A 67,694-nucleotide genomic window follows, 5' to 3' on the forward strand; every position below is an offset into this window, starting at 1 on the left:
TTACAGTAGATGAAGGATAGTGGCTCACTACTGCAGAGAGCTCCCCTTCCCCTAGAGCTTCACGGCTTGCTTGGGAATTTAGAGGATAGCTTGTAAACTAACAGAAACAATACAAATCAGGGACAAAGGGTCTACTTTGTTTCTCTATTTATAGTCCTCACTATTTTAAATAATGGTTTGCTGAAGACATCAAAACTGTGGCCAATACAGGATAAGAAAGCCTCAACTTGTTTCTTTCACCTTACAAAGACAGTTCAAATCTACTTTTTAATAAGCATTTCTAATCCCCCCCAAACTCCTTCAGCCTAATTCTCCCTGACAACACAGTGGCTAGTCTCCAAGATCATATTTATTCTTTATCTGGTTGAAGAAAAGCTGTTGGAGAACAGCATATCAGACAATCAGGCATCTTCAGTAATACTGTGGCAGAGAAGTTTTAGAAGACCACAAGATACGAAGGTCTAATTCTTCTCTTGTGCTGGGCTCTGTGGACCCAATTTTGGGCTTTCAGTTTCCTCTGCATTGAGAACATCTGGGTGTATGAGAGGGGTGTGGGGGTGGGTGGGATAGGGAGCAAACATGGTGCAGGGAGTATATTTATCTACCTTCTTGTACCAGTTTGGCACTTCTCCACAAGTTGCTGGCTGATAGTCTCCTTCAGAGCAGAAAAGATCCTCTCCTTGCCCCTGCTTACCTCCTTTAGATAAAGGTCCATCCCACAGGATGTGGACGTAATAGCCCAGCCCACAGGACTTGGGAGCAGCTGAAACTGTTGCTGAGGAATTCCCTGTGGGTCTTGGAGTCCTTCCTCCTAAGCTTCAAACTTGGCAGCTACAGTGAGCTCCAGCAGGTTTTATGAGTAAAGGTGGGAAGGAAGATTATCATTTATACTGCCTGGATTAGGCAGTGTGCCTACTCCTTACCACCCTTATTAACTCTTCAGGCTTCAATCTGTACTGCCAAGGACCAAACATTTTCTGCGTGAACATTAAATAAAGGAAAAACACAGTTACAAGTCACTCCAGAATGAATCTTGAAGGGGGAAGCAAGGGTGAACAGTGCTGCTAGTGACTTCCAATTTTTTGTGTTTATTTTTACTTTGCCCCTTTTACTTTTTTTAAAAATATGTAAGACATATTTTAAAATGTGACAGTAATAAAAGAAAAAGCTTCAAACTGATTAGTTTTCTTGTGCTAACAAGCATTTTAATCTAGGTTATTTTTGTCTTAAATCAGAAAAATATTAGCAGTAGCAAAGAAGCATTGTGTTCATATACATAGATATGACTATTAAAGAGTAGACACTTATACTGAATATTTCTTCTTTAGAATATTCTTGCAAATACAGAATCATAGAATAGTCTGGATTGGAAGGACCCTTTAAAAGTTACCTAGTCCACCCTCCCGAAAAGGGCAATGACATCTTCTACTAGATGAGGTTACTCAGAACCCAGTTCAGCCTAGTCTTGAATATTTCCAGGGCTGGAATATCCACCACCTTTCTGGGCAACCTATGCCAGCATTTCACCACCCTTGTAAATAATTTCTTTGTTATATCTAATCTAAACCTACCCAGTTTCAGTTTAAAACCATTCCCCCTTGTTCTATCACTACACACCCTTGCAAAAAGTCCCTCTCCAGTTCTCTTGGAGGACTTCTTCAAGTAGGAGAAGACCACAATGTAGGCTCGCTGGAATCTTCTCTTCTCCAGGCTGAACAAACTCAACCTTCTCAGACCTTAGAAAAGAGGTGCTACAGCCCTGGGATCATTTTGTTGCCCTCCTCTGTCCCCACACCATACCCACAAGTGTGGTGCATTCGCTTACCCTGAGTACCTCTTTGATATTTGAAATAGAGATACTTGGGATAGGAGCAAACCAAATCACTGCAGCTGTGTTCAAGACTAGACATTCAATACAGCCAATGGGAACAGTTGGGAATGGGTTGTATTAAGTAGCAAATTACAGCACCATTTGTTGCTCTCTGCCTTTAAAAAATGAACATTTTGCTACCTTTTCTGGTTATTCCTGGGTTTGTGGAGTTCTTTAGTATTATACAAGCACATGATTCCCTTTATCACAGAAGGATATCGTATATCAGGAAACACAAATTAAGTAAATGCTTTGTTATCTACACTCTTAAGCTACAGAAACCTCTGTAGCATCAGGGGCACCATCAGAGACCCCTACAAGGACAAAGATGCCTGGAAGCTGATTGCTTTCAGATATTTATTCTTGCAGCCCTTATATTGCAATAGCATCTAGAATGGCTCTGCAGGTGGGCACCTCATCAGAGGATAATTAGTCCTCCTTCCTCAACAGCTTTGGGTGAGAGCTCTGGACTTAATTGCAAACTGAAAGGGAAAGCTGCGTGGTACCCACTTAAGCACTGCAGGTCCAGTAAGAAACAGAAAGTCATCAACTATTGATATCCAGCAGCAAGGAGATCTCTGCACTTTCTTCTCTCACTGATGCTCTTGAAATCATCAAATAGGTTCAATCAGAACTAAGCAAAAGCAAAGCAAGTAATTTCTTTCAAATGTGATGCCCCACAACAGAGTCCTCAAAACTTCCCAAAACAGTGATCAACTACGTCATTCTCTCCCCTCCCCCCACCTTTAGACCCCTACTCCATCTCTTTTTTATGGTTTCAAACTACTGATATTCAAAATCCAGCCCACACCTCTGACACCAAACGTATTTGCTGACGATACACACACAGTGTGCAGGTGGGTGACTTAAGAAGGCTCCTAGGTATGAAGTTAGCTTGGGGATATTGCACACCCTGCTGATTACCAGAACAATTTCCAAGGGGGGAGGTGCAGGGGGGAAAAAAAAAGAAAAACCTCTTAAAAGCTGTGTGCCCCTGTGATTCTCAGCTCTTTGAAAAAGTAAGAAAGAACAGAAAAGTACCCCTGGTGTGTGGTTAAGATAACTACAAAGGAACTATTCTTAGCAGGTTCCTTCAGTAAAATGAAGGGTGCTTTGATTGCATTTTTTGGCCTTGCTAATCTGGCAGATATTGATGGATAATTCAGAACAGCCAAAATCTTTGATCTAAAAACATTGACTCATACATGTTACACGCAGATGTTTTATTGGGTTCTTAATAGATATCAAAGTTTCCTTTAAATACCTGGAAGTTGCATTTCAAACATTTAAGAGTGTATGCATGTAGGGGAGAGAAATGATAGAGAGAAGCTCCATTAAGAGCAGCTTAGAAAGGAGTATTTATGCCCCCCAACATGGACACTCTAAATACAACCCCTCCCAGAACTTTGTTTCTGCCTAATCAAGTCTGAAAATTAAGAGAACCAAGATCCTTAATGAGGTATTAGGACCTTGCAGGCTGGTCTCTCCACCACGTACAGGAGCTTGTGTGCAAACACTCCACCAGCCCCTGCCTCACAGACAGGGCAGCAGCAGCAGCAGGAGCCACCACGCCTGCCAGAACCATCCCTGTCACTTCTGAGAGCTGGCCCTTCATCTCGTCCAGAGGTAGAGGGCTCCAGTGTCCCACCTCCACTGGGATTCAAGGAAGAATTCTTTCATCTGAGGCACCCCCACACCACAAGCAGGGCTTTATCTGAATAAATCACAAGCGAAAGCAAGCAAGGCACCCACAGAGACTCTCAGCAGCACTCTTCTCCCTCAGAGTGCCCCAACCACTAAGACCAGAGAGCAGCTGAACAGGCACATGACTCCAAAAATAAAGAGACAATTCCATGTGGGAAATAAAGACATGCACACAAATCAGACACAGAAGAGCAGAGGCCGCAGGTTGCAGCAGGGGTTTGGGAAATGCAATGCTGTGAAACTTGCAGAATTTCTGAGTCATTTGGTGTTGTTGCCCCAGCCTGATTCTCACCAGCTCCTGACAGTTGAAGCTTTTATGTACTGGCTATCCCACCTTGCAGCAGTTTTCTTAAAGAAAAAAAACCTCAGCAAAGAGGGTTTCATCCCTTTATAAGGTAAACAATCAGTAAATACAATATCTCTTTCCAAAACCAAAATTCTTCGAGGTGGTAAGCATTTTAATAGAGAACCTTCCTAGTAGAAAACCACACAAGCAGACAAATGCAATGTAACAAGTATGAAGCATAGAGAGAATTTCTGATCTGTCAGGAGTCAGAGCTGAAGATCTGCTGCCAAAGAGCTCTTTTCCTTTCTCAGCATGTCAATGGAATCAGTCACTGACAGAGGCAGGTATGACATATTGCAACAGAGAAGAGAGTCTCCTGGGCAAATAGGATCAGGTCGCTCCTCTGTGCCTGTTTGCAGTAGTGCAAAGAGCTTGTTAAACGTTAAAGCCAGGACATTTCCCAATCAGTTTTAGACAGTTCACTGGTAAGAAAGCTACCCAGCCAAACTGCTGACTGCTATTCTAGTTTAGACTAGTGTAGTCTGAAAACAAAAAACCGAAGGCATTAGCATCACTAGCTGGGAATGCAAGATCCAGGAGCATTTTCATTAAACATGTGAAGTACAGTACAGGAAGAGAGGTTCCCCATGGCGGCCTCACCAGCTGAGCTAAAATTCTCTGGAGTTGTTCAAAGAAGTTTCAGTCATTCACATAAAGGCAAAGACAAGAGCTGTGCTTTTAAAGATGGATTCTGAAAAAAAAGCAACTACTAGAAAAGTGTACTCTTTAAAAGACCTTTATTTTGGTTGCATGGTTACAATTCATTTATGCTTACAGTTAGATTGTTCCCAAATAATATTTCATAGCTCACCATGTACACAGTGCATTCTCTATCAGTCTGGTGTGGAAGAACTTTATAAAATACAGATTAAGTGACTTTTCCATCTGTAAAATTTTCAGATTAGTTCATCAAGATTAAGTAAAAAGGCAAATAATTAATTGGCAAAAAAGTGTTTTTACATTTTTAATATATTAGTACAAAATGGCACAAAAGGAAAAAAGTTCATTTTAAAGGCTATAAGCATCAAACTTTTTAAACACTTTCAGTCAGTTCGACCGATTTTAACTTAATTTCAAATACCAGTGTTGAACTTGGAATTGAACTTGTAATCTTTTCTTAAGCTGTGTGAAGGACATCACATACAACTTTGGACCTGTTCATGGAAACTCAATCACAACAGTTTCAGAACAGTGACATTCAAGTGCAGCTAGAAGATTGGGAATTTCTGTTCTTCCCAGTAAGTCGAAGAAGTCACAGACTAGAGCATATTTTCATCTAGCCAAACCCACTCATGCGCACTTCAGATGCAAAGATACCAGATGTGTGCAATAAAACACAGTATTTCTTAATGCAAGAACTGGAACAAAAAATCCACATAATTACATCATTCACCCTACATACCTTTGCAGGAGGCTTCCAGACATAACCATACTCGATTGCCAGATACAGAGAAAAATGGAGCATCTAAAAGATTTCAAGCAAACTGAAGGCTTAATTCACAGGCTTCAGGTATAAAAGAGAGATCACACCAACTTCAGCAACCTACATTTTAATTTTGAACCACCCATATCAAATGGGTCGCTGAATGTGACGGAAGGGAAAGAGAGAAGAAATACATTTCTAACTTAAATTCTGAGATGTGAACTTGTTGCCTCAAGCAACAATTCAGGAGTTTGTTTTGGCAGCAACATTTAGCAATATCCCAAAAGATAATTACTCACCCTGTCAACAAAAATTATCATCACTTTGATTAGCCCCCTAAACCTTAAGATGTTTTAAGTTAACAGAACAGTTTATGACCTTGACTGTTTATTTCTGGTAAGACAGCACTCACATTCGAGAGGGCAGGCAGTTATACTGATGGCAGTACTGAGAACATTATTTCTCAGGTTAAAACAAAAAGTCTTATAAAAAAAGTGTGATGAAGTACAGAACCACTATTTTACTCAGCTTCACAATGACCAAACCATGACTAGGAATTTCCTTTCCTAATTTAAATACAAAGTACAAAGCTTTCTCCAGAGACTTATCTTGAAGATAACCATATGATGATTCCAATAAGCAATGCTCCAACAGCAAGTATAATAATGAGTATGCACATCTTCTTTCGGGATTTTTGCTGCCAACAGAGAAAAAAACAAGTTGATCGAAAACTGTGCAACATCAGAACATCAGAAAACTATTCAGATGCTTTTCTGGTCCTACTGCTTGTGCAATCTAACTAAATTGTGTCCTTACATATAAAGATGTTCAAGTCACATAAAGATGTTCAAGGAAAAAAGAAAAGCAAAGTCATCTACATTACTTTATGGCTATATTATTCAACACAATGATTTCAGTGGTATTTTCTGGTACACGTGATAAATTAATGAAAGAAAACACAGTAGTGTAATGAATGGATGTAATTAGAACTCTGGGGGAAGTAACATGAGAGTACAGATGACAACACAGAGAGGAAAATGGACAATCAGTTGCACAACAGAGGAGGTAGAAATGGTCTGCTAGAAAGACTATTAATGTGTATACAGAAGGCAACAATAGATTATAATTTTAGACTGCTGTGTATCCATTCACAGTTATTTTAAAGGTCTTTTTGGCAAGTTTCTTAGGTACAACTTACTCTTAAAGAAAAAGAACCACCACCAACAAAAAAAACCAAACCCAAGAGGCATGACTAGAGACCCACTTATATAGATGTCACTACAATAAAATCCAAATCATGAAATCATGAGCATGTTGAGAGCATTCACATTTCCTATACAGGTCTGTAACTTGAGATACCAAAGCACTCAAGACCAGAGGCAGTCTGTCATCCTTTATCTGAAAGATATGGAATCTGAAGGTTTTCTTCACAGGATGAAAGAAAATTACCAATGGTTTTCTTGGGCTCTTGCTGATAGCCAAGGAATAACAACACTCAGATACTGGGATTCTAGGCCACAGCACCAGAAGTAAAGCCAGGCTGTGCTGTACTTGGCAAAAATTCTTCTGCCTGGGTGGTTTTGATGTTTTGGGCTTTTTTAATTTTCCCCTCTGAAGAGCAGCATCTGTGTCAGCTCTTCTTTGAAGCTGTCAATTCTCTTGACACTCAGACCACCAAATTTCTTAAAAATTCTCTTCTAGTTTTATTGTCTCATTACCACTTCTCCCACCATCAGGCTAAGATTTCTTCATTTCATTGTTTTACTTGCTAGAACTCAATCTGTTTGCTGGAGTATCTTCCTCCTGTGGCCATTCTCTCCTCACACTCACAATCTCTTCCTTCTGCATCCTGCTGCCCCCCTCTTACCAGAAATGCATTGAAGTCAAACATTTTCCCTGTAATACTACTTAAGCAAGGCATGAAAAACTTACTTCCACATACAATTGATCATCATTTCTACAACTGCTGAAGCAGCCTGGCTTTGCTCAAACTGCTCTGCTGTGTGAATGCACTCCACATGGCAGATGAGTGATGCAGAGTTCACCCAACCACAATCAGGAGCTGTGAGGATATCCACAGCCTCATCGCCCCCAGCACACCTTGGCCTCTAACACTTTCTTGAGGGGGTCAGGCCAGATGTAATAGTTTCTGAAATTTTTCAGCACCTTGGAACAAGTATGAGTTTTCAAACAAAAGAGAGTTCAAACCCAAAGCAAACTACACAGTCCTTTCAGCCAAACACAGGGCAACCCTGCAGTGTTTGGTCTCTCCTGCAAGACCCACTGAACAGAAGCTTGTCAAGTCTCCTTAACCTTCCTTTGAGATCAGAAGATCCTTTCCTCAAAATACAACATGAAGTTTTAATTTTAAATTTTAACCAGAAAACTAATACCTTACACTGAAAATTTTGGCTGCTACTATTTTTTTTCCTGAACTTTTAAAGTATCAAAATAGGAGCCATCAACCATACTTAATGCGCCAATTAGTCCCACTGAGAATACAGTTCAAGGATGCACCCTCTCCCACACTTCTGGAATCAGCAGGCAGTCTTTCAGACATTCTGTCACTCATTTACTGTCCTAGCTACTACTAACACACATAAGAGGATTTAAAAAAAAAAGTCTAAGGACTAACTCTAACTCAAAGGGGAAGATTAATTACTAATAAGATTATTTCTAATAAGTTCCAAAAATGTTATAAAGAAGTGGCATTGAAAGGTATTTAAAAGGCTTTTCAAAAAAGTTTGACAGTTTGCAAGATGTTTTCAGCATCACAGTAGCAAATAACAAAAGTGGGATATATACAGCTTTGGGAAGATTTTAGACAGCAAAAATTGGTGCTAACTGGCCACATCTTCAGAAGACTTTCCTGCCTATCTTCCCTACTCCTCCAGTGATCTCCAGAGGCGTGCTCTTCCATACACAGGAACCTTTAACTTCTTGAATTATAAAAGGATGAGTCTGTTTGTGTAAGGTTTTTTTGTTGGTTTGAGGATTTTTGCTCATTTGTTTTTTTTAAGTAAAGCTGTAACTCCAGGTGGTCTCATAGAATCTCAGAAGGCTCTGAAACTGTGTGGCTGGAAACAGCCTCACAGGAAACCCAAAGCTTTAAGAAGTCACTGACTTTTGTTTTATAGTGACCTAGAAATACCACTGTAGTCTAACATAAACCTTGAACTCTTCAAGCCTTGAGGAACTTGCTAGGCAAAATCTGAACTGCAGAAGAAGGTGTAAGTCAGGACTACTGCAGCAGGACAGCTTCACACAGCTGGCATTACCTGGTAGTTCGCTGCTCTTGACAGCTGCTGGTTTGCTTGCTGCACATGTACATCTGCATTTTCCACATTGGCTTCTATGCTGTCTTTGTTTTGAAAGGAAAGATTTCAAATTTTGATTAGTCATAGTCCAGACAAAGGTTTGGGATGCTGAAATATACTTGAGAGCATACATAACAGCTGCCCCCAAATGCTGGTGTCTTCATAAGTATTCATTAATGTACCTTGTATTATGAAAGCTTGGCCCATCCTACACTTATGCCTGAGTTCGTTTCAGAACTGCCCAGGCAATGACTGGCTGAATTCATGTCAGGTTATAGCTGCCCTGTTCTACATGCAGGGCTAAAACTTAGATATCAACCAGGATAAAAATTGTCAGTACTTCTACCTTTTCTTTTTTTTCACCTTTTTAAATTACCTTTTACTTGTCCTCCAACTTGCTACTGACTACTCTCTGCTCAGATTAAAAGAAGTCCTAAGGTTTATGAAACAGAGGCAACAGACCAAACAACACTCTGAGAGGCATGAATCTAGTTTGGTGTTCTACCATATTGACCCGGATTTTATTTTTTTCAGTGGAAAACCTTGACTGATTACAGGCCAAGGTGATAAAAAAAGCCCTGAAAATATATGCTGGACATAGACAACAACATCACTTAGCAGCTGATTCAGAAAACGGATTCTCCAATCACATTTTGTTAAAACAATAAACCTGTTTGCATGAAAGGCAAAATATGTATCTCTGCTGAATCTGCATACTTAGATCCATTAGCAAGTATGGTAAAATGCCCCACATAAACTCCAATTTCATGTACAAATAGTTCAAAAAACTACCTTAAAGACATTTTATACACGTTTTAAACTAGATTTTAAGCACACTTTCTTACTGTATTCCCAGTCATCTCAGCCAGTCTACCCATTATTATTAGGTTGCACCTGATTTGCTTTAGCATTGATAGTGTCATTAGAGGAATTTTTCCAGCAAAAGGAAGTTCTATATTGCAGCTGTCCAGAAAAACTGAATAAAAAAATTTCAGGTAATATTTGAATTGGACTTACCTATCACATCACCTTGTTCATGAATCATCATTCCCAGATCTTTGAAAATTTCGTTGATGTCCATAATATCAGCCTGCAAAAACCCAATCAAATTATTAATGGACATCACACATTTTAGTACCAATGTGCATTTAGATATAAATACTGTTTCTTGTCCTCCAGGGTATGCACCCATGACTCTTTATACTACAGGATAAAAAAAACACCCTTAATGTACTTAATTTGAAGGTTTTTCTGGTACTTTGAGATCAAGTATATCATAAGCAAGCTATCTATCAAACCAAATGATGATCATGTCCAGAGAGTATACTTCAAAACACATCACAAACAGAACCTCTCATTGCAGAGGGCTTGTCTACACACACACTTGTATTATTACTTTAACTGCAGGGAAAAGCCCATGCCAACATTTCTCAAAAGCTAGACATTTAAACAAAATTAATAAAAGCATTTACAGGAAGTATATTGCATTAGTTTTAGTACACCTATTTTAAACACAACAATTTTCCTAAGCACCACAGTTTACAGAAATTACCTCTATAATATGGTCGGGGTTCTGCACCTATATTATCCTACTACCACCTGGTTATGTTGAAGTGATAGATGCCACATTAGCAACTGTGGATATGATCTCTTAACTAATGACTGATACATGCTTACTTCAATTCACTGTAAGAAAGTATGGGTGGCAAGGGAGAGATTTTTGAAAAAAATTATACATAGAATGGATTTTGTCACATGCATCAGGAAGACTTCCCAACAAACCCCAGTTCCAGCAGCTTTCGTATTGGTGGTAGAGATGTGGATTACAGATTGGCTGGAAAAATTAATTTTGTCTTCACAGAAGTCTCTTATGTCAGTACTTCATCACACATGGCAATTTTTCATGTTGCTTATATCTTGTTTTTAAAAGTTTTTAAGAAGCCCTTATTTAGAAAAGTTCCAATGAAACAGAGTATCTCTGCATTTCCAGAAATGTTAAAAAAATTCCACTTAAAAATGAACATGTTGAAGAATATATTGGGAAGACATGTGAGGAGAGGTATAATATTGCTACATTTATACTCACTGTTTAAAATGTTTCTGTAATATGACCATATTGGAAAAAAATCATATGTACTTTTTCTTGCAATCACATGAGCATTCTATTATTCCATAGCTGAAGTTAAAGAAAGTATACCAAAATATGGCTTTCATACAGTAGATTTCAAATGTACATTTCACATCTAAAGACAGTATTTGCAGTTTTGAAGGGAAAAACCACACCCACAGACAAACCCAAACACCTTAAGATTCATGTCTGCAATTAATGCTCATGCTCCTTTAAAATGCTATTTCTTTGGAACATTAAAAGCATATTCTGCTGTAAAACCACTTGTACTTACTTCAAGCTGCCTAATGGAAGATTCCCTCTCCTCAATAAGACGGAGGTCATCTTCTGTAATTTCTTCATCTTGCACTTGTGCTTGCGGTTGACTATCAGACAAAAAAACAAAACCAAAACCAAAACCCATGCAGAATTGAACAAACACAATGAGAAATTATTCAGAAGGATAAAACCACAGTTAAGTACATAGCACATTTTACATTACGAGTTAATAAAATGTGTGTTTTCACCCTTGCCTATCCCTGGCTAACACAGATGGTATAACCATCACAGCTTTCGTGTAGCAGAGCTGCTGAAGCACTGCTGCACAGATCAGGTGGCTGACTGGAAATTCTAAGTACGAATACAAAGTCAAAGTTCCTTCTGAATTATAAACTGCAGAGTTTACATCTATCTGAGTAACAAAAAAGAATCTGAGACTGAGAAACAGTTCTTGGAGAGTATGCAAGCAATGGGAGCTCCCAGTAAACACTGGGATCCCCTCATCATAACAGTTTTACTTCATTCAAGCTGGACTCTTCATCCCTAAGTTTGGGTCTCAGAAAACCCAAATGCAGCTTAGGACAGCTTAAGAAGATGCTTGCAGCTGAAGCATCAGGACAAAAGCAGGGGCATTGTGTGAACTGCTTCTTTTTATTCCCATCTATGCCATCAAAGTATCTTCTCTATGCTAAAAACCAAAAAGTCATGGGCATCTTGCTTCCCTGCAGGCTGTTTATTATTCTGAGCTATGTTAAAGCCTATTAAGTAATTCGACCTACCTGTCCCAAGAGACAAGTGTTCCTTCTTTGTAGTTATCTTCTGGAGCCCCACCCTACATGATCAGTGTTTAAAAAACACAAATTAAACATTATAGCCCTGAAAAGGGCACTGTCAGCATTTCTATAAGGAGTCAATACTAGAAAGTTTATACTAAGTCAAACTGAAACATGATTTAACACATTCTCATCCTGATTTTGCTTTATGCACGCATAAGACTGAAATATAAGCAGAAGCATTCAGCTCAGTAAACTCCCTGCTACAATTTACAAGTACAGCAATGTGTATTTGGCACAGAGTGAAAAGGCAAAATTGATATACTGACAAGGAAAAGCTCAACATCTGAAGCTACTCAGCACTTCTCCACCTTAATACTCCATTGAAAGCTGTCAAGTCATTCTTCCCCATAGGAAAAAACCTATTGATATCAAAAGGTAGAGCATTTCCAAATCTACTAGAAGTTGCTTTTGCAAGATTACAGTATGAACACAGGGGCAGTTCATGACTTTGTGTGACAAAGACAAGGAAAAAGTAACAGTTCTCCAGGGAGGTTATTACAACTTAATGCAGCCTTTACTATAAAATCATATAGCACATGTTCTGCAGCATTTAGAGTCAGCTATAGCACTGTGGAAGCAAATTTGACATTGAACACCACTAACACCAAAGTAAAGAACATATTGGCACGTTTTCTGATACTTACAGACACCCTTGAGCTGGCTCTTACTCTGGCTACAAAGTCTTTTTCCTTCTCAGCAGCTTGCCTTTGGAGTCTTTGGAAATTAGTTAGTGCTGTGGTGAACTCCCCCACAAGACGGTCTTTCTGTATTTTTCTTTGACGCTATAGGAGAAAAAGTTTTACCAAGTCAACTGAGCTCATGCTTTTCAAGGCTTTACTATTTCCAGTCTGCTAAATACCAAGGCATATATATTCTTTCTTCTAAATTGGTGTAAGGGAAGGCTGTCAACAAAACCATTTGCAATTCCATGGACAAACCTTCTTTCCTTCTGGGATCACATAACCACACAAATTACGGCATTTAAAGAGGAAATCAATGTATTTATTTTCATTTAACCGCTGGAAATCAAAAATGAGCAGGGATAAGAAAGATTCTACCCTCCTTATTATCTGCTGATTGTAAAATCTACTGCTTTGGTGTGAAATATTTTGACACTGAATGCTAAAATATGCAGAGGTGACTGAATGGAGAGGAAGGGTGCAGAAAAGAATGAACAGGGCACTTCATATGTATTTTACATAAAATTGAAAATACATCTTGAACTGAATCCAGAAGTGCGTTCACATACCCCTTGAAGTGCTTTAGAACAGGTCCAGAAATACTTGTTCTAACCTTTCAGGTTTTTTTTGTTTTGGTTTGGGTTTTTTTTTTGTTTTGTTTTGGTTTTTTTTTTTTTTTTTAAGATGTAGTAAAGGGAAGAGGAATATTGGGCACTCAGGAGACCCTCTACCATATTTCCATATTTTCTTCAATATATACATACATCAACCCTTACAAATTTCTGAAAGGTTGTGATTTGCCATTCATTAATCTATTATTTATGCATTTTGTTAAGACATACCTTTGATAAAAGGAGTAAAATTAAACAGTAAAACATTTCACTGTGAACTTTTCAGCTGCAAGATAAGCAAACAGAAAAAGACAAAAAACGAAAGATACTTTGGCTGAACTAGAGGTTATATACCAAGAACAAGTTTTAACATCGCTGTTAGAAGTTTACAGCTTGACAAGATGAGCACACATGGATTATGGCCTGCCATTTGAACTCAGCGTTTCAAGACTATTCATTTCCCCAAAGGCTCCTTGGTAACCAGCCACAGACCAGGCAAGTTATTTAAGTGACAATAACCCAAATCCATGTTTTCTAGGATCCTGTTGTTCTTCCCTTATTTAAGTGACAGATTTTGCTAGGATAAGAAACCACAGGAGGGCAGACAGGAGTGTGCTAATCACAACAGCCACTTCACATGTTTCTGCCTGAAAGATTTTACACAGACCTCAGAAAGAAGCAGTTTCAAGACTGCACAGGTTGTTTTAGTAACAGCTCCTGTCTACTCCTCTTCAGAAACGAAAAGCCTGTGGACAAGACATAGCACATATGCTGATGGGAGTGATGCAGAACAGACATACTGTGCATAATCAGATTATTCAGACAGTGAATAAACAGCATTTTGGCACACAATTCCAGAGTCAGACGCAGCATCCCTGCCATGGATTATGAAGTGTCCAGCTACCTAAAGTAGCAGAAAGGCACAGCATACTGCCTTGATTCCCACTACTCCAGTCGCACTACCTCATTCCTGATACATAAAAACAACTTTGGGACAAGTCTGAACAGCAACAAAATATTCTTATGTTTTAAGTATCCCTGCATTGCGCAAATGTGTTGACTAACTAAACAGTGCTTTGAAAACAGGAATAAAGAACTGAAGTGACTCAAATACTTTACATGAGCCAACATGATAGTCAAACAAGCCACGCTCTTTGGTTTTATACCTGTTCACTTGTTGCAGGCAAAGATCCAAACTCTTTAATGTATTTGTCAGTTTCTTTGGCAAGTTGGTTGGTGTATTGCTGCTTCTGTTGCCTAAAATCAAATGCAAATTTTCGTTAGAGACCATTAGGTTACTTTGCTGAATTTCACTGATTCTCAAAAAAACACCAGTACTAAAAGCTTCTCTGAAGCACACAAAGCCATCTTTATTCTGTTCTTTGCTGTAAAGGCATGAAATCATGGATTCCAGGCAGGACAGGTGTGGAAGAAGGTGTGTTCCTCAGCGTGACAGCATCATTAATAATTGCTCACTTTTTTCCCTTAGGTTTCTTCTATTTTACTCATGTGCAGCAATACATTTGTAGTCATTATGAATACATGAATATACTTCTGATATTATCACATAGTCCTTCACCAATATTCACTTTTTTTTTCTGAAGCAACTCAAATTCTTTACCTGCTTTGGCATCCTCCCTGCCCAGTCTATATGAAAAGGTTTTATCTGGAATGCTATTATCAAGCCATCAGCATCAATATTTAAAATAATCATATAACTCTTGGAAAGGCCAAATATTCAGACAAGTGAAAAATAGATAAAACCTCAATCAAGCTTACTATATATAAACAAATTATCCCAATAAAGGGTCTGGAACATGTCCTTCACAACAGTTTCTGTGCTATTTAATTGTGAATTTATGCCTAGATCCTGCTGGGTTATCGCATAACTATGTATGTTGGTCTTCACCCATTTCCAGTGCCCAGCAGAATATCCACTGTGGATTGCACCTGGCTAATGTTATGGGCCCTGAACTCAGGCTATTATGAAGCAATTTGGTTCACACAAAATGAAAATCATGACTTTGGTCAAATACACACCTCCTGCTACTATTAAGTGGCCACAGCACAGCACGAAAGACACTGAAAATGCCAGGGTGAGCTCAACATGTTGCTTACATGCATTTGTGATGCTGAGATCAATGTGGTAAAGGAGTTGAATGAAAAAATCATACCGGTTCATTAGACCATGCAGAGAAGTGGAGAGCAGCTGCTTTCTCTGCTAGAGGCATATTAGTGAAAGTCCACCTTTAGGTGACTGAACTCCAGCAGAGCATCTGCCTTGGAGTCTGATTTCACTTCTGTTATGTTACTATTTTTTGGTACATAGTTATTCTATAATGTCATCCCTTACTATAGCTTTCATCACTAAAAATGACATTCTCCTTCCTCTCCCAGTACCCCACCTCATAAAAAACACACCCCAATATATTCATTGTGAATATATTGTGACACTTACACAGACAGATTGGAAGCATTGACTGGAGTGGAGGCATGTAGGTGTACGTTTTTGAGCAGTGATATTGCTTTCTGGTTGTGCCACTTTGCTGACAAATAGCACAGGTTTTATAGATGTACTGATACTGCAGGCAACGTGCACAGGCAAACCAGTCGATTAGAGTTTACAGACTATCCTACTTTCAGAAAGCACATCTCAACATTTAAGTTTCAAATATTTCTCTATATTCACCTTTCTCAGGAAATCAAGCACTCTGCCTAACAAAAATCCACCTCACCACCTACCAGGAGATTGTTTACAATGCAATGAAACGAAGTGTTTTTATGTGAAGTACTCACAGCTGTTGCCTCAACTCAGGCGTGTCCTGTGGTGTTCCAAGCTGATGTAGTATTCTTTGTATTTCAGCAGCTGTTTGTGAAGAGGAAGAAAAATTTAAATGGGGCATAGAAAATTGCTATTTAGTTTTATGCATTTTTGCTTGGCAATTCCAAAGCCATATAAATAAATAAATTGACAGAAACTGATATGCAGGACTTTTTCAACCTACTACAAAGATTCCATTTAAGTCCCAGAACAACTACTGAATGATTTTTGCCATGTCAGAGGCAAAACCTGAGGTTTCTTATGAAGGATGGGAATGTATTCAAATCTTTAGGTAGAAACAGGCAATTTAAAGATTTAAAGAAGTATATTTGTCCTCCCTGTATTTCTGTGGCTCTGCCCAGGCAGAGTGGTGTACCACAGACAGATATTATGTGGGATCCTCATTTCATTAGCTCACTACCTATTTTTTTTTTCAGTAAACACAGTTAAAAATTCAGTAAGTGACAACTTCACATAATGAATTAAAAAAAAAAAAAAAAAAAAGGATTTTTCCATATACTATAGAAGATATCTGAAAGAGATAGAACTTTGGGTAAAAGAAGAAAATAAGCTATGAGTTACATTAACCATTTAGATAAAACTGGAATTCCTTAAAGCAGTTTTAGCAATAATATTAATTCTGATCTTTGCTTCATAACAAGTCTCCAGTGAATGTTGTACATGATACTGGATTATCCACACTACTTTACAAAACATCCCAGTGCTGACAACTGCTACAGCCAATTCTTTCTGTGCACATCTAGGTAATGAAAACATTAAAATGGGGAAGTTATATTTACATACGTAAAAAATCAAATATTTAAGGCAGGTGTTTTTGAGAGAACTGAACGGCATAAACTACTAACAGAATTTCTGTGGGGAATAGCACTGCAAGATGGGTTTCATTCAGGTCGTATTTTAACTGAGCTGAAAACCAGCAAAACGTAAGTGAAGATTTTTGATTTTTGCCTGCAGTCACCACTGGCCACTGAGGACAGCCCTTCCCTGCCTCCTGCCTGCCGGCCAAGGCAGTGTCTGGCTGCCCGCACTTCTCCTGGGCAGCTGCAGCTGCTCACACGCACTGATTAACAGAAGCTTGCGGTAATTAAGCTTCCTTTTTATGGTCAGAGTAAATGTATTGTTTTAACACAAACAAACAAAAAGATAACTGGCTGGTGTTATCTTCAACAACACAGAGCTTTAGTATCTATAAAACCGAACACTAATTATCCTGTATTTGTTCCAAGGCGCTCTCCCTTCTGATTCCAGAGCCGAGGAGCTCAGTTACTCCGCATGTACTTTTAAAAGGAAAGAAAACCAACCAAAGTACCGGTGTGTCCTACCGCCACCTAGAGGTGCATTATTTAACTGCAAGCACAGAAAATGCAGGTTTGCGTTTTCAATAAAGGCACCCTGAAACAAGGCCTATACTTAAAATATTTCCATTCCAAGTTAATTGCATATTTATCCTACTTCTGAAGCTGAACAAAAGTAGATAATTGAGTGAAAATTAAAAGCCACCGCTGCAAAATTGGGCAGATATACAATTCCAGAGGCAGATTTCATGGCAGTTCAGGTCGTGTGATTCAAAAATTTAGCATAAAATTAAAACACGTTTCACCAAAAAGTCTTTAGGTATGCATCAAAATAGCAAAATTCTAATGGGTTTTCAAATCACAAACAGAAAAAATAAAGTAAAGGAAAAAACCCCAAGGACTGAACTGACACCATTTTTTCTGTGCTTCTTGTAATTTAGTATTTTCCTTAACCTTCCACAATAATGGATATTATTGAAAAAATTCAATTAGTGGTTTATATGAAGTAGACTGCATAGAAAAATGAAACACTGCTTATTCAGGTAAGTAAGCAGAAAAAAAAACAGAGCAGAAAAAGTAAATTTTGGCCAATAGTCTTCAGCACTCCTGAAGATGCTTCATAAAAAAGCCAAAAACAAGTTGGTAGGAGCAGTATAACAAAGGAAGTAGAGAAGCTGACCTTCCTGAAATCTTGATTTACGGTATACACCTGCAGGTTGATGAGTTAAATAAATCCAGTCTTTGCACCCCCTCATATTAATATAAACATACTGAAGTGTATACAGACCAAAAAATACATTCTTTATAGTCTTATAACTCTTCTGGTTTGACTTGTTTTTTTACTGATTTCCCACTGTAGCTACTTCTCATTCAAACATTTGATATAATATTATATTTATAATCACAAAGCCACCTAAACTATAGAACTTCAGTCTATAGTCGTATGTTCATGAACAAAACAAAATTTTTAAACAGGCTTAAAGACATTACCTCCAGGATCACAGAAGGAAAGGGTCTTCTTCCCTCACATGTACTCACAGATCTCACAGAATCTGATTAAAAGCAAGAACTAGCTTTGTAACTTCTTAGATCATAAGACAATATCCCTTCCTTCCTTTCCTCAAAGGAAAAGCAGGGTAGCCTTAGTGTCTCCTCCTAAAGGTTAGACTGCAAAAATACCTCTGCTTGCTCCTTCTACTGCTCCATTTGTGAAACAAGCAGAGAGAAGAACCAAGCAGGCATTGAAGAGCAAAACTGCTGGAAACCTGGGATTACTCTTTGGAAAACCGAAGTCCCTAAATTCCCGGTTTCACTGCTGATGGCTGTATTTATAATGGTACTGTCTCCCTCATTTAACCAGCTTTTCAGCCTGTGTAGGGAGTTCAGGCTGGCAGATCACATCTCTGGCCCTCTCAATCCATCAGTAACACTCAAATGTCCCAGAGACCCAAAGGCTTAGGCCTAGCTCACAAAGCCGTAGCTCTGCACTGCAAACATACTGGTAACAGTCAGGAACCAAAGGTCACAGCACAGTTTTGACAGCTTCCTAGGTTACCTCACTCTTTATGGTTTTCCCCTTCCTCAGTTTCCCAATTCTTCAAACATCCCAAGGAGTTCCAAAAGACAGGAGTAATCTAAGCTCCCTGCTCTCCTGGACATTACCAGTCCTGCAACAGAGACTGACTGCATCTTGTGCATGATTTTAATCCATTTTAATGCAAAGTCAGACACTGGCTCACGTGAGCACTTAGGTTCCTTGGGCATACGTACATGGCTGCTGGACTTTGCTCAGGAGCTGCACAAGGGCGCACACCACGTGTGCATGCAGGCATTCTTCACCAAAGTCACCTGGGTATGGCAACAGCCTGCATCAGAGGCTGCAAACTCCTGCAGCCACTTCACACTGCACAGCAGGGTAGATGGGTGCATAGAATGAAAATCAACAGCTTTGTTAGGGCTCACACTATACCTGCAGGAACAGCACCTTGCCAGCTGTGGGCTGGCAATAAAAGAAAGCAAGTCCACTTTGGAAACTGAGCAGAACAGGAAGCTGGGTACATGACACCATGCAAGCAAAAAGCATTTTTTTCCAAGCAACCGCTGTCTTGCTTGCAAAGGGACCTCATTTTTTTCACCTGAAAATTAGGCTTGTCTTAGAAAGAAGCAATACCAAAACATTGAGAAGACTTTTCATGTCTTTGCAGCATTCCTGATCTAGATCTCACAATACACAACTATTAGCTGATAAAAGCTACTCAGCTACTCTAAGGCTGGTCACATGCTCAGAAACAGGTCAGACATGGTTAATGATAAGCCAGAGAAACAATTAAGACCTAACCTGAATTCCTACAGAGAAAATTATTCAAGAGTCAGCTCATGTTTATTTTCACTAAGCCAAACAGTGGTTCCATTTCTAGTCAGTGGAAGCTCTTCCTCTATTTAAGGAGAAAAAAAAAAAAAAAAACCAAAACAAAAAAACCCCCCAAAAAACAAAAAAGGCACAGAAAAAGGAAAGTAGTAGTCTGATATAAAAGATCTCGTTTTCTCTAGAAGAATTACAGAAGTAGAGATAGTTGCAGTGGAAATATTTACATTTTAACATGTTGCTGACTGAACTGTAATACACACAATTTTTTCATAAATAAAACCATATTTCACATACTGGATTACACAACTACCCTTGCTTTAGAGCTGGCTAGCAAAGAAGAAAGTTTCATCTCCTTGCTCCTCATCTTGTATTGTTTTTCAGCCAGCTTTGCAAAGCTGTTTCACTACTACAAGTAAATCCGTGTTGAAATAATTACTGGTTCTGGTCCTTGAAATCAGAACATTTAAAAGATGGGATAGGAAGTTTTAAACTTAAAGACACAAATAAATGAATACAACAAAGACTAAAATGTAAACAACTTCTTGCCTCTAAGATTGTCGGTGCAAACAATCTTAATCCCAAACTGTGAATTAGTAATCGCTGTACAGGCTGCAATACCACAGCATTGCTGCAGTAGAAAAGGTGAAAAAACCCCACCCAAACCCTTCAGTAAAATCCTAATGTTTGAAAGGCAATGCACCAACTAAGAGAATGGAAATGAAAAACAGACTGCAGGTCACCCACATTCTCTGGCAGGGGTGAGAAGCATCCAAACACTGTTATTGATGTTTATCCACAGCATTAGCCAAAGGAAACTGAGGATGGTTCTACTTTGCAATGCTTACCAGTAACTCCAGCTACAGGAGAGAAACTTTCTCAAGTTAGCCACAATCAGCTGTCTTCCTACCTCAAACTCCATTCTATTTCACATTTGAAAAACCAAACTTGAAAACCTCAAGTGGCGATGACCAAGCTTGTTGCAGCTTTACAGATGGAGAATGACATGTATCAACAACATAGCCCAGAGTGTTCTAAAAAATATACCTCAATATAGAAGCATGAAACTGGGGGCAAATATGTTTAGTGAGTGTTGCTTAGTACCCCATTGCAGTAACCTCACTTCTTATTTGGATCACACGAGATTGCTTTATAGACATCCAGCAGCTGTTTCCTTCAGTTTCCTTCAGCCAGACCCACCACACTGCCCAGTTTCATAAAGCTATGGTCTAATGCTTCCACAGAAAACGTGGCACTCACTGGGTGTGCATGGAAGAAACACCAACAGCAACACGAGCAACAAACTCTGAGGCACTGCACCGCAGTGGACAAGAACCAGACAAGCAGGCAGAGCAAGCACAATGAAACTTGCCTCACAAAACAGCAAGGCTTGGAATCTCACAGGAAGAAGGAGCAGAACAGCCCCTCCTGAATGTTAATTGTCATGGTCCCACCTATGTCACCATCCTATACTTAAAGGACAGACAGGGTTTTAGTAACTGTCTGAGGTTCACAGGGCTAAAACAACAACAGGTATTTAAAGACATTGCTTTTCAGTCATTTTCCTTATTCCTGAGCCCAAGGAGAATAAACAGAATCAGCAAAGTGTTCCTTTGTGTACACCAAGTGCAACATTTGCTCCATGTGAGTCTTATGCTCCAGCTATGATTTCAGAAGGCAAATAAGCAGTGACTACAGCACCAGCACAGTCACCTTGCAGAAATGCTTTGTCAAACACCTCACATGCGCTGAGACTGGCTGGGTAACTATGAAGAAATCTCCTACTTCTTTCCAGCTGAACAAGTGAGTCAACAAACAGCACATTCAGTTACTGATTAATTCGTGTGGAATCTAATAAACTTCAGAGGCGCTTCAGAGCAGGTTACTGGAATAAAAGAATTATTCGTTAAAATTACACCAGTTCAAACTGCTTTTGCCTGGGGACAACAGACTTCCTCACTTTATTCAAATCCAATTCAATGTGTTTTCCTTCTGCACTTCAGCTGAGGGTACTTGACTGAAGATGAAGAGATGCTGCAGAAAACATTCCTGGATCAAGGAAAATGAAGAGAGACTTTTTACAAGGGCACCTAGTGACAGGACAAGGAGGAATGGCTTCAATCTGAAAGAGAATAGGTCTAGGAAAAAAATTCTCTACTGTAAGGGGGATGAAGCATTGGAACAGGTTGCCCAGAGAAGCTGTGGACGCCCCATCTCTGGAAATCTTCACAACCAGGTTGGATGGGGCTTTGAGCAACATGATATAATGGGTGGCATCCCTGCACATGGCTGAGGGTTGAAACCAGATGTTCTCTAAGGCCCCTTCCAACCCAAGCCTTTCTATGATTCAGTGATTTTGATTTAGTTGCAATAATTTCATCAGATTAAAGTCTTCTGTGTAAGAGCCTCTTTAAAGCTACTAGTCTAGTTCACACTCACTAAAGATTTACACAAATCACAATGCCACAGTGCTGTCTTGCTAGCCCTACTTTAACCAAGAGTGACAGTTTATTAGAGGTATTAAATCCAGGACACTAGTCAAAAGATACCAGCTTACACTAAAAAGCATCCCCAAGAGCTCACCTAAGAGGAATCAAATATCTAAAAACTTCAGTAATTTCGTTTTAAGTAATTTACTTTATTCTGTCTTAACTCAATGTATAACACTGATTATTCTAAAAGAGAAGAATGTATCAGCACAGAAAAACAGTAACTGATATATGTGTGGGAAGAAGAAAATAAAATGAGGACAGGCCTGAAGATTGTCCTTTGCGCTCTAAGGACTAAAGACTCAGTAAGCATGGAAGAGTAGGTAAACATCCAGTCTTGTAACCTTTTCTTTATATTTTGTTACAGCTTCTGGCATTTCTAAATAGAATCATGCCCCAGAGTGACCAGGAACACCAGCAACAATGTCTCGAGTTCAGGACCTGCCCTCAGTTTTTTCAGTGATGTTATCATTATTTCATTCTAGTGTACTCCCATTTAAAATGGTCATTCAAGGACACAGTGAAGTGGGATTGAGGTATTGCCTGTTCTGCTAATGTGGGTGTAGAACACACTAAATACACATTGTTTAAGTGCACAGTAACTGATCATGTGATCAACTATTATAGCTCAGCCAAGGGGAAGTCATTAAATCAATCACTTTATATTCTTACCCTAAAGTGTTCCTGGTAACTTCCTGAAACCTGGAAGTTTGAATATTTCCCTAAAGAATACCAGTAGCTTATTAATTTATGAAAATGAAGCATATTTCTGCAGTAAACAGTAGCTGCACAAACACCATAACCCAACCCACTCACACGAAGGAAGTCTGGCTTTTTAAGAGGCCAGGTCATTATTGCAGCTACCTCAGGAGCTGACACAGAAGGAGACACAACGCACCACAGACCGGCCAACACAAGCAAGTAGCTGCTACTGCCAGGGTCACTCACAATCGATCATTGACCTCAGTTTATTCTGAGCCCTGACAGGAGTCCAGCTCCCAGCAGAGCAGTTTTATAGGAGATTTGATAGAGGGCTCTCTGTATAATCAAGCTGCTATGCAGTCTCCTGCCCACAAGGAGGAAAATACAGCAGAACTGAGATGGAACAGGCTCTTTAAGTACCTTAGAGAGAGCCTGAAATACAACTCTCTAGAGAGATGCAGAAGCATGAGGACCCTGGCCACATCCCTTCTCCTCTGCTTCAAATGCAGGCCATTTTGCAAAAGTTGCCAAGGTGAGTCCATTTATACTTACTACATCAACAAAAGCAACAGTTGCAGTAAAATTGTGGATGTTTTCACTGGATACCTTGCTATTTGTAATATTTGTAATGCAACACAGTGTCAGTTAAGGAAAAACTTGGCTTTTTCTGCACATATTGACACAAACTGTGTGCTGGAATGTACATGGAAAACTCATTTTTCAGTCTATTCTGCTGCTAGTATAAATAAATCCCTGTCCCTCTTGTGCAATATCATCCAAATAAGACACTGTTTCATATGTAAGTTTTCATAGAACCAAAATACTTTTAATAAACAAGACAAAACACAGAAAAATATTAACAAACTCTCCAGATTCATAAACAAATCTGTGAGGCATGCTACCTTAAATATATATGCTATATATATATTATATCTATAAGTATATATAGAACAAAGCCTTTAAGAACTGCATGCAAATGATTCAGGCTTGAAGTATTGAGAAATAGTTTATTTCTAAAATAACTGTGGGCTTCATAACTTCACCTCTTTGCAGAAAGACAGACATTTAGAAAGACCCAAATTAGCTAACTTTCTCCTCTATTCCTCAGCCTTGGAAAAAGTCCACAAAATGAAAGGTGAAAGGACATAATGGTGCTTAAAATCCCTAAGTAACCAGCCTTTTCCAGGTTTTATAGAAACTTCATTCTAAACCCAGAAGTCTTCTGGACAACAGCAATGATAATAATACAAAAATTGCTTCAGCTGGTATGTTCCCACAAAGTTATATCTGGTTAACTGCAGCTAACTGGAAATTTCTGACAATACCACCGTTAGAAGTCTCAACAAGCTCTACTGGAAGCCTGTTTTCTCTAGAACCACACCTGTACAAAACCACACTTTATAGACAAAACAGAATTTTGTTTCATACAGGCTCTGATTTCAACACCTCAGCGACTTCATTTACTTTTCACATGCCCTTCTGTGTTCTTCTTTAGCCAAGACTAATCATGCGAACCTGCTGGTGTTACAAACATAGTGACAGATACAGCTTTTCACTAATGTTTTGGTCTTTTCAGATGAACAGTTTAACTACCTAGTGGGCTTAAACCACAACATAAAGGCATCTATCCAAAGTCTTAATATTTTTCAGGGTTTATGATTTTCTACAGTTAAAGTCACAGGCAAAGTCATATGATCTAATTCAACTCCCATTTTAACACCATTCAGTGAGAATAGTAGCTTATACAAAACCTGAGATGCAAAAGAAATTGAGCAAAAGTGTTCTCACAGGACAGGTATCACATGACAGAGGGATCTCTGCTGGCTTAAGCTGACCTTCCAGGAATGTGCTGTATATGAATTGATGCTTGTGCTGCCTTAACAAACAGCAAAGGAAGTCAGCAGAAAGCAGAAGTCCCTATGAGAAAGTCCGTCCAGCCATATGTGGATTGTGGCTACTGAATTTTATTTTATTTTACTTTTATTATCTTGCAGCATGCAGACAATGTGTTTGTTGAGCTGGGCTGATCTTTAGTCTGCATGAGCAAGTCAAACACTATCACTGACCCACCTTGACAATACTGAGCAAGGGTAGATTATGCCATTCTTACTGGCTTTGCAACCAACTCTGCACAAAATACTGACAAAACCTGGAGGAGTTGGGAAGTGAAGGAAGGGCTGGGGAGGGAAGGAATATGAATACATTACTTCAGTTAGCGTAGGTTCTCTAACTGCTTGACTACTGTTTGCAAACCAAAAAAGAAAGTGTTTTATTACAAAATGTTTTAAACCTCAAGACTGGGTGTATTTTACCAATATCAGGCTTAGGTCTGTGTTCCTGAGCAAAAGGCAGCATTCTAAACAGCTTCTAAATGGACACCTCCCAAAGCCCAGCTCAAGATGCCAGTGGAGACTTGATAGTTACATATCCAGCCTGCACAATTCTCACTTTTCTTCAGGGACTCCTCCAAGTAACATATTTGGTAGCTACAAATAAAATATTAACTAAAAAGCAAAACAAAGGCATACTAGCCTGCTTCCTCAATGACCCACACACAGCAGAGTGATTTAAGAAGTGTGTGGGGGAAGGAAAAAGCATAGCTGGCTACTTCTTGCACAGTTCCTGACAGAGACATACGTCAAATCTTTCCAGCTGAGCAGAAGAGGCACCTACTCCTTTAAGTACATCCTTCCTACATTTATAACTGTGGAGTTGTTCCTGTAGAGGAATGCAACTCTCATTTTTCTCCCTCTTGGGAACACCTTTTTAAATAAAATGCCTTCCCTCTTTTAGCCACACACAAATCAATTCTTAAATTTCTTTAAAGAATCAATTCTTTAAAATGCAGAAAATGGACAGATTTCAAAGAACTGCTCCCCCTCATCTTCAGTTGTGAGAAGTCTGAAAGTTATGTATTTTAAAGCCTTTAAATGAGGCTTTTTGTTTGTTTTGTTTAATCTACTTTCATCTTTCCACTTGTTGGAAGATCAGATCTATATAATTGTATGCCCTTCTAAAAGAGATGGAGGTAAAAAAAAAAAAAAAGAAAAAAACCAATTACATATGGATTCAATGTGCTTGTCCTCCTAGGCATATCCCAGTAGGGTAAATGAACTTGCCTGATAGAAACAGATTTGTAAGCAGGCAGGATTTGTTTTGTCCCAGAGAAATATACTTTGCTAGCTCATCTTGTATCTGTGCATCACACTCATTGTCTATCCAGTTGCTGTAAACGAGTGACCAAGAGGAAATATTTCAAGGCAATATTGAAGGAACGCATTTACATTTGTCTCAAGTTAATAGCAGCTGCCATTAAGCTGCCGCATAAGTGAGAGTGCAACCTATGAAACCCAGTTCTAGAACAACTGCTCCTTCAGTAAACACTGATTAAACCACCTTGATAATAGGCTCTCTGTCTGCAAAGGCCAGACAGGTTGGAGCTTTACACCCTACATATATTCTTCCACATATTCTCATTCTTCATATTCAGAAAACTAGGAACAAACCTCAACCACTTTTAAATGCATTGGACTTTTAAAATATGAAATGTAGGTCACCTAGATTTTATAATCTGATATAAGATAGGCCTGGAATGAGAATTACAGTTACTTTGGGCTAGAATTCAGACAGACTATCAAACCTTAATCATTATCTGTGTTCTAGCAAGACAGAAATTTAGCAGCTGCCCAAGTCTAGCTCATTATACACATCTTTGTCTTTATTATTTAAATCTGAAGTTCCCTTAGCTGTTTGCAGATCTGCTTCTCATCACTGTTAACACAGACCCGAAACCAAATCAGCAAGACATGGCTTGCAGGCATCACTGACCTCACTGAGGTTCAGCACACAACACTGCAGCTCATCTGAGCACATGTGATTCAGACTCCCCAGACTTCAGAGCACTGCTCAGAGTCACATGGATATGCTAAAAACTCTAAGAGTGGGTTTGAGAGCCTAACTCTCCCTCTCCTGCCTGAGGCCTGCCGCTCTCTTCGGATGTCAAGAGCAGCCTTACATTTTGCAACTCCAGCTTCTCAGTGAAACAGTTGTAACAAAAGTAAGAGAAATACCCCACAGACTAGTTCCCTAAATCTCAGCTTGGAGATGTTGCTGATAAAACGTGGGTTTCAGGCTGAGGAAAGCAGGCTCTATTCTCTAGATGTTGTTAAGTGATGCTATAATCACTTATTTCTGCAGAAATGCTGAAAATGTGAAAGAAAGCACAGATCCTTCTCTAAAGAACAGCTGAAAGAAGCTTCTATGCACAGAATGCTCTGGGATTCGGGATCTCAAACACAGGCGGGTGTAAGAGAACTCACAGTACAGACAGCAGCATATGCTGCTTCCCATTAGCTAGTTCAATTTCAATCTTCAAGGTCCTAAAAAGGAGTCACCAACACCCCCTCCTCCAAAGAGACTCAAACAGCCCACTACAGATAGCACTTATTGCAGTAGTTGAACAAAGGTTTGTACAAGGCAGAAGTGATTTACAGCTCTCAACAAATCTTCAACAAAACAGTCAACTACATGATTGGATCAACAGATAATAAAATCTGTCATTCAAAGTTAAAAGGCTAACCAAGATGTTACCAAACACAAACCTAGGTCCTTCCATTAACACAGAACAACCCAAACCAGAAAGAATACTATCTTGCAACTGGTATAATTATTGAAGTAGTGTGTTAAACCAGCATAGAGAGGAGCTTTCCTAGACAATCACTAACAGTGGGCTACATGAACTAGGAAAGAAGGGAGGGTATTAATACAACAGCAGCCATGCATTATGAAGTGTGAGTTACTCAATATACGTATTTTATCTTGAAACAGATCAGATTTATTACTTGGAAGGTGAGTATGTAATATTTCAGCCTTGAAGAAATGTTACAGCAAAGATTGTTCTCACCCATGCTACTTCCTATAAACTCTGGTGTATTATGAAACCTTGGCAGCATGGTGTTATCTAATATAGGAAGTTCTTCTGTATTTCTCCAACAAGTTAAAGGGCCAGCTTGTAGCTGGAAAGGCCAGTTTCCTTTCACCTAATCTGTATCTCATCTGCATCTCTGTAGTAGCGTTCCCACTTTGCTTGCATGTCAGCAGAAGTGTAAATTAGTCCTGAAACAGTCTGGTGATCTGAAATGAAATTCTCTTCCTCTATTAATTTCACTCTGAAAACCAGAGTATCTACACACCTCCAGAAGAATTCAAATGTGTTGACACCTCTCACAAATGCTTAGCAAAATCAAGTCAACTGCTTAGATGGAAAACCATGCATTTAGGGTCAAGAGTCCTCTGTCTCTCCCCCTTCCTCCCTAACCAAGATCATAAATTGCAGTCTAAGAGACATGTTCAGCATCTGACTAGCACTATAGGTGCCTAAGCTTGCATGTTTCTGCCCATTCAACCTGGAAGCTCCTGCAGCTCACACATTCCAATAGAAAGCTGGACAGGTATTACACATGGGAAATAAAAAAGTTACAAAAAAGGTACATAAGCCCTTAGAGACCTCAGTTCAGGAAGCATGTTCAGTATGTCCATAGGATCCAGATTCTCATAAAATCTAACAGAGAATGGACTGCAAGAGTAATTGAGTGGTTACAGTTCAGTCAGGTCTACAGAAGAGCAAGGGCTTGAACCCAGCTGTGTACCTACCAGAACTAGGAAAGTGCTTGGCTGGAGCTTTTCAGGGCAAAGCTCTTGTTTCTGAAGCCATGCAGCAGTGGCGCTAGGAGACATTTGGACTTGGGTCTTGGAAAGGCAGTAGAACCTGTTGCTCAGACTTTAGCAACATAAATTTCAAAATACAAAAGACAGCAGGATTGTAGATAACTGTTCTGGCATATCTCCTAGCTATGCATGGACAGCTTGCTGTTCACGTGCCTTGGGGAGGAGACACACAGCAGAAGAGACGGAAGGGTAAAGATGAGATTAAGGAATCACTAAGTCCAGCACAAGACAGTTAATTATGTTCAGCAGCCTTCACAATACTCCAGTTTCAAGCACTGACTTCACTTTATGTTTTCACCTGACAAAAACCCCTTATTTTTTACATCTTGGAGCCTCAGTGTCTGTCACAGGTTGGCAGTTGCCTCTGGAAGACCAAGTTAGAAACCGTCAGACCGAATGAATTCACTGAGTAGATTTTAGGAATTAAAGCATAAGGACTTTTACAGAGTTGGTTTGTTAATTTTGGATTGTGGAAACACAGCCCTGATGTACAGAAACTTTTCAATAAGGCAAAATTGCAATTTTTGTTCCTGTCCGTTGACATCTTAAGAAATTCTTTCTGGAAGAAAATACAAAATGTAACTGAAAAAATAGGAAAAAAACCAATCTGTGCCACTAATCTGTGCTACAAATACCAACTTCTAGAACTTGCCTTGTAAACAAAAATCAAAATTTGATAAAAACTGACATATTTTACTGATCAGAATTCATTTTAAGTTTTAACATTAAAATACTCATTTCTGCATGCACTCTGCATCCTGCACAACATAAAACACACATACCAAAACCAGCCACATGTTGTTCATGACTATCTCCCTTCTGATGAACCATACATTTTGCATAATTTGTGAATCAAGTTGTATTTGCTTCATACATACACAAAAATAAAATGGAAAATGGAGGAAAAGAGAAAAAGGACTGAAAATCCCAGCAGCCTAACTAACCTCTAACTTGAATACCTCAGTTAGGTGGCTAGAAAAACAGGTGGCATGAAACTACATACTGGTATATTAAAACTTGCAGAATCTTTTTTACATATCTAAGACATACGCCTAAGGGGAAGCTGCAAGGCCACAGCTTCTGTCTCTGCTAAACAATTCAAGCTTCAGTGAATACTTGATGCAAACCTTGCTCAGTAAACACCTCAACCTACCATCTTAAGGTGCCCCTTAACTGGCCAGGACAAAACTGGTGAATACAGAGTGACACTATCTGTACTTGCTGTGGCAGATCACTGCTGACCATACACATGAAGGAAGGACTGCACACACTGGATGGGGCGCCACAAATCTGCCAAATGAGTAGGGAAGTCAGAGTGAATTCCCATGGATCAAGCTGAGAAACTCACCTTGAATGGGGGCACCCCATTACTAAAATTTTACACAAAACATGCACAAATGCAACTTACAGCATTGTGTGATCTTCTGGATGTTAGAAGTTATGCGTTGGGCTAGCTGATTAGGATCCCCAAAACCCGGTCCGTACGACATGGCTGAGTAGATGTGCTGTCAAGGTCATCCACAACAGGAGAAAGTCAGATAGTCTCTACCTACAGAAAACAATAGTTACGTTTTGGTCATTGGTTTATAAAGGTCTTCATCATCTTAAAGAAGAATACATGGGAAAAGATTAAAGAAAATTCCATACACTAATGTTTATCCTCTCCAAAAGCACTGTACTTCAAGGATGGAGTTTATTCTTTGTCAAACTTCTTATGTATTTTCCCCACCATAATCAAAGACAGAGTATAATTTTAATTTGTTGCCATTCCAGAAAAAAAAAAGCTGTATATTTAATCTGAAAATGCCAAACCCTCTAAAGAATTATATCCCAAACCAATTATATTGTTATTTACATACCATGTATCACCCATCCCACCAATACAATCCAGCATATGTAACCACTGAAAAAAAATCCCAGCAGGTATCACACAAGACATCAGAAAGAAGGCAGCACCCTCTAAACATCAATCATTTGTATCAACTTCAGTTTTAGTTTAACCCAGTATCACATAAGTTCTATGAATTACTACTTTATCCTGTTTCAGCTACTGTGTTTGTCAATATGAATTAATTTTTCAACAGTTTAGATATTCAAACACATTTTTAGGGGTGTTTTTCCATCCATACAGATCAAATTTCAGCACAAGTTCATGTGCTCATATTCTAAATTGAAATTAAGAAGACATAGATCGCAATACCTGTGCAAATCAAAGCTGGAGTTTATCTGCTCTGCAGTGAGAATGCAGAATAATCAAGCACACACACATCCAACACAATCCCACAATTTCCTCCAGGCTGTTGTCTCCTGCACATCACCCTCACAGGCTGAACATTTTAAGTCCCCCACATTTCCACTGTTCAACCCAAACCATGTGCCTTCCAAGCAATGTCCTCTTCTCCTGGCCTGTCAGCTTCTGGTTAAGAGACACTGCTAAAACTCAGTTTCAGGTATAGAGAAAAAGAAAGCACATTTAATGTGTGAAAAGAAGGAAATGAAAAGGCCAACTGCTTTGTCAAGTATGACAGCAGCTGTGCTACAATTTGCAAACTCAAGTCCTTACGAACTTTTTTTTAAATACAAGCATTTAACAGCCCCTTTTGCCAAATATGATTTCCTTTCACCTTTGGAAACGCCTGTATTAATACAGGCAGCAGTACCCTGGTTGTTTTAAAACATGACTGTTTTCATACCTCTGTAATATGAAATGGTCTCTAGTGGAGCCAAGACACTGTACTGGACCCGACATCGTACATCCCTCCCAAACTTCACCAGGGATGTAACTACAGAGGTCAGGCCTACCACTGCTGCCCTGCAGGTGACATCACCTGTGCCACATGAACAAGCTGCTGCTATCATGAAGACAAACCCTGCATGATTTTGAAATGGCTGCTTCACTATGATCCCAAACCCTGCTTCAGACCCTGAGGTATCCCCCAGTAATGAACAACCTGACTGCAGACAAGCCAACAGGGAGTGTATTTGCACTCTTCTGCTTGCTGCACTATCGCCCGCGAGTCATGCTAGCTGTCTGCAGTGTCGTTTCCTGTCTTTGTCTGTACCACATGCAGATTCAAGTTATTTTGACTAAAGTCTGAAGTCAGCCAGCCAGACAGCCTAAATCCCACTTATCTGGGCCAAGGCTGGCATTACAACCCTTGATTTTTTTGGAAACTCCAGGCAACATTGCACTGAATTTGTATTGTAAGACCAAACCCATGAAAACTTTATAGCAAATTAATGGCTCTATACCTTGGTGCATTGACTAAGCAAGGAAATCTACCAGTTCAGTGAAAAATACAATCATAGGCATAGAATCCAAAGAAACCACCTAAAAACTAAGTTTGAAAAAGATTTCTCAGAACTGCTGACAGGTTTTTCTTAAAAGTTATGGCTATTTCTAGACACCTTAGTAGCATGCTAACTACAATGCTACTGACTAAAAAACTTTTTAGTTAAATATTATAGTTAATGTTAAAAGTTAAACATATGTTTAATGTTAAAGTTAAAATGCCGCTGCTAAGGAGAAGAGATGGCAAAAGACCAAGTTACCTTGTGTAGAACTAACTGAAATAGTATTTCATGACTGCTTTTTCTCCTTTTGTTATTTGTATTCACCAGACAGCTCCCCGAAACACTGTTCTCAGGAACATCTTTACAATCTAGAGATACACACCAAATATTGCTAACTGTAAGTATCTTTAAACAAGTTACACTCCAGGACACTGACAAATGTACAGATTGTTCCACACATAAGACTTAAGAATTTTTCAACTTTCTACTACAGCCAAATGCAACAGATAATAAGATGTTCAGATGACAGACTGCAAAGTCCACAGGATATAGTTCAGCTTTTCATCTGCACATGTAGATCTCTCTAACTGTTGACAGAATTCTTTGTATCAACTCACATACTTAAGAACTGAGATTTATAGTAAATTTGTAGGACAGCCATGTAAATTCACAGCTGATTTACTCCATGCACATTCTTCTGCTAACAATGCTATTCCTAAGTATTTTAATAATACAGGCTGGTGACAGAGTAAGCAACTGGCATAGGGAACAGACAGACAGAGAGGTAAGAGGACAGCCATCAGCTGTCATCACCTCCCAATCTTTGCCACACTTTCTCCTTCTAGTTCTCACAGCAACACGGGCATCTCAACCAGATGAGCACCCTACTTCCACTCACATCCCCTTCACTTGTTAGTGCTGAGTTACTCAAGCTCCTCTGAAAACACAGACAAGCTGAGCCCTTGGAAAGTCAACTGCTAATGACCTAGACAAGGTCAGGGTTTCAACCACCAGGAAAAAAACAGGCATGCACCAAGCACTTCCTTCCATCCAGGGTGATAGGAGCATTCATCAAGACACTGAATTTCCATAGACATTTCCCCTTTTCACTTTCACAGCATTTAACTACTCTGTTGTGACGTATTTTGGTATTACTGGCTGCACAACTTACAAAACAGGGAAGTTAAAAGCCTGCTGCAGTTGCGGGAAGTACACTTTGCCTTCAAACTGGGATGGAGCTGCACTTGTGGTAGTCTTCAGTTCCTCTAAAAGTTTCAGTCAGGTGTGAGTTTCTGATTATTTTATCTTCTGCTGAACGTCTCTGCCTCTGAATGCGAGTACACCTAGTGGCAATTCAGCTTGTCAAGCTACTGAAGAAAGTCCAAGGAACTGAGTCTACGGGCACAAATGAAATGAAAAATCAGAACATTTCATTAATATGAACTGAAGCAGGACCTCACTGTACATTGAGGCTTGAAGAATTCAAATGACTGCTACATATTTTTCACAATTTCTGCATTAACTGGTTCCTACATCATACGGTCATTCCAGACCAAAACAAAAAATGAACCTTAGTATCAACGTATTTTCTAGAAAGGTGTTTGTCAGGCATAAGAAAAAATCCACTTTTCCATTGGCTATGAACGTAGAGACAGGAAAGTGGGTACTCCTACATCTACACAGCTCCCCAGTGTCATTCCTGAAAGCTCCATCAGGATAAAAGGAAGCGGTATGACAAGCACTGCACATGTCAGATCTCACAGCAGTCACCCGAATATCTTGCAGGCTCCAGTCAGCTACAGTTAATAAGCACCTAATCTATTTTGTATTTTCTCATTTAGATATCCAAAGAATCCTCCTTCTCCCAGAAATCTAGCCCATACACATTAGGATAAGAACCCTTAAGCAATAGTTTTACTGTCTGAGCAATGTTATAGCATCAGGACCTAGAAATGTTTACATAGACCCTTAACTTTCAGAAAACAAAAAGTACATACTGCATTTCATAGAACACTTGAAAATTTAAATCTGATCTGAATTTAAATCTGATTTTATGCCTTTAAGTATCCAGAGACAAATCATGGGGCTTTCCTTATGGGATTTTTTTCTCCTAAATAAAAGTCACAGTAACAAAGCTTCTCCTAAACAGTATGTGGCTTCCTTTATAAACTACTGCCGCTCTCAAAAAAAAAAAAGAAGTGCAAAATCCTTCAAGCAGGGTGAAAACACAGGCAAAAGTGATGAACTGCTGAAAGACTTGGGGAAAAATTTCAGCAAGTCTCAATGATAGCTGCATAAAAGATAAGGACCTCCTGCTACAGCACCTGAGGGATTCTCATAACTGACTCATAGCAACTGACTTAGCAAGATACAGGTGAGCATTAAAGGTGAGCATTAAATCTGTCATTATTTTTGTTAGTGGATGAGGGAGGATTTTTTTCTGGACTTATGTCTTTTTTTCCTTTATACTTAAGCTAAAATATTTAGAGACTGATATTACATTTACCAGTTTGTGCTTTTACAGCTCCTAATGTGCTGAAATCCTGGTCCACAGGCAGGCTCTAGGCCCCCATAATACAAAACTGACTGTGGAGCATAACAAATATGCAAACACAGTAGCAGTAAAATTAAATTCTTCTTGCTTTCTTAAAAGAAAAGTTTCCAGATTTTTTTTTTTAATCCTCTACTTTCAGGTAGAAGTCAAACTTAAATCCATATAGGGTAGGAAAAAGCAAGAAAAGTTTATTTAAAACTGCATCAACACTAACATAAGACCTGTCAAAGGGTAACTTCCTATCCACTCTGCACAATTCTCTCAGCCCTGTCACATTACTGATGCTGAAACCTACCAAAACCAAGCTTACATCGTCTAACAGCTCTACATTTGGGGTTTTTGGAAATAATTATTAGATTGTGTGACTGGTCAGTGTTTTATTTTTCCTAAAAATGATTCTGTTGAACAAAGATGCAATTTAAAGCAGTGACATTTTAACTGCTCGGCATGAAAAACTAAATCACAGAAGCTTGAAATTCTATTAGGCCTAATGCATCACCAACGCTTAGCACATATGGATAAAAATTAACATGCTTACAATTGTCTGATTCATTCACACTGATATTTATGATGAACTAGGTGAAGGAAGCCCATAGCTTTCACAAGCCTAAGAGAACATATTACTGCTTGGCAAAATGCCTTAAGTAAGAGAATTATGTTCCCTAGGAGCTCACAAGGCATTTAAAGGCCTTACAATGAAGCAGGAACAGGAAAATGAACACTGGGAACTGGAACTGTTGGGGAAGAGAGGGAATGGGAAGTCTGAAAATGGACCTGAGACGACCATTTCAAAGTGCCCAGTTTCTTGTGCTGCTGGTAGGCAAACAACATCTCATGGGAAAAAGAAGACGGATGAGAAGCCCAACATATGTGGTGCACTAGATATTCTCACTCAATTCTCCCTCATGGTAGCTTGTTCACATTGAACCAAGTGCTCAGATCAAGCGCACCGAGTGAAAAGTTACCTTTGCACAAAATCTGATTGCAATGGATGCCGAGCCTCTCTGAGGCCTATCAGGGTGCTAATGACTACACACAGCTCATGGTCTCTTTTCTTCTCCTCTTCCAAGAGTTTCACTTCAGTGTAAGCCACCAAGAAGAGTGCTACCTCATATTCTTCCATAACACTACGGAAGGCGTCTTCATGAAGCAAACACAGATACAGCTCATAACAATGCCACCATTCAGCACCACTTTCTTCTAATTTTGACATATTTTAACTCTCTTTTTGGCCCCCTTTTCCTTCTTTTCTATTAAGAGCAATTGCACAACCTCCAAGCAGAAGGGCTGCACTGCCGGCAAAACACAAGCCTGGATAATCACCTGACAGGAGGGTTCCAGTCGCCCTGCTGGCACAGCCCACTGCCTTTGAACGGCTTGCGGAGGGGATCACAGCACAGGAGCACATTGCTTCTGGCAAAGTATCCTGGGATTTTATCACTGGGCTTCTCCAATTAAGATGTAGTGCCCTGCACTGTATGCAAAGCGGAGTGAAACCTTCCACTGAATTGCTGAGTTTGAAGAAGCGCCCTTTCCTGATGCGGCGGCGAGCGATTCACCAGGAAAACAGCGATAACGCCGGGCCGGGGGCCGGCGCGCCAGGCCCGGGCTCGCTATTTACATCGGCCGCTTTTATAATGTCCCCCCCTCCCGCTGACATGCTCACCTCGGACGTGGAACAGCAAGGGGAGCACTTCCACAAGGCGGGGGTGCCTGTCCTACCCTACAGTTCCACACCAGCTGCTGTAAAACACCCGCTGTAGGCCCCGACTCTCCCCCGAGAGCATCGCCGAGCCCAAAGCCCTGGCACCGGGGCTGTCACAGGGAAGGGTGCGGGGAAAGGGGCTGGTGCTGACACGACCGACCGCGCTCCAACACCGCGCTCCCCTCGCGGCCGCGGCTCCGGCCCCGGCCCCCGCCTCGCCCGCAGCCGCCCCGCTTGCCCCACGGCCGGGCACGGGGGGGCGGCCCCGGCGAGGCCCTTCCCGCCGCCCTCTGAAAGGCTCCCTGCGCCTGGCAGCCCCTTCCCGGCTGGCCGGACACCGCCCTGGTCACCCCCACCTGCAGCGGGCAACACCCCCGGCGCCTCGGCGGAGCTCCCGCGGCTCTTACCCGGCCCCGGCGAGCCCGCTCCCAGGGGTGCGGCGGGGGCGGGGGCGGTGCAGGGCGTGGAGGGGCGGGCCGGGCCGGGGCCTGCCCGCCCCGCCGTGACGGGAGAGGTGGGGGAAGGCGCGGCCCCGCCCCGCCCGGGCGGCTGCGAGAGTGGGGCCGGGCCGTCTCTGACGGGCGGCTCCGCCCGGGCCTGCGGGGAAACACCGCTGCTGACGGACCCCGGGGGCTCCCGAGGGGAGCGGGGCAACCCCGGCAGCCGCAGCCGTGTGCGAATGGAAAAAGTGGGGGTGAAGGGTGGGGAGAGTGTCATTTAGGGAAAAGATGCTGTTGCATCCGCCAGCAAGGGGAAAACATGGGCAAGGATACAATATTACAGTGAAAAATACGACGTTACTATGCTGATAGCCTGCTTTGCCAGCCTTGCCTTCAGCTTGGGTCAGTTCTTCTCTAAATGGGAATGGACAAGTCAAAGAAAATGAGTGGGAAACTGTAGATCTCTTCAAAGGTGCCTTTACATGCAGAGATACACAATATACAGCTGGGAGAGGGGCCAAGCGATGCCAGGAGCACGAGAAATGAAGGATGCGTTCTCACCGCTGCCGGTACCGGGCTCGGGGGACAAGGAGGATGGGGTACCCGCGGCAGCGGGGCTCATCCTGGCCCAGCTCCCTGGGAAGTGACAGGTGAGCCTCCAGGCTGCCTGCACGGCATTTGGGTCATTTCTGCGTCCTCCTTGCTTCTTCAAAGGGACAATGACAGGGCCAAATGCTCCCCAGAGCCCCGGGGCTGAGCCGCTTCATATATCTGCAGAATACCCCCATGCGCGTTAAATACCACAGAGCAAACAGCCCGCAGCATCCGATTGCTGGGAATGCCACCTCCTCCACATAGCCCAGGCTCGCCTGAGGAAGAGCTGCAGAAATTGGGAAGTGCAAGTCTAATTCTGCTTCGTCATAGACCTTGGTCGTTGCTAAGATTTAGAAACAGCTAAAACAGTGAAAAACTTACTAGGCATCCTAACCCAATAATAATAGAGAAGTCTAATAAACTGCAAACAGAATGGAGCAAAGGTAAAGGCCTGAAATAGGCAAGACTACTCTTTACTTTACATGGGTGGTTCTTCCTGGGTCTCAAAGCACGCTGAAAGGAGAGACAACATAGACTCCGAGACTTATACACCTACATAGAGTTCTTATGTTAATTGATGGTTGGAAATGTCATTTTCTCACTTTCATTAATTAAAGTTACTAAGGAAAAAAGCCATTCTGATATGCCTTTTTGCTGCAGGAATGCTGAATACATAGTCAATCTATTTTTAAAAGGCTATTTTTATTAGTGATTTATTTTAGCATTGCTACATGTGCAGGTGTTTCCCCCACGATCCCACTAGATGGTGCACTAATAAGAGTATAATGCAAATCCCTTCCAAATGAAGGCCCTGCCTTGATTATCTCTGTTTGTCATGTAAACTCCATTGACTGACCCAGTCACTCCTGCTTTATAAAACTTTAGCTGAGATCATTGTCAGTTTTCCTCCAGAAAACAGTACATCGCCTGCTATGTAATTTCCAAAGTGTATTTCCCATTAAAAAAGTGACCATTCATCAATGAGAAAACTTTTCCTGCGGATCACCACTTGGGTACTTTTCTTTTAGGCTTAGAGGTAAGACACAATCATAACTGATCAATGTGCATTCTCATTTTATGAAAACAAGGTATCAAAATGCTTTCCTAATGAAGCTGTGTGCTTTATGAAGAAAATCCTGGTCCTCACCTGCTGTTAGCTCACTTACCAGAAGCATGCACCTTTTATTGTTAAATATCTAAAAGTCCTTGTGATAGGATTATTTAAAGTAGCCAGCTGATGAATGATGTTACAGCCTGAGAGTGAAAAATGGATTATAAAATAAGCTTTTCATTGAAGTGTCTGTTCTACAAAAATGCTTACATAGCCTTTTTAATAGAATCATAAAATAATTATGAAGGTACAGTTACTAGACTATTGATCATATTTATTGATCAGAACTGCTAAGAGCATGGTACACCCTCAGAATATTTTTGTTAACTCCTATAGATAAGCCATTGAGTGGGAGAACATGCACTGTTTCACCCTTTTAAATAAAACAGCAAGATTCCTGCAGTTTCCTCTACTAGCAATGGTGCATGGACAGGATCTCTTGTAAAGAGATGTAAAGAAGCCATCTCTAAGTGTTCTCATCAGAGATGCTGATGGAATGATGCTATGCATTTGTGTCCCTAAATGCGTTTCACTGGCTCCTCTCCAGAGCTCTCACACCAGCATTACCTGGGGATTGAGTTCAGAATCATCATTCACCTACCTTTGCTGTTTCTTGTTGAGCATGATCAGATTTCAAATGACTGAATTAAATGGGGAAAGCTCTGGGTGAAGAAAAGGGGAAATGATTGAGCCCCTGCTATGCACAGTCACTGCATACCATGGAGGATGCTCTGGATATTTACTGATTGAAGGTCGGAGTATTTGTCATTTATATTCTTGTCGTGTGTGTAAAACTGAAATGAAAGGGATGTCACTTCAACCATGTCCTGTTTGAGGATCCAGGCCCAGTGTGGTGTAAAATGTCTGAAAGAGATGGAAGTTAAGCCACACCAGCATAGTGCAATTTTGAAAAAGCACACCTTCCTCCTAGCCCAGTATCCACATCAGGACCCACTTTCCTGACTGTATTTCTGCCTCCCAGCTCCTGCTCCTGCCCTGGCCCCTAACCAGCAAACACATGGGCCCAGCAGCGTGGGTGGCACAAGCTCCAGGGCCCCAGTGATGCAGAAACGAGTCACTCATTTCTGTGCAGCTCCCTGGGCCTGCACAGTGTATGATGAAATGAAGGGGAGCAGCCCAACAGTGGCCTCATATTCCTGATGAGTGTCCTCTTTTCAAGGCATGAGCAGTGTGTAAGTGGTGTGTAATTTACCCTATGGGCCAATTTCATTCTCTGCTATCACAACCTCACTTGCGCACATTTAGCTTTACATAGGAAGAGTAATGCTGCCAGTAGTTGGCAAAGAGTCTGGCAGAGCTTCCCAGACAGTTATTACTGATGCATTCCACCATCAGCAAGAATTCCTGTTACTATAGCTGTCATCTCTGTTTGCTAATGTAATAAAAATATCCGCTCCAGAACCTGAAATGAGATTAGGTTCCTATTATACCCAGTGCTGTACATAATTATGATGGATGATGATTTCCAGCTTGAACAAATTTATGGGTTAATTATTCTGCAGAATGACCAGTAAAACCTATTTATTTAAAAAAAAAGAAAAGCATTGACTGTTTGCATGTTATTTAGGCTGGTACTTGCTCTGCAGCAAGAGTAATTAGCAAAGTATCATATGTTTTAAATAAACAGAGAATTCTATTCTCAATATTGATAATGTTTCCTACAAAAAAGGAAAAAACTCACTAGCAACTTATTTTCAAATCTTTCTTTGCCTTTCGGTTTAATTTTCAAAGACATGTTATACTTTCATCTGCAGTAGTGAAATGAGCTGGCATTATTTTTTCAAAGCCCAAGGTTTAATTAAGTAGTACCTGAAAATACATAATTCCTGTAGCTTCAGACAGACCGTTTTGAAATAACACACATTTATAAAAGGCATAAAATGAAACAGCATTACTTTGTTCAGATATAGAAATACAAACCTACAGAAGAAAAAATAATAAAAATAAAAGAATCTATGGATTGTTGACATCATGGCATCATTGTAAGTTCAGCAGCTAGCTCTGATAGAATCCAGTAGGTCTTTATTTGGAAAATGAGGTCACTGTTGAGCAATCAATATTCATTATTTTACAGCTCATCATCATCTTCATCTCATCATCATCTTTGTCCTCCTCTTCATTTTCAATTCATAATTAACTTAATCTCTTTCTGGAACTATGCAAAATAGAAGAAGAAACTCACACAAAGGGATCCTGACAGATTTTGGCTAGGTAAACCAAGCAGACATCAAATTTAAGGAGGCACAGGGCAGAGTTATAAAGATGAGGAAAAGGTTGTTTCATGATATTTCCAAAATGTAGTGTCAGAAAATTGGGAAAGTGATCTTGGCTACTCCCAGAATTTTAGCAGCATTTCCTCCTTGCTTGTCTGCTCTACCATTGCTATTGTACACATCATTACTCTGAGTTCTGCTTTTCCCTTTCTCCATCACTCCAGCCTGCAGCTTAGCCAAAAAGGAGATCTAGCAACAATCACAAGATGTTATGGCACAGTCCTTACATGGCAGCACAGATGGTGGTCACCCACTGAGGGGCTAAAGCTCATCCACAGAAGAAACCTATAAAGACAGATTATTCAACAGGACTCAAAAAAAAAAAAAAAAAAAAAAAAAAAAAAAAAAAAGTGACTAATTGAATGCATTCATGACATATACCCTCTGTAATCCATTGAGAACTGGTAGAAAATATCTCAAAAACCAACCAGCAACTTGGTGGATGTTCCCTTTCTCTAAAACCTTGGCTGCAGCGAGTTCAGAGTAAAGGGTGTCAATGTAAGATGTTGTTAAGTTGCCTCTAGGACAGGACTCAGTTTGAGGCTTGCAGACTTCTACACAGCTAAATGTCAAAACTTCTGTTAGTGCCTCGATTAAGTCTGACGACCCACAGATAAGCATCTAGTGCCATTTTAGATGTCCAGATGTGTCCCATCAGGCTCCCAGCTACTGCTTCACTGGTGCAGGATGCACCAGTGTAGGCATCTCAGGTTCCTAATGACATCTTAGGTGGCATTTGGCAAATGATTCATACCTTCTGCATAGTCACTGACCACTACACCCTGAACTCAAACAGCCATTCCAACTGTAGCTGTAATCAGGACTTAGACACTTACCAGAATTATAAACACCTACCTATAAATTTAAGAGTCTTAATCTCAAAACTCATCCAATGGTCTAGGTCTTCCACAGCTTTCCTATGTCTTTCTGTGATAATTTGGCACCAGAACTTTTATAAGAATCCTATTCTGTCCTTCACTCTTTAGCCTGATCCTGTGGGTTTGGTAACCTTATTATAGAAAATCTGCAAATATGTGCAGAGGGGACAGGTTTTTACCTTCTGCTACAGCATGAATAGACAGAGGAACAGTAGAAGCAGCTTTGGCTTCTGTTTCAAGAAACAATGTATATTAATTTAGCAAACTGGGGAGACATCAGACACTGGGAGAATGAAGCAAGATTAAATTACATTGCAACTCCAAGCACAAGGCTTCCTATATGTTGCAGTTTAAAACCACCAAAATTTTATGATCATTCTCTATTCAGGAAATCTCCCAAAATATCACATAAGCGTTCTTTCTTGTCTCCTTCCTCCAGATATTTTCTTTAGTTTCAAATATTTTGAATACCCATATTTTCTCTCTCACCATTGTTGTAACCTTATGGACAAAACCAAAAAGGACTTGAAATAAACAAATGTGAGAACATATTACATCATCTCAATGTAACTAAATTGTACTAGGAAAGGAAACGGTTCTTGCCATTCAAAAAAAAAAGAAAAAAAAAAGAGAGTTTTACCATTTTTCTTATTGCATATATTAAAACATGTAGCAGCTACAACAATCACTGTATTGCACTGGTGTCCTACAGAATATCTACTGTGCCATTCCTTTTTCTAATTCTTACACATGTAGAGCCTGATTCAATTGCCTGCTGCATGTAGTGAAAAACTGACCACTTTTCAACAAGTTGTCAGGCATCTGTAGGTCTCTTACTGTTAGCTGCATGCTTCCTATAGCTGTTTTTCTTCTAGTGTTAGTATTTTTTCCCCTCTCTTCTTATCTGGCCATGGAAAAAGAGACCAGTTCATGATTAAGAGAAGGCTCAAATAATGACAATTTACATCTTTCTACTTTGGAGCAAGAAGAGCTTTTTAACACATATTAACTTACAAAGTTAAGAATGCTATCACAAAATTTAAAAATGCCCATCATACTGTTCCTTCTCTTTACCCTTTCTTCTTCAGAAAAAATTGCTGTCTTAAACTGAACTTTTGTTGAGTGTGCTATGCAGCCCCGCAATCCACAGGAAAACCCCCAAAAATAGGGTATGTTATCTGATATGGCTCAATCTGCAGTGAAGTCATGCATAGCCAATGTCTTTTTTTATTGAAACTGCTGCACATAACATCTAAGATCTAAATATCTCTAAGTAACCTCTGAATCTGAGTTCCTTAAAATAGAACAAGACAATTTCAGAGGATTATTGATTTTCTAAAAGGGCCATCATCTGTGCCCCTTTGCTGTGAATATTTTTCCTCACAGCTACCACAAGAGCTGATTTGGGATCTTTAAATAGAATATAATATTTTGAGAAGGCTATGGGCTTATTAAAATTACCTAAACGGAGCTAGAACACTCATATCTCAAATCTTCTGTCATGTGTATTACAGCCCTATAGCCCATAGTGCTGGCTTTTTCTCTCCCTAAGCAGTGAGCACCTCTGAAGTAGTTAGTTAAGTATTTTATCATTAATGCAGAGTGGTGGGAATGTTTGTAGAGTAAACACTCTCTCAGTTCCATTTAAAATCCTGCTATGTGTAGCACACTCCTCCTCCAAGACAGGGGGTCTCCATAGGGTGTGCTGTGTAATTTCTCTTCATACTTCTTGCACAAATGGCAAGATTTAACCTTAAGCTTTGTAACTGGAAAATTCTGGTCTAAAGCACTCGCAACAAATTCCTCCACCTGCTGCATCCTATTTTTATGTAACTTTTTCTTTTATGTTTTCCTGCTTTTAGTTACATTGGTCTGTGTTCTATCCATTTAAGTACTCATGTAGGACACACCTGTATGATCAGCTTTAGAAGCAGCACCTCGGTAAGCGAACTGTAGAAACTTAAACCATATTTAAAGGTGAATATGGAGAGAAAAGAAATCACTGCCTTCCCCATCTGTAGCATCTTTGTCCAAATTAGTCAGCTGAGAAACTAGAGGACTAAAACCAGAATAATTTAGTTCAGAAAGTCGATAAAAAGAATAAATTCAGATATTTTGTCTCTTATCTTTGAAATTAAGAACTCTTATATTTACTTCACTCTAGGGTTGTCTTGATACAAAAGAAGTGTTCTTTCTTTCAATTTATTGATCTTGTTATCCGTTGTCTCTTTTTTAATTTATGACAAATTTGCAGGTATTAATCCCATAATAAAGTGAAAAATCCCAATAGTTCATCATATTCAAAACATTCTATTTCATAATTTTTTTCTGTCCAGACTTTTTTTCTGATTGTGGCCCCAAAGTGCAGTTTTTAGTGGTTAGTGATGAAGTACACGAATTGCAAAATATTGACAGAAAATGCCAAAATACACATAGAAAAGAGTTGAATAGTTGAACGTGACAGCCTCTGGTTCAATAGTTCCCTGCAGAAGAATTAATTAATAGCAGGTGTTAAAAGTAATCCCAAAACTCCACAAGAGTTCTGCAGGTACAACCCTTCTCCAGAGTTCCCAATTTCCTTTGCTGTTGTTTGCAGTGAGCAAAACATAAGTAAACTGGGAATAATCAAACCAAAATAAGCAAGGTGTTAATAGGACTTGTTAATTCACATTTCAGAACAAAAATTAGAAACTAAGGATATTTTGAGCTGACAGAAAAGGAAGGGAGAGGGGAAGGTAAGGTGGTGTGCTTCACAGCACTGGCAGAACAAAATAAATACAAGCCATCAAGTAGTCCAGCCTGTGGAAAGCACCATATACCAAAACACAGCTACCTGGACATGGCCCATGCAAAGCTGCCTTTTTACACTGAGCAGTGTTTTAGTGGTAGAAAAAGGGCAGAGGTGGCTGAACTGGCCTGGGAAAGGGGCAGGAGAGAGCAAGGCAGGTTGAAGCAGACCTCCCCACCACCCATATTCTGCTGGTTCCAGGCACCTGCACAGCCCTGACCTGCAGCCAGACCACTGGTCCCAGGCTGCGCAGATATCACTCACTCCCTGCAATTTCCATCAAAGGAAGCAGAAATGGCCAATATAATTGCCTGCAATTCCTTCCTTGCTTGTCTGATTGTGAGTCTGTGAGATTAGAGGTGATGTTCTGGTCCAGTGCTGCTCCACAGACTTTAAACATAATTTTCAAACTCTGTAGAAATGTATCTTCTTCCTCCCTGAGTGGACCATGCTGCACTGCTGGTCGCATTGCTTGAATGAGATGTTGATTTCTGCTAAATTGTCACAATGAGAAATAAAAATCACTATCACTATTCTTATGGGCTGATAAAAAATGATCAGCCCACAATATCAGAAAAGCCAGATGCACCAGAATGTCCTACGTCACCAAACAGGGTCATCTTCCTTCTCTACTCACACGCTAGAGGAGCTGCATGGCAGCACCCAGCCGTCACTTTGGCATCTTTTCAGTGGGAAAGGGGCACAGTGCAGTAACCACTGGGAAGACAGAGCTGAAGCTTTGCCCATGCAACATTTGACAAGTATGATAGGGTTTTTATTTATATTTCATTTACTCCCTTTTTGAAAATCTAACCTTTAATTCCTCTGAGGGAATGTACCTACCTTCCTGACGATAACATTTGCAGAAGCAGCGCAGCGCAGCACATGGAGAGGCAGGCAGTTTTTCAGAAAGTAGACCATCATACCATAAATCAACCCACATTTAAAATATTTTTCAGCTACAGAATGAAAAGTTACATTTATAAAAGCAGACTGAGGTAGATTTACCATGTCTGCAGTCCTGTGAGTCGGTAAAGATGATGGAGTATTTTCAATTGGAAAAAGTTTTGGCTCCATTCTCCTCCCCTAGTTTGTTTGGAAAGATTGGTGTGACTAGGGTGCTAATTTTCAGGCAATGATAACTAAATAACTACCTCATATGACTTAAGCATGAGTGTTTCCACTGACTCATGGATACAATGGTTCTTCAGTGTCTTGGCCATGTAACTTGTGACTCTGTACGCACAGTAAAGAATCTGGATAATATATCCTGTACATGTTTCAGTGTGCTGGGTCATTTCCTGGAATCTGGCAAGACACTTCTCAGGTTATTATCTTGCTGTATCTAAGTCCACTCATAGGTTACCTGTTACTGTATGTGGCAAATATTTGTATAAATGCAAATACTGAAAACTTAGAAGAACCTATATAAGTATTTGCAAAGTTTTCTGAAAGTAATTCAAGAAGTTGCTAATTAATTTATAATGAATACAACAGGAAGGCAGTAAAGTACACAGAAAATAGCAGTCTGAGTATTGCAACTGCAATGACTATTTTCAAAGTTTTTTTTAATCAAATGATAAAGCATAAATTATAGACCTGCAGGCAGAACTGAAATAACCCGTCCAGAAGGTGGCATTGCACAAGTCCTTAGGTGCTGAGGAGTTAATAAAAATATCAGCTATTGGAGAAAGGCAGTCAAGAACAACAACAAAACCAACCAACAAACCAACAACAACAGCAAAAAAGCCAAACCAGTTAGTGTTTAACCCTGAGAAAACCAAGCTAAAGGTGAGCAAGAATAAAATTGACAGGCTAAGAAAATTCTTTCATAGGGACGCCAGTTTTGGTGATCTAATGCAATGGGTGAAAGATGGTATAATTACAGTCAAGAGAGAGAAATCCAGCAGGAAGGTGAGGTGCTACACACAACTGCATCACAAGATGTGCAGGGTTTGCAGGAGGAAGCCCCAAGGTACCAGCTGGATTTTATGGAGCCGGCTGTGCTGTGGGCCATAGCATAACACTGAGGAAATGTCAGTTTTGACAATGGAGCAGGCCAGAAACTTGGTGGGGGAGTGGATTTCTGGAGATGATGGATGGAAGCACCCACAGACATATTTCCCACCATTTTGGACAGGATGGTTCCCCACCTCTACGTGCACACAGCACAGGGACTAAACCCATGCTTTGCATTTCTGGGCCCTGAAATCTTAACAAAGTCAGACCAATACTACACCAGGTGTGAGGTCCAGAGGCTGGATGAAGTAATGATTTGGCAGCTTGCGATATTCAACAAAGTACTGCAACACAATCAGTCCTTGGGAAGAAAACCAGATAAAACAATTACTTACACATTGAAGAAAAAGATCTGTTGGGGAAAGTTTTCTTGGGAAAAATAGGTCCTTTAGTACACTATCCCTTCTTTGAGTCAAATCTTGCCTCTCCTGATTTATTTAGAACATATCTCTATGCCTTCAGAAGATCTTTTAAACCATCATGATTACAGTGTTACATCAGGTCTACAGACAAATATGACAGTCACACGTGCTGTGACAGTTCTGTCAATCAACATCTGATCTGAAGGATGAGGGGACAAAACCTGGCTCTTGGCTCTGCTGGTGTTGGGTACCTGCAGTGTCAGTACACTTCAGTCATGCACAGGCTCTGAAACTAAAGTGTCTGGGGGTAGTATCCCAAGTGCGGGATGGAGGGCAGTCCTGATGGGGGCTGGTGGCTGAGGCCAGCTGCCTCCCTCCCAACTGGTGTCACCTGCAACCTGCTGCAGTGACAGCCTCTGCATGCTGGCACAGAGCAAGAGAAAGCTGTGCTAAATCAGAGTAAAAAACCCTATTTGCCTGTTTTTATTTCCTCTCGTGCTTCAAAAGGCTCCCTTTCTCTTCTTCTCCATCTTGGTCTAGTCTGCACCTCAAAGCACTAACAGATTGCTTTTTTGTGTGTGTTTAACTATCCTTTCTCTTATTAAATAAAACCCAAAGCAGCTTGGACTCCTCTTTTTTCTCCATCCTTCATTTTGGTAGAAATGAGTAATTAAAAATAAAAGTGAAAACATTCCTCCTTTCTTACAGGGAAAACTGGAATGTTCTTGGTTTACGTACAGATAAAAAGATTCATGGCTGTCTTTTGAGAAACTGCACATCTTTTTTTATGTCAGTGTTCCCTGCAAAATCTCATAAATGCTCTGTTGCTGCTGCAGCCATGAAGGCTGACACGCAACTGATCCAGAAGGAAGATAATTTGATTAGGCTATGTAAACAGAAGAATAAATAAATTACTGTAATATATTACTTTTATAGCTATATATGCCTTTTTGTCAGGAACTTCTTGGAGCAGTTACTTTCATTTGCTTAATTTTCACTGAAGCTGATTAAAATGTTGTAGGGTTTTTTGTTAAAAAACATTGTAACTGAAAAATGGATGCTATTAAGTACTGATTCACCTGAACTTTTCTGACTTCTTTGGCATATTTTAGTTTTGAGTAGAAAAATTAATGCCTGTAAACCAAAATTTTTAATTTAAATATTGTATAATTAATTTTGGAGCTTGTAAAATAAAAATAAACACAGAGCTTGCAAAAGTAAACCAATCTATTTCTCAGTTTTCAGATGATGTTTTTGCAACCCAAGGATATAACCTTTTTTTTTTTTACCCTTGTTTTGTTACAAGGTGTTGCTGACCCTTTTTGTTAAAGCTGCTCTTGCCTGTGGATTCCACAAGAGGGTAGGAAATCCTTCCTCAATATTTAGGCTGTGACAAAAAAAGATTAAAAGAAAAGAATAGAATTTAACTCTTCTGACCACAAGCAGGCACTGCAGATATACCTACAAGTTCCTGAGCTGCAAATCATTTGAGAATAAAAATATAGCACTTTTTTGAATAAAAATCACTGGCTTTGAAGAGAACTCTGAATGTTGTTGTTTGAGGCGTTGTAAGAGGGAGGCTGAGTGCAGATTTCCTGGTTGGGATGATTTTAACCACATCTAGCTGTTCTGCATGTTCAGACTGGGATGTACCAGAAAGGAAAAGGATCATGGAACTGCTCTCAGACTGTTGCCCTCGCCTGGATGTGGAAGCTTGAACTTCCTCCTGAAGCCAGAATTGCCCTTCCTCTGAGGGCAACATCAGCTCTTGCTGGAATCAAGACATCCTAACCCTTCTGGCTGTTTCCCTGAGGAATAAGAACACCATCTACATTTGATATAGACCAGAATTAATGCTAAAACAGTCCACTGTGTAGTCTGGAAAAATACATTACTGTATGAGTATGTGTTTCAAGAAAAAAAACCCCAACCACCCCAACAAAAAACAAAAAAACCAACACAAACACTCAGGTTCTCCAGTGTACCAGAGGGTGTGGTTCACAGAAAAAAATCCCTTTTATTCTGGTGTGCTAGGTTTTGTGCCAAGCAGTGGAGTATTTTTTAGCAGCAAGTTTCGCACCATCATCAAGCTTAACAGCAGGGAGAACAACATGGCATGCCACAGAGTCACTCAGGAGCCAAATTACACTGATCTGACAGATCTGAAAGAGCCCTTGGCCAGAAGAATTACTAAAGACCTACTGACAGGTTACAAGTTGTTTAGCAAAACTAGCTAAGTAGATACTCATTTAACATCCAAGGGCACACATTGAATGCACAGAAGGACATGACACACTGAAACCTCACAGACAGGTCACTATTGTTCCCTGAAGATGTGCTGTCTGAGACAAAAGTTGTCATTGTAGGAGATGTAATGTATTGGGTTGATTCTAAATTATTTATGCTGTATGTTAATGGAGTAATTTAATCATTACTTAAATGTCTCCAATTGCACTGTGTGTCACCGGCTAGACATTTAATACTTAGAAGAGCTTTTGGAAATACCTGTGTATTTAGAGACTTTAGACACATAACATTAATGCAGCACATTCTTGTGCAACTAACAGAATGGATTTAAACTCTGCAAAATAGTTTTACAGTGGAAAATACTGCTGGCAGCAAACATGAAGACACTTAAAAAGGACCTGTAGTTGTGTCTGAGATTAGTGTTATATATAATTTTTTGTGATCCATCATTTGACTCATGATCTCACTGCTGGGAGGATATCAGGGACCATATATAATTTGTTAACTTTCAATAAAAACCCATCATGGAGTAGTTTTAACACAAAGACAAATCTATTGGCATGTAAATTTCTCTGAAGAAGCCAGGTTGAGCTCCTTGCAAACAATACCTGGCACAGCTGGCTGCACCATCTCTGCTGCAGAGAGCTCACCTCTCCCTGCCATAGCTGACACACTGCAGGCTCTATGTATCACCTCCAAACACTCTGTATTTCACATGGCTCAGCTCCAAAAGGGGAACCAGAAAGTTCCTGGTGATATCTCAGATGGTACCCTGGCCCCTATAGTGTTGTGTGAAAGGTGTTTTATGCAAAGGTTGCCCTCTGCTTCTCCAGAGAGCTGGCCTCCAGGAACACACTGCAGGAGCAAAAACAGATTAAGAAGAGTTTAGGCAAACCTGAGGCAACAACACAGGCTCTGAAAGTCAGGGCTAGGCTGTGTTGGAGATCGAGCTCTCCAGGGCTGAGTCACTGGCTGCAAACAACCTGCTTCTCAGTTTTCTTGCTCTCTCTGAGCATGGCTCCAGCAGCCCTCATGTTTAACCCAGAGGTCCTCCTGGGCATGCATGGAGCAATGGTATGGGACAACATATTATCCACCTTCCAGCTGCCTAAAGACTTTATTACATCCAGCCCTGCTCTGTTCCCTGGTCTGGCTGTTCAGCTAGTGACAATTGTGCACAAAGAAAGTATTTGTGTCAACTTAAAGACCTCGGGGGTTATGTTTCTATTGGGAAAGGTGAGAGCCTTACATAACACTTCAGACAAGTCTGTGACCTTTCAGATCCTTCCTGTCTTAAGTGTTTCAAGGTTGGCATGAAACTGGAACTCTTCAGATCCAAAATAGCATGTGTTCGTGTTATCATAGATCTATTAAAAAGTTTTCAGCAAACAAAACAAGCAGCCATCACTGGCATGGCATGGCAGAATAGATGTGATAAGCCAACAAGTGGATAAACATGGATGGCTTTTTGGTACTCACTCTTTAATAAGAGTAGAGTATACACTGTATGCATAGAGAAAAAGGTAAGTTAGAGGTACAACTCGCAATAAAAATGTTGTCATGGCTGCATTCAGTAAAGGAAACTCAATTAAGCTTATTTTAAACGTGTAACTGATGTGAATGTTGACAGTACCTCTTTCTTTCTGACTTCAGAGGGAGCTCAGCATGGAAAGGAGCTAAATTAGAGGTCCCAGTTCAGTGTGAAGGTGTGGTGAGCTCTCACCAAGCATATTTTATAACATCTGGAGCCTGACATCTAAACAAAGACAAGCACGGAGCTGAGTGTGAGCCATGCTCTGGTTCCTGAGTACTCCTTCCCAAGTATGAAGCACATGGAAGATAAAGGGTGAAAATCTGATTCAGGGTTTTCAGGGGAAAAGATCAACTTCAAGCCAAAATAACTCTCCCATTCGATTTGCTTGGGAACAGCAGGAGACTATACATCTGCTAATGCCCCCTTCATAAAAGGGTGACAAATTCTCACTATGTGTGCCTGGGATATGTTCAGTTTAGGGTTATTAAGAGTGAACCCTAAGAAAGATTAGCTGTATAACTACAAGATTAGGTGAAATATTGAGTTTATGGGCTGTATGTAAATATTTCTGAAATTAAAAAGAAAAACTAATGCATTAAGAGATTCTAGAAGGACTTACATTTCTGAAACACTATCAAGGCATCAAGAGTGAAAACAAGTGATAAATAAAGATCATATGAGTCTAATTTATTAAAGAATTATTAGATGAGATAATTCTACAGGACTGACTCATAAAATCCATATTGCACTCATACAGAAACATGACTATTCAGTAATTGACTGTTTCTTCTTCATTTCTGGAGCTACTCTCACTAGTAGAATCTATTACTGTGACTGATCTTCAGATAAAATTTTTATTGTAGGAAAATGTGGATTAAATATTTTGCCTCTTAAGATATATTTAAGTGTTTTCTGAAACCACTGATAGAAAAATCCATGTAGTAATGGATTGCAGAAAGAATTTAGATACCCAAGCCAGTTTAGAGAATCAAACAGATGTAAAGGAGTAGAAAAAATTAAAAATGGATCAATTAAGATTGCAAAAAACTAGAGAAACCAACATATTAAGAAACCCAACATAACAATAGTCAAAGCCTTAACAGCTTTCCCGTCTTTATTCTTAGAAAGCTCATATTTCTTATTATTTTTTGAGAGCCTGTGTTCCAGGCTCAACTCTGATGTGTGCCTTTGGGAGACTGTAAAAATTTTAACATAAATTCCTATCATAATGCAAGCAGGAGCAAATAAACCAACTATAAACAAATAAGCCCCCCAGTTAGTTGAACACAATCAGGCACAACCCCGAGCATTTAATCAGCAATTCATAACCCTCAATTCCAGAAGCGTGAGCTTCTGAGAAAACCACACCAAAAGCAAAAGCAGCGGGCACTGGCCAGCACACGGCTACAATTTGCCTTAAGGCCATGGGAGTCATGGTGCTGGAGTCATGCAGAGGGTGGCACATTGCGTAAAACCAATCCACACCAATGCAACAAAGATGCAAAATGGAAGCTAAACTGAGCCTCGGGTCAAAACTGTAATGAACCCCGCAGAATATAATCCCAAAATCCCAGCAGTTCTCTACAGACCTCACCATACTGTAGGGCATAATGGCAAAGCCCAGTAGGAAATCTGTGACAGCCATGGATAAGATGAGGAAATTGGTTGGAGAATGAAGCTGCTTGAAATATGAAATGGAAATTATTATGGCCAGATTCCCAAAGATGGTGAAAATGAAGACTGCTGTTATGAATAGATACATTACCCCTCGTACTCCCACTGACCTACAGTTCTCAGGACAGGATCTGATTCCAAATTCAGAGCAATCAGTCAAATCCTTTGAGATATTTGGAGAAATCATAATCAATCCTTTATTAGATTTTTCTTTTGGAAGTGCAGTTCCATTCAGCAGATTTAATTTTCATAAGTTTCCAAAATATTCCAAATCCTAACACGAGAATACAAGATAAGGGAAGTCAAGCGCATGAATTTTATTACTAAATGAAATGCAGTAATTCAGAGGAAAATTTTCTCTTGGCTTAAATAGGGACCAACTACAACTAATTATTCTTCTAAAATGCTACCTGAAATTTAGTAACTGGAAGCTATTATAAAACTAATTGCAAATAATACTTAAAACAAAGCAGTTGAAAGTTGAAAGAGTTAAGTTGAAAACTTAATTACCTCTTAAATTAACTAAGCCATATGATAATATACATTTTAATTTGTATCTGGAGAATTTTGTAAAATATGGTTCTTGTATTTTGTATGCATCATAATAATAGTAAATTTAAAGTGATAGAAGAAAAACATACATAGAAAAAGAAACCCCTTAAGTGACTTCAGTCTGTAAATACTACACAGGATTTCTGCGTGTCTTAGAATACTGATTTTTTCCCACAGGAGAAATGTTATGCAAGGTGGTATACCTCAGCTTTCTTGAGATTTCAGTTAACGAGCTACTCACCTAGATGCTCATCTTAAGGGTCAAAAATCAGTTGCCAAACACCCACTTACCAAATTATTTATGCTGCTAAACTCACCTGCTGTGCACTACAAAGTACCAGCAATGAAGGCATTTGATGGAAATCAGTTGTAAAATTGGTATGATAACCAATATTCTTTTCTGTCCCTACATATACACTTGTTTTCTATCATTATAATCCCACTGACTAAAAGGGTGTGGAGACAGGTTGAGGTTTATCTCCTGTAATAGACTGTGGTCCAGCTCCAGTAATTATAAAGGAATACACTAGTGAATAATTTCAAGGGGCAAAAAATTCCTTTCATTTTTTCTGGGAAGAACTGGACCCATTTCTTCCACCTCTTTTCCTGATAACTTGTTTTGGACAAAGAGCAAATTTAGAAGCAGAAAGAAATACTCTTCTCCACAGAAGTTTGACCACTTAAAAGGAACATAGGATGCAGCTCAGACCACTGATCTTTTTTTCCAATAGGTATCACCCTGGAAGGAAGAAAATACAGAAATTGTGCATCAAAAGATTAAAAACAGATATGGGCAACCAGTTTTATAGGCTAATCCTCCCTGCATCTCTTAATAATACCATAAATAAATTCTTTAAGTAGATATTTTTCTGATCTGCTATTGTACTGCAAAACTGCAATGTGGATAACAGGCAGATCCCCTCAATAATCTGGCTCAGATTAATGAAAAATGAGGATTTATTTTTCTTTTATGACATTACATTTAATTCCCAGTAGATTTTGACTTAAACATACGTATGCAATTTAAGGATTTACACCAACAGGAGATAAAGAAAGCCAACTGTCTGTGTTCCCAACACCATTATTTTTGTTTGCTGTATCAATTCCTTTACCCTCATGTATAGGGGAGCTCTTTTGGTGACTTAAGGTAGACACAAGTCATATTGTGCCTCATTATTTCCATGGTGGGCTTAAATACTGATTGAAGAGAACTATTGGATTATTTTTTACTAAGTACTTTTATTTCTCTGGGCTACTTTCAGTAAAACAACAGTAGCAAAAGACAAGCTCAAGTTTTCTCAAAGATTTGTTTTCTCCTCTTGTAACTGAGGAAGTCCAAAGGGTATGGCATGCACTCTATTTTCAGCGATCCCTCTCTAACTGATAGCTTTTAGTCCGTGTGCTATGAGCACCCAGTGTTGAAGGAAATTGACTTTTCCTGTACCTATGGGAAATAAGAAGTCGAGACATCTAGGAGCATGCTGTGGAGTTCCCATTGTCTAAGTTACGTGTGGATCCAGTCTCTTAAGAAATTAATTTGTTTTACAAAGGCTGTTGCACAATCATTTCATAGAAACATTTTCAATTACCCATGGAGCTAGGATTTAAAGTGGCAGCATGAAGGTGAAAAGATCTTATTAAAAAACCTACAAAGTAGGGAATTAAATGCAACTGGTTATGCAAGACCATGTAACATTATGCAAGACTCAGTAAATATTATGGGAATTGAATTTCACAGAATCACAAAGTCACAGAATTGTTGAGGTTGAAAGGGTATGTCCTGCCCCATCATCCAGATTATTAATGAAGATGTTGAACAGGATTGGACCTAGCATTAACCCTTAGGGTATATCACCAGTTGCTGGCCTTCAATCAGACTTCATGACAATGATCAGCACCCTCTGGACCTGTCCAGTTTTCAATCCACTTCACTGTCTTCTCATCTAGCCCATACTTCATTACTTTCTTTCTGAAAATCTTATGAGAGAAAGTGTTGAAAGCCCTCCTGAAGACTAAGTAGATAATAAGAACTGCTCTTCCTTTGTCTACCACGCCAGTCATTTCATCACAGAAGTTAATAAACTTTAGTCTATGTCTAATGAAAAGAGATTAGTCAAAAAGTGCTTACAAGTAGACAGTCTTTTTCTGAATTAAGTCTTTAAGTGCAGTGTGTGGAAGTAGCATCGTAGGTAATGAAGATGACCAGAAAATCTGCAGAAGTAGAAGAATTTTGTAGAACACTGTCTTATGTTTGACTGCATCCAGTATTTTCTCCCTTGTTGAATGGATATTAATGCATTGTAGAGGACAGAGAGTGCACAGTGTGCACTGCCTGAATGAGTTAATGATTTAAGAAAATTCACACATTTTTCAATATTTACACATTTTGACAGCTCAGTTTTTCTGTTTGGACACTACACTAATGTATTTTTTTATCTAGGAGTTTGAAATACTCCATTTTGGAGTGACACTCTCCTTTGTGAGGTTTCCAGAAGGGTCCTGCTTGGACAGTTGGTGCGCTTCTTTTCCCATCCTCTTGCCTCTGGTGTCGGAGAGACCATGAGATTTGGACACAGGTGGCACCACCATGCATGAGGCACTACACCAAAACATCAGGCACTAAGGCAGGATACAGGCAGCAGTTCAGGACTCTGGAACTTGCTGTCAGTTTTGTACAAAGTGTGAAGGTGACTTTGCAAATGGTCCTCACTGGTGACAAAAGGAACAGACATAAGTTTACTGGTGAAACAGAGCCTTTCATCATACTGGAGAAATTGCTTTGCACAAGTTTTCAGGGAAGTTAAAACATCTGAAATTACCCACAGGGGAATAATTTGTTTTGCAAAACGTAGCCATGTGGAAAGTGTTTAACAAGGTCACTAATTAAACGTGTTGATAAGGAATTTGACAATACCCTTTGCATTTCATTTGCATTATGATACTTTGAGCTTTCAGTGAGGTATATTCTGCTCCACCAGACCTAACTCATAAACTGATTGGACAAAAGCATGAGGCATTTTTCTTATGCTTTCCTAATTTACCCATGTCTTGGGTTCAAATAGAGTCCCTGTGGCCTCATTAACACATCTCATTTGCACATCACCCTCACACTGAGAAATAGCTTTGCACCATCTGTGATTAGAGCTAATGAGAGAAAGTAACCTGGGACTTCATTACAGCCACTGTGCTAGAGAAGGTTCTCTGTAAATAGAAGGCAAGGAGGCTCTTTGGGAAAGTGCCACCTTTAGGTAATAGGACACCAGAGGAAAAAGTTATTTCTGAAACTTTCCGAGTTGGGCCATGCACAAAGCTGGGTTATATTTTAGTTTATTAAGAACAAGGAGGGTGACCTTCTGGGTGTGGGTGAATGTCACCAGTAATGTGTGTGTGGAAACTCCTTCTTAATTCTGCAGAGAATAAATATTTCTGACACCTTGCCTAGACTGGTTTGCCCAGAGAGTTGTTGATCTGTACACTGAAATCTCATGCAGCTACAATGTTTGGATGCCCTCTCTACTGGTTTTGGTTTGGATAGGGTTAATTTTCTTTGTAGTAGTTTGTGTGGTGTTATGTTTTGGATTAGTGATGAAAACAATGTTGATAACGCATACACAACCCCCATTTAAGAAAGACTGAGCTGTGCTTACACAGTATTGAGGCCTTCTCTTTGAGTAGCCTGGGGGTGTGCAAGAGTTTGGGAGGGGACATCTGACCCCAGCTGACCAGAGAGATACTCCACACCATAAAATGTTGTGCTCAGCAGTAAAAACCTTACCGGAAGAAGGAGGAACTGGAGCATTGGAAGTTACAGTGTTTGTTTTTCCAAATAACCATTACACATGGTGGAGCCCAGCTTTCCTTGAAATGGCTGAAGATCTGCTTTGCAGACCGGAAGAAGTAATGAATTCTTTAATTTGCTTTACTTGCATGCATGGCTTCTGGCCTACCTATTAGAATGTCTTTATTCACAATTTTTCTCACTTCAGGAATCGGGCTCTGGTTTCTATGGGTTTATAAAAATTAGCTTTGCAGTAGGGTCTAGGCACTGTCTGCAGGGACATGCTCTGTTTGAACTGCAGTCTGTCCTGCAAGCAAGTTGGAATCCTACTAATTTAGAAACTCCTCCTACAAACAGAAAACAATGCCTGAGAGATGCCAGAACAAGTTATGAAAAGAAAATTACCAAATGTAGACTCTGGTAGAGCTGGAATTGTCTGGAAACACAGTAATGTTTCCAGATTTTCAGGGAGATAGACAGGGATATAAGGAATGAGGGAAAAGAAACAACTTCATTGACTTCCTGAAGGGACTACATTAATATGTGCTGACCTTACTAAATATACTTTAAATGCCTTAGATGGGCATCATTTGTCATAGAGGATCTATCTTTCCTTCAATCTAAAATACGACCAGACGAAAAGAGGTATCACCTGGCAGCGCTTCTGAAATTGTTACTTCAAGTGAGATCAAAGTGTCTAAGTGATCATGCATTTTATTTCAGAAAGTAACACTGAGCATGAGAATATTACCTACATCAGGGCCAGACTCACTGGAGATGAAGGAAGAAAATTATGTATCAGATACATACCCATTATGTATCAGAAAGAGATTTTTTAAATTTTTATCTTGCTTTATTTTTGTAAGATTAAGTATTAAAGTAGTCATATTGTCATTAGCAAAGATCCACAGTAGAAGTGCTGATGTGTAGGTTTCATTGCTCCTTTTCACGTCATTTTTAGGACTGCAAACTTTACAAGATGGCAATGAAACAGTAAAAGAGACAATTTCAGATCCTGATACTTCGCCCTGCTGAAATGTATCATCATTCAACTTTTAAGCTTTTTGGCACAGAGTGCTTCAGTGCTCTACAAAGTACAGAAAACAAAGACAAGACACACATATGATGCACTTTTACAAGCAACACGAATGGAGGATATGCTGCTGAATATAGCTCTTACTTCAGTACAGAGCCAAAAATTTCTTTCCATGGTCTCTTCTGAGAAACTAATAATTTCCCACCCACTCCCAGTACTGTTCCTTCATAATGCAGCTGAGTTCAACCACAGGATTTCTTCACAATTATCTATATGCTTTCCTTGAAAGCTGTCACAGCATTGCCATGAGACAAAATAACGGTATGTCCAAGCAAAAAAAAAGTTCTCTAAGATGCAAAGTAGCAAATAATGTTTTGCATCTAAACATTCATTAGATAGACGTAATTTTCTGGCATTCTCAGGTGCAATGCAGCTTTTTTGCAATTGCTTTTCACTTCATATTTTTTCTTGTCTTTGATCTCATTAAACATGCTTTTGATCTCACCAAGCAGCAAAGCCTTTAAGTGACAAATTTGTAAGTGACAAGTACTAGTTGAAATGGAAACAGAAAGAGCACCACAACTTTTCTCTGCCTCACCTTCCCTCCATGGAAGCTCATAGGGCTGGTTATTGGCCTGTTTTGAGCTCTGCACACATGTGGAAGGGGAAGGACAAAACTTAGAGAGCTTTGGGTTATTAGTCAAAGATGCCAAGAAATTCAAAGGAAAATATTTTTCTGCTCTTTCTAAAGGAGAACACAAATGAACACAAATACTGTGATATAAACACACCTTGTTCTAATCTGTTGTGTCAGAACAGGTTTTTAATTATGAAGATCAGCGATATAAACTACTGTAAGTTTTTTAAATGGAGGTCTTGCTCTTCTGTGCATTGCAAATAAATAGATATAATCAAAACACCACATGCAAAACCCAGTCTGGAATGAAAGAATATGTAAAGCACAACGGTTGTTTATCTGCTTGAACTACATTTGGTAAATAGGCAAACAAATAGGTGTTTCCTTCCTTCACAGCTCTTATGTCTGGCAGTTGAGCCTCCAGAAAGTGATGAATCCAACCATTTAAAGCATGTTAGTCTGAAAACAAATGAGTCCTGGAAGAGTCCTGTTGAAAAACTTTTCCAAACAGAATAATCTTCAATGCCCTGCGAAACCACATGTAAAAAAATGCATAAACAATTGGGTTAAGTGTAGAATTTAAATAGCCAAACCAAACCAAAGCATCAATGAGAACAGGAGGTATCACATAATTCATAAGTGGATTGGTAGCTGTAAAGAAGAAGAATGGAGTCCAGCAGATGAGAAACGCTCCCATTATTATGCCTAATGTCTTAGCAGCTTTCCTTTCTCTGCAGAATGAAATGTGGTGCTTCATTTCAAATTGCATCTTTTTTTTGCTAATTGCATCAATGGATCTTGCCTGCTTCTTGGCTACAGAGTATATTTTCCTATATATATACAGCATAACAAATCCAGGGATGTAAAAAGACACTACAGAGGCCACAATACCTGAAGTTTCACTAAAAATGAGAAAGCATCCTCCTGCACAATGGACATGGTTATAAATCTTTTCTGCGCCTCTCAAGTTAAGGTCTAGAAAGATCATCCCAAAAGCAAAAGCAGCAGGGATCATCCAGCTTATGAACACCATGACCACGATGACAAAAGTATTTATCTTTGATTTGTATCTTAAAGGGTCACACACAGCATAGTAACGGTCAATGGATATGAAGGAAAGATGGAAGATAGAAGCTGTGCTCAGCATAATGTCCATGCTCGTATGGATCTTGCAGAAGAACTCCCCAAAATACCAGCAGTGCTCAACAGAGCGCACCATGCTCCAAGGCATGACGAAGAATCCCAGCAGGAAGTCTACGGTAGCCATTGAAAGTATCAGGAAATTCGTAGGTGTGTGGAGCTGCTTGAAATGTGATATTGAGATGATAACTGTCAAATTTCCAACCACTGTGGCCAGAATAATGCAAACCATGAAGATGTACATGGAAATACGGACACTGTTTGACCAGCTGCTCCTTATGCAAGAGCTATTTACGGATTCACAGCACAGTTGCATCCTTACTGGGGTCCCAAATCCACATAGGTATGCAGCACAGGTACTGTTTTTCCTAATTCTGAGGTACATTTACAATGGGTTTTCCATTTTCTAGATGGGAAGAGCTGCAGAGAGGAAAATGAAAGGGCACTGTAAACACCTTCATTTAGTTGGATGCATAGGAAATTCACATTTCATTATTTATGAAGGATGAAACCATTTTATAATTACATTTAGTAGAATGACATTTTCATCATCTGACTTCCCTAGAAATGGGAATCTCCTTTGATGAAATAAACTGTTTAACGGGGTGTCCTCACATCAGGACAGCAGTGAATCTTAGAGGCCTGCACTGGGCAATGCCTTGTCCAGTGGACAGAGGAGAAGCCCTTTTCAATATTTCCTCTTTCTGCTTTCAGTCCTGGTCTTCTTCATCAATATTGGCTGGAATCCTGTATCTCATGTTGCACTTGAAAATCAGTCATTTTAAATTCTGAAGCTCCCTCAACTTATTTTTTTTTTTTTGATACGTGAGTCTAAAACCTACAAGTCTAAAACAGAAGGCTAAAGCTGAGGAATCCATGCTCGACCTCTCCTCCAGCCCTGTCCTGATAGTGATGACTGAGCAGTTCCAGTTTTACTGGAAAATCTTTGCAGACTCTAGCTGTAAATAGAGATGTAAGGAAAAGATCTAAGAGGAGAAAAAAAATTTCTGCTCTTTTGCTGACAAAATAGAGTGGAAGAATCTGACTAATCTGAAACATTATCTGCTGTATAAGCAAATTTTTTTTTCAGTACTAGTAGTTTAGCATTGCTATGAGTATTGATTATATTAATCTGTTTTTAGATAAGGCACAAACATGGAGAGAAACATTTTCAGAACTTAGGTTTCGGTTGCATCTAAGGCCACAAATATCACTGTCCTCTTGTGGAAGAAGTAGCGTGTCCCTTTTGCAAGTTGCTCTTTTTATGAAAAGTTTTAATGAAAGCAAGCAATGGAAAGCAATATTTATTTTTGAAAAATCTGTTTTCCTTTAAATAACAGAAAGATAGTGTTATTGGGAAAAATAATGATGATTTGCATATGCTATTCAGTAGTACTATCATCATGGTTTAAAATGGTTGTCAAAAAAATATAGACATGGCAATTCAGCCAGTACTGATTTAAGCCATTTACTTTGGGATTTAGTTGCCTCTGGTTATTCTGGATAGAACACAATAAAAAGAAATAATTTCTTTCCCATATGAAACCAAGTGTTATTACAAACACACCACGGCACTGGAAGCTAAATGAATGTAGATGATAAAAACTGCAGCTTGCAAAACCCTGACAGCTACAACCAGCACCCTGGGTTATGCAGAGGGATTTTGCAAGTGGGGCCAGGCAGCGGCACCCAAGTGCCAGGGACGAGGTGCACCCAAAGGCACTCTCAGCAGTAAGGGACATAGGGAGTCTACTTACGTACTGTTTGGGGTGCTTTTTGCTTCCCCTTTTTTTTTTTTCTGCCTACTAATATTTAACACCATCTCTGCTCTTTTCACCTCATTTATAAATATCACTTCATATATCTTTTCCTTCAATTTTTGTCAGTCTCTTCAGGTTTCTTTTCCTGCCTGTCATTCCTTCTTTCAGCACATTTACACCTAAGGCAGAGAAAGCACAGCCAGATGAATATTAATTAACTCAAATTTTCAATTTTCACAGTAGAAAGAATTAAACACCAATTTAACTGTGTATTCTGGGCATCATTATAAAGGTTTTAATCCCATTCGGGTTGTAAATGTGTCACATCTTGAATTTTGTTCTGTATAAAAATATAAATAAATTAAACAATTGTGGTAAAGCAGTCTATAAAGCCAATAAAAATGAATTAACATCCTATCTCTAGTTTTCCTTAAGATTTAAAAGATTAATAACTTCTCTGTTGTTTTCTGATAGATAAACTGCTTAGCCTAAAGAAACATGATCTCCTCTGAAAACAGGTTTTCTTAAAAAAACCCAAAAATTCAGGATTTTTTTTTTGTAATAAAAGTAAGTAAGAAACTCCAACCAAAGGATGGAGCACACTGAGATCAAGTATGTGGCATTGCATTACAGGGAAATAAATACGTCAAAACACGTGGCAAAAAGTGAGCTGAACTCTGAAGAAGTTTTCAAGATGAAAGCAGAATGCTTCCCTTCCATAAATAATTACAAAGGTTAAAATGTAATAAAATGGAAATATGAAGAAGCATACTCTTAAAAACCTGTTCTCCTACCGTTGTCCCTTCATGCTGTGTAGAAGTCTGCTCTTGACACTCATTTGTTTTCTGCTGGTTGAGTGGCACTTCTTCCTTTTAAAGATCATCTCAAAAAGCATCTGAGCCTCTTCACCACCATTACAGTTCTGGGTAACACAAATTTTGAGAGAACAGGCTTTTAATCCACAGCTGGAGCAGCCTCCAGAAACCCCCACGTATTACTGGAGGATGTTGGTGTGCTGAATAGCATTCTTGGCTGTTTGATTCAGTATCAGCTGTTGATGTGAATTTTAGCTCACACTGTTTATTTTGTCACCTACGTAGAGAACAAAATCATGGCTGTAGCACTCATACTTGTTTAATGGGCCTTATTTATAGGTAAATTGAATTAATGTGAAGTATGTTTACTTGTTTGATTAAATGTTACAGTCATATTGTGAGCAGCCCAGTATTATCTAAGCAAAGAACAAAAGACACCCTGCAGTCTACCTCCTGTAAGCCTTCAAAACATGGCAAAATACATAAGTATAGGTTGGTTACAGCAGCATGTATGATTTCCTTGGAAAGGTGTACTGTGAACAGAGTGACACAATGTGTCTTTACGAGACTAGTTATGATTGCTGAACAAACAGGTTTAATCTAACAGCCTCACCAGTTAACAGCTATTTGCAAGATATAGCTACTGAATAATTGTTCTAAGTAAACACCTATTATTGGCTGTACCAGAGTCACAGATGAGGAAGATCAATTTTTTACTCCACTAGGGACCATGCAGCCTTTTAAAACAGTGATACTGCTGAATGTAAAAGACTGGTATTGTGGTTACTATCAGCTAAACCCCAGTTAAGCTGGGTGCCTCAGGGGCATATGCAACAAGGTGGGTTAAGATACTGCTTCTTGCAAACTGTTCTGATGACCTGGGTTAGCTACTTTATTATGTTATGTGCACAAAAATCAAAATGAATGCATACAATTCAGTTCTTTTCTTTTTCTTGAGGCTACACTCATAGACAGACGGGGGTCTGTGTTGCACTAAAAGGTTCTCCTTGCTGTAGCAAGAGAGTTTGATGACTAAAAAATGTGCAGAAACAATGATCAGGCTGAATGGAAACCACTGGAGAGAGTTGAGAGGATATGTTGAGAAGTGAGGTTCGATTGCTCAGATTTGGGGAAATGTGAAAAAGACATATTTAGGTACCCAAATACTGGTCTGTGAAGGAGGCCTTCACCCTTCTGAGATGTTGTGTTCTTCCTTGGAGCCAGGCACTTCTCTTTGAGGAGTGAAGGTTTAACCCTTGGTAATTACTCTCTTGGCACATATACATTTTATATGAAGTTAAAATTTAGGGGAACAAAGCTGTGTTACCTTACTCTGTACAGCTCATTGTTACAAAGAAGTCTGGCAGCGACCTCATTATGAGCACTCAGTCCAAGGCCATCCATGCATGCACACACTGCTCTCCCACCATGCTCCATGCTCTCTCCCTCGAGTAACACAGTGACCAAAACTCAAGGGGATGATCTGGAAAGGCAGCTCTGCTTCAAGTGTTGTTCCAGAGGCAGCTCCCTGGCAGCAACGTGAAAACCTCTTGGGGAACCGCTGGGGCTGGGGAGCCTTCCCCTGCCCTGAGCAGGTCTGCCCTGCTGTAGAGGGGCAGGCAGCAGCCAGCTGTGGAGTGTGGGTTTTGCTTTCCTTCCTCTTGTGCCCAGGCTGTGCATCTGGTCAGGAACCGTTTCCTTCCAGCTGCTGGCTTGCAATAAAATTGTACTGCAAGACCCACACACATTGGAAAGGAGTGAACCACAGATGTAGGGGAAGCTGTGAGCATGGGGAGGGTGGTATTTAATGGTGTGTTTGCTGAGAAGGAAGTAAAGCAGGAGGTTTTGAGATATCAAGATAATTAAGTAATTAAGCAGGCCAAATTGTCAACTAATTTAGAGCAAGAAGGAACACTTTTTTAACAAGCTTTCACTGTGTTGGTGCAGACACTTCAAACAGGCATTTTCTTGTGCCTTAATGCTCATGTGGATCATGAAAATATTCTCAGACTTGCTACTTATAATATCAAAGAGAAATATGTCAAACTCTATTTTTGTGAGAACTCAAAGCACACTGTCAGTGTTTAACAGTCTTTTGAGTCTGTAGTATAGTAAAACAAAGTAAAACAAAAATTCAAAGCAAAAACCTTTCTATAAAATTACTGCTGTGGTTTTTTTTTCTGAAAAAATTTTTATTTCTGCAGTAAGTAGTTTTCAGGTTTTGGAAAACCAAGAAAGAGAGCTGTCACAGTGTCTAGAATACTTTGGGTCACCTACTCTCCTTGTTTGTCTTTAAAACATAAAGTAAATAAAATGGAAAACAGCAGAAGGGAATGGAAATAGCCCTTTTGTCAGACATCAAACCTATTTGAAAAATGTGTTGAAAAGTTACTCTGTCCTTCTTACACAGGATTGTGGAAGGGACGCTGGAAATTGGAAGCAACAGAAAAGGACTCGAGAATGAGAACTGTTACTATGAAAAAAAATGTCAGGACAGCACTGATTTCTACCATGGTTCTTTTAGCTTGCTTTTCTATGGGTACAGTTTGGTCATTCAGCAGAAAGTTTCTCATTTTCACACAGTTCATTTTAAAAACTGTTTCTGTGTGAGGGGAACCATGGATTTATAAGTACTGGAGGCTGCATGGTGACCCCATGGCTGGAGAGGAATTTTGAAAGTGTCTAACTCCACTTATCATTTATGCAGTTCTCAGGAAAAAAAACCCCACAATATTACAAAAAAAACTAACTTCTTAAGTTTCCATTCATATGTTTGACATGTAGGGGGAAATGCCCAAATTCCCAATAAGCTATTAGTACAAAATTATTTCTTTGTAGGAGAAAATCAAGAAGAACAAGATCTGGCAACTACTAATCTCAATGCTATTTCTGCAATTCCACCAGTGCAATTCCACTGAAGACAGTCTGAAATTAGCCCAGATTTTTACCAGAGGAATTTAGAGAATATATGAGATGATTGAGCTCTAGATCTTTTCCCATGGTTTCTATTCCTAGTTTTTAGTGGAAAACATCTCTTTTCCTTGCCAAGTAAAACCAGCTGTTTATACAGAGTAATGCAATGTCTGAGTGCTTTCTACAAGTATAGTGCTTAGGATAAACACATATAAATCCAAACCCCAATGTAAATTCAAATCTCGGAGATGCACAGAGGAGTAAGAGATTCCACAGCAAAGCAAAACACATCCATCCAAAGCTGAGAAACTCTCTCTGTACAGGGTGGGGAGATTCTACATATTTGGTAGCCTTGCTGAGGAGTGCCATAACATGGCCCATTGCCTTCACTCAGTAGCAAAAGCTTCTCCCGAGGGCAGGAGCAGTCCCTTGCCTCTCGCTCCGGCAGGGTGAGTAAATCCTTGTGGCTGCTGAGCAGAGGCACAGGCACAGCAGGGCAGGTGCCTTGTGCCTTTCCAGTGCTTCTCTGCACCCACCAATCCAACAGGAATTAATTTAGGACTGTAACTGCTTCGTTGATATTTGCTGGCATCTGATCAACAACTCCAAAAAGAAGGCAAACACAGAGGAGGGAAGCACGAGTAGTAAAAAAGTACAATCCCATTCTGCATCCTTATGGCCATCTAATACTTTCACAGAAAGGAAAGAGCTTTACTCTGAATTCATAGCTGTGCGTGAAAAGAGCTTTGCCCCCTAGCTATGTTTCTCTTTCAGCTATTGGGAATGAATGGCTTTTAAAATCATACTTTAAATCATAGTTACTGCTGTTGGTGCTATTGCTGTTCACTACAGAAAGAACCGTGCAGAACAACAACTATTATCTTCAGTGCTAACCATAGGAGATTCATCTTTGAAAGAAAATAATATCCCAAACTAGCATATTAGCAGCTCACCGGATTCCAGACTGCATGACTCGGAGATGGTACGGCACAGGAGTCATTTCCTCATCACGAACCGGCGCAGGCTGCAGAGACAGCCCAGTACTGACTCATCCTACACCAATTCTCCCAACTAAGTGCCTGCATGCTTGGTCCGACTTGCTTACAGCCTGCTGGGAAAATCTCATCAACAGGATGACGTAAATCTTAAATATCCAGAAAAGATAAGCATGTAATAAATCTATTCTGACAAAAAGCACTAGCATATGCAAAGTAGAATCAATTTGAAGTAAGCTAAAGCCAGGCTTCTTTCATGAAAAGAAGCATGCAAATGGAAGGAAATGTTTATTATGGTCAAGGTACCGATGGAGGTAATAGCACTGAACTGTTTTTAAGATTGCCTGATATTTCACTTCCTACTTTTAGTTTTGTGTAACCTTAACAAACTTTAACACTTTCAATTACCTTTAAAAATTTGTTTTGGATATTTTCTGAAAACTCTAAGAACAATACTTTGACAGTGTCTGAGAAAAAGACTGAATAAAAGATATTGTTTCCTTTGAATGAAAAAATTTACTAGCCATTTATTTATGGTGCTCAGGTGCTTATATGATATGCTTTGTAGCAGGGACTTAAGAGATGTTGCTTTCCTATTTATATCCTTTTACCATACCAGATAACTATACCTGCAACTCATTAGCAGCATCCATCATCTTCAAGCAATAGTTTTAGTATTGCTGTGGAACCCAGGAAGGAGCATCCTTCCAGAAAAAAGTAGTCCCAGAGAGGAGAACTGACCCAAAGTGGGTCAGTTTGTATGTGTCAGTTTGTGGGCTCTCCATCAGTAAAGACCCAGGCCTTTCAGCTCCTGCTCCCCAGAGGTTTCTCTTAGCCTGTAGCAGGACCTGTGGGGCTCAGGCTGCAACTTCTTCCCTGGGTATTTGGGGTTAGGATAAGCTTGGGAAGTAGGAAAGTATGGCACTGGCAAGGTGGCACAAGGGGACATAAGGCTGAATGAGAAGGACAACTCCTGGTGAAATGAAAGTCTTGAAATATCACATTCTGGTCTGGAAGAGTGACTACTCTATTGGAAGCCACTGAGAGCTAAAATTGCTAATAAAGGCTTATATGTCAATAAGAAATGTCCCGGAGCTTCCTTTCTCATGGACTGTTCTCTGTTCCTTTCACAAATGCTGGACTTGACTACAGCAGACACATACTATTTTCCCAGAAATATTGAATCTGACAATTTCTAATAGTCCATTTGCAAGCCCAACAAGGCTGCAGATGCCAGTGCTACTGCACTGTGGGCCATTTTTAAGGGAGTAACCTGCCAAGGCCGTCTTTTGCTTCTGCAGTTGTTTGCCGCTGCAGGAAGCAGCGATGCTGTGCATGAACATCAGTGGTATCATGGCATTGCAGAAACAGCAACACAATTAGTGCAGAAATTACCAGTGTCAGAAGCTGTACCCTTTCTTGCTGACCCTCTGCTGCTCAGTCTCAGGAAGACATGCCTAAGCAGACCATTTTTTTCACCAGAAAAGCTTCATTTATCTTGTCAGTAGGTGCTGTATATCAATTGAATATTGGGTCACTGAAGAAGAGATAAGGGTGCACTGAAGTCGATTTGAATTTGATTTATGACTTGCTGTCAAGCTCTCACTGACAAGCTAGCTCCTGTCCAGTACCCATGACACTGAGAGGGAACAGATGGCAACAGGAGGTTCAGCTGTTTAAACGTCCTTCTACCAGCTTAGGTAACTTTTTATGCATGCAGGTGAGGACTGGTGAAGAGAAAGCATCTCTTTCTTCTCCTCTCTCCCTTTTTTACCCTCTGTAGCCTGTTTTGTTCTTATCTGCAATTGTTAACACTTCTCCCTTCCACTTGCAAATGTTTGTAAGCCATCCAGGTCTAATGATGAACCTTGACAAATCAGGGAGGAATATAGGTCACATCCTTGGTGACTGAAGGGAAAACGATCTATAAGAAAAGACTCAGCAGAAAACAACTGGCGTTGTAAGACTCCCTTGGCAAAAT

The 67,694-nt window shown here is 39.8% G+C and overlaps 3 protein-coding genes across 11 annotated transcripts; all 3 read right to left on the bottom strand.

Annotated features, from left to right (window-relative positions):
* Nucleotides 1–4,640: 4,640 nt before the first annotated feature.
* STX7 (syntaxin 7) lies at nucleotides 4,641–36,639 on the bottom strand. Of its 7 annotated transcripts, none has more exons than XM_032101738.1 (11): nucleotides 36,554–36,639; nucleotides 33,059–33,282; nucleotides 30,002–30,142; nucleotides 15,970–16,039; nucleotides 14,340–14,430; nucleotides 12,527–12,664; nucleotides 11,826–11,878; nucleotides 11,063–11,153; nucleotides 9,678–9,750; nucleotides 8,622–8,704; nucleotides 4,641–6,040 (listed from the first exon to the last, which is right to left on the bottom strand). In XM_032101738.1, the coding sequence occupies exons 3-11, from the start codon at nucleotides 30,081–30,083 to the stop codon at nucleotides 5,948–5,950; spliced, it is 774 nt and encodes a 257-aa protein (XP_031957629.1). In that variant the 5' UTR covers nucleotides 30,084–30,142; nucleotides 33,059–33,282; nucleotides 36,554–36,639; the 3' UTR covers nucleotides 4,641–5,947. The 7 variants fall into 7 exon arrangements, with proteins under 7 accessions (XP_031957629.1, XP_031957630.1, XP_031957631.1 ...); XM_032101739.1 differs by having other exon boundaries at nucleotides 36,503–36,576; XM_032101740.1 differs by lacking the exon at nucleotides 36,554–36,639 and adding an exon at nucleotides 36,108–36,314.
* A 13,921-nt stretch (nucleotides 36,640–50,560) lies between these two features.
* On the bottom strand, nucleotides 50,561–56,115 carry TAAR2 (trace amine associated receptor 2). The gene is given in 2 exon segments (XM_032101749.1): nucleotides 50,561–51,692; nucleotides 51,694–56,115. Coding segments are annotated over 2 exon segments (1,035 nt in total). The 5' UTR covers nucleotides 52,275–56,115; the 3' UTR covers nucleotides 50,561–51,238.
* A 10-nt stretch (nucleotides 56,116–56,125) lies between these two features.
* Nucleotides 56,126–65,940, bottom strand: TAAR1 (trace amine associated receptor 1). 3 transcript variants are annotated; one of them, XM_032101745.1, is made up of 3 exons: nucleotides 65,672–65,939; nucleotides 61,785–61,912; nucleotides 56,126–59,650 (listed from the first exon to the last, which is right to left on the bottom strand). In XM_032101745.1, exon 3 carries the CDS (start codon nucleotides 59,613–59,615, stop codon nucleotides 58,545–58,547), a length of 1,071 nt encoding a protein of 356 aa, XP_031957636.1. In that variant the 5' UTR covers nucleotides 59,616–59,650; nucleotides 61,785–61,912; nucleotides 65,672–65,939; the 3' UTR covers nucleotides 56,126–58,544. The 3 variants fall into 3 exon arrangements, with proteins under 3 accessions (XP_031957636.1, XP_031957638.1, XP_031957639.1); XM_032101747.1 differs by lacking the exon at nucleotides 61,785–61,912 and having other exon boundaries at nucleotides 65,672–65,940; XM_032101748.1 differs by lacking the exons at nucleotides 61,785–61,912; nucleotides 65,672–65,939 and adding an exon at nucleotides 60,988–61,313.
* Between the last annotated feature and the right edge of the window lie 1,754 nt (nucleotides 65,941–67,694).

This window comes from Corvus moneduloides, chromosome 3 (assembly GCF_009650955.1).
Source record: "Corvus moneduloides isolate bCorMon1 chromosome 3, bCorMon1.pri, whole genome shotgun sequence".
Taxonomy (NCBI): Eukaryota; Metazoa; Chordata; class Aves; order Passeriformes; family Corvidae; genus Corvus; species Corvus moneduloides.

What these genes read in the sequence shown, in the direction of transcription:
- STX7 (XM_032101738.1), bottom strand. Translation starts at nt 30,083, where the DNA reads ATGTCGTACGGACCGGGTTTTGGGGATCCTAATCAGCTAGCCCAACGC. An exon ending in TGAACAAGGTGATGTGATAG is followed by an intron (nt 8,705 to 9,677) that starts GTAAGTCCAATT and finishes TTCAAAACAAAG; the next exon opens with ACAGCATAGAAGCCAATGTG. An exon ending in CAAGAGCAGCGAACTACCAG is followed by an intron (nt 6,041 to 8,621) that starts GTAATGCCAGCT and finishes CTCTGTTGGCAG; the next exon opens with CAAAAATCCCGAAAGAAGAT.
- TAAR1 (XM_032101747.1), bottom strand. Translation starts at nt 59,615, where the DNA reads ATGTACCTCAGAATTAGGAAAAACAGTACCTGTGCTGCATACCTATGT.